At 36.0% G+C, this 72089-nt stretch overlaps 3 protein-coding genes and 2 long non-coding RNA genes across 9 annotated transcripts; 3 read left to right on the top strand and 2 right to left on the bottom strand.

The window, feature by feature from the left end:
* The first annotated feature begins 34017 nt into the window (after positions 1–34017).
* On the top strand, positions 34018–35649 carry LOC126766635 (uncharacterized). The gene is made up of 3 exons (XM_050484381.1): positions 34018–34510; positions 34572–34939; positions 35012–35649. Exons 1-3 carry the CDS (start codon positions 34185–34187, stop codon positions 35560–35562), a joined length of 1245 nt encoding a protein of 414 aa, XP_050340338.1. The 5' UTR covers positions 34018–34184; the 3' UTR covers positions 35563–35649.
* Positions 35650–35695: 46 nt separating this feature from the next.
* LOC126766640 (transcription factor Adf-1-like) lies at positions 35696–36892 on the bottom strand. Its single transcript, XM_050484391.1, has 3 exons — positions 36445–36892; positions 36216–36372; positions 35696–36160 (listed from the first exon to the last, which is right to left on the bottom strand). Exons 1-3 carry the CDS (start codon positions 36590–36592, stop codon positions 35842–35844), a joined length of 624 nt encoding a protein of 207 aa, XP_050340348.1. The 5' UTR covers positions 36593–36892; the 3' UTR covers positions 35696–35841.
* Positions 36893–37266: 374 nt separating this feature from the next.
* LOC126766644 (uncharacterized) lies at positions 37267–41103 on the bottom strand. The gene is made up of 3 exons (XR_007668930.1): positions 40773–41103; positions 37615–37702; positions 37267–37525 (listed from the first exon to the last, which is right to left on the bottom strand). It is a non-coding gene; the product is annotated as an uncharacterized LOC126766644 (long non-coding RNA).
* Positions 38051–39838, top strand: LOC126766641 (uncharacterized). 5 transcript variants are annotated; one of them, XR_007668927.1, is made up of 3 exons: positions 38051–38280; positions 38486–38664; positions 38724–39403. XR_007668927.1 is itself a non-coding variant. In XM_050484392.1 (3 exons), exons 1-3 carry the CDS (start codon positions 38248–38250, stop codon positions 39156–39158), a joined length of 564 nt encoding a protein of 187 aa, XP_050340349.1. In that variant the 5' UTR covers positions 38054–38247; the 3' UTR covers positions 39159–39403. The 5 variants fall into 5 exon arrangements, 1 of the variants encoding a protein (XP_050340349.1); XR_007668926.1 differs by having other exon boundaries at positions 38363–38664; XM_050484392.1 differs by having other exon boundaries at positions 38054–38280; positions 38496–38664; positions 38797–39403.
* A 1953-nt stretch (positions 41104–43056) lies between the features above and the next one.
* Positions 43057–56068, top strand: LOC126766643 (uncharacterized). Its single transcript, XR_007668929.1, has 4 exons — positions 43057–43701; positions 43767–44255; positions 44327–45148; positions 55748–56068. It is a non-coding gene; the product is annotated as an uncharacterized LOC126766643 (long non-coding RNA).
* Positions 56069–72089: the final 16021 nt, after the last annotated feature.

Here is a 72089-nt window from a genome sequence, read left to right as displayed (position 1 = left end):
AAGCTCGAAGGACCATTTGTTCGCTACACTTAGTTCCGCTGGGTATACTTACCTTTAGCCTTTGATTATGAATCCCTTTTTGTTTGGATTTAAATTAAAGATTTATAATTGGAAAGTAAAAAGTAAAAATTCACAACTTATATTTTTTTGTGGGCGAACTTCAATGGATTCACACTTAGATATCTGCACACTGTGTTATAATTTTTATTAAATATATAATTTTTTATTTATGTTCACTGCTGCCGCCAGTGCATAACCACACACACGACCGAAAGGGTTTTTCCAATCTTGGACCACAAATTCAATTAAAAGCGAATCAACAGTTGCTAAGCTGGCGAGACGTCTCGTATACGGGCGTAAGAATCGAATTGGGGGCCACACCGATCTAACCAACCCTTTTTGGTCGGTTGGGTGGCGGTTATAGTGTGTAGAGCGGTTGGTTAGATGTATGATGTATGGTTGTGTTTTTTGCGTGGTGCGATGCTGTAAGTTGTGTGATGAATATTGTGTTAAGGTGTGAAATGCCATGAAGTCGCATAAACACTTAATAATAATTATTAGTACTATTATTATTAGTATTAATTCATTAGAAATTGTATATTAATAAAGAGGAAGTAAAAAACAGTTAACTAAAAATATTTGCTTAAAATGGTAAAAGTATTTTAAATCACGAATCAGGAAATAGACCCCTGAATCAGCTGTCGATTAGGGTTATTAGAGCAGCTCAGCTATATTTTTTTTGTATGACACTACTGAATGAGGGCAACAGAGATGTATGAACCCACGTATACGTACGTGTAAGGAGAAAAGTGGTACAAGTTCTAATTAACTCCGTACTATGTACCAGGAGTTTGTGCACGGTGACTGGCATATAGTACCACGAATATGAATTAAGATAAAGGGTTCTGGTTTTGGAACAAAGATTTTCGAATTTATTGCAATTAATATCGAATCCAGGCGTGCAAAGTAGACAAACCGAAACTGTAATGCTCTTTTTCAACCACTACGTCTTTTAATTCGCCATTCATCAGTTTGGGAGTAGCACACAGATGTAACATTTTTGTGAAGAAAGTGTACCAGTCAAAGCATTACATACTTTTCTGTCTGCCATTGTAAGTAAAAGATTATGTTTTACCCAAATTTGAGAACCGCGATTATCACAAAGTGTTGGAAGCAGTTGAGCTACTTCTTCCAAAACCTTGTTAGTTTCTGATGTAGTAAAATCAGTTGTTTCCTTTGAAACAATAAGCTTAATTGGGCGACAATAGAGTGTAGACGAAGGCCGCGGATTTTACCATAAAATATTTTGGCTGGCATCGTCACTCAACCTCAATGGAACAATAGCGAAGTAGTTGCAAAAAAGAACAGATACTCATCAGTAGAATCGCAGTTCTCAAATTTCTGTTTATAAGCGCTATGGCCGAGCTTCCGTCACATCCCCATTTGCTGATTAGTGTGAATGACGACTTAGCAGATATATTTTCTTTGAAAACTTCACTTCGCGCTTCAATTAAATGTTTAGCGGTTTTATCCAAAATGGCTTGAAGTGTAATTTCGGCGCGCGTTTCTGTTACCAAGATATGTTACATTTGTAGGTGAAATTGTAAATCTGTTCCTTCTAACCAACTGCGATTTTTGTTTAAAAAACGTTCAATCATCATATTTGCTTCAGTCCATTTTTTGGGAAATTTTGACGAAACACTCGAAATTTTTAACTTTATATCCTTCTGTGTATCAGACGTTACATCTGTAGCACTAAATTGTGTCAAAACATAATCCACTAACCGGGAATTTCGCTCTATTTTAGTACATTTTCGCCATTTTTCAAATAACTACATTTTTTAAATAGAGCAAACTCGATCTGGAAAAAAATAATTAATAAATATAGTTTAAAAAAAACTAAAAAACACGCTTTTAAAGCATATCAAACTAAAAAGTGAAAAATAATTCTTTGTATAAACTAACAATAATAATGAAGGAAAAATTCGTGCATTATTGTGAAAATTTGGCCAGATAATTTCTGTAACAAACCCCATATTACCGTTCACTAAACCTTTTGACACGTCAATATTCGACCTTAACATCACTTTTGCTCCACCTCCTGTTTTATTGATATCATTCGGTATTACAGTATTTAAGTCCTTATTACCTAAATTTCGTGTAGCGTCAATGAGTTGGTCTTGTGCTCTTATCGTATAAATAACAGTCCCTTTATCTTGAAAGCTCTTCAGAACTTTTTCACTATGTATAACAACTTGGTCGTTAGTAGGGTAAATCCTTAAAGCTTTCTCAATCGAGAATTCTTCAGTGGTATCTGTTGACACTTTTTCAAGAAGAACTTCAAGATGCTTCGACGTCAACTTTCCAACTCTTAAAGCATTAAGCACATCTATAAATGTCGTATCTTCTTGTTGACGCATGTTTTGTTGGAGTTCAACCAGGCGGAATTGTCGCCACAAATGTCTAGCGGGTTTCATATGTTCTGGCTGTTGAAATATTTGATGTCCTCGGACAGGTGGTAACTGCTTTAAATCACCAAAGAGTATGACATTTATACCTCCAAAACAAGCGTCCTGTCTCTTTAGTTGGCGTAAACGAGAGTCGATCATGCAAAGCATTTCATAAGGCACCATAGAAATTTCGTCTATGAACAGAAACTCAACTTTTTGCCATAACTGGCGCATCCCTCTTAAATAATTTCCTGCAAGAAGTGGCATGTCAATGATGACGCCATCTTTTTGTACTGGTAGTTTCAATAGGCTGTGTAGTGTAGAACCTCCGACCAACCGTGCTGCAACTCCAGTACAAACGCCTCTTTTGCATTATCGAAACCTTCAAGTAATTCAGTTTCCAAACGATAAGGAATATATTGAAGAAGTAAGCTATAGAAAAAGTTGTCGTTGAATCTGTTGTATTGCCTGCGCAATTCCAGAATCTATACCTGCAGGTTCTGCTTTCGATAGGTACTTTGCTATATAGTACGCTATCGCTTCGTTTGATCCGCATGGCTGAATATCCATGTTGCCTTAGCAACTCTGGGTGGTAATTATTTACCCAAGCATCTTCCTTTCGACGCTTAAGTAAACAAATTCTACCTCCGTTACGAAGAAAATCATCCGAAGAATGTGACACAATTCGTGTCTCGACACATTATTGGCGTGGAAAGTTGAATCGGCTTCTTATAGAAGTATTATTTTTTTAACAAGTTTGTGTATGCCGATGAATTTGACATTCATGAAGCTCTGGGTCTTCTTCTTCTGGAGGGATTCTACAGCAACAATTACGATCCAGAAGAAGTTTCCCTTCTTCTGAGTCAAACTCGGGATGAATTTCGATCCAAATCACCATATGAAGGTGAGGACTGCCCTAATTCTGGAATTCAATGCGCCACCAATGATCCTTCACTTTTCCGCCAAACACATAATTATTATCTATATATATAAAAATAAGTCCGTATATGTACGTCGCCGAACTAATCATAAACGCGTAGTGCGACTTCAACCAAACTTATACACTACGTAGGCAGTGGCCCATATATAGTTTATATGAAGTTTGGTTGAAATCCGATAACGCATGTGTGTGCGGTGCGTATGTGAAGTGAGTGTGTTTTTGTTGCAGGCATTTTTTGTACCGCATACAGCATTCATTAGTATTGAATACATTTTGGTCGTTTGTGTATTGGAGAGCATTGCACGGAGTGATGCAAATAGCAATTTGTTATCATTTCTCTTTTCTCTTTGGACGTCATTGGTGATTGATCTTATCATAATCGATTTTTGAAAATATTAATTTCTTCGCATTTTTTGGTGAGTATTTTGATAAAAACAAATTAATTTTCGTTCTAATCATCGTTTTAATTTGAATATTTTGTTAAAAAAAAATTAAAAAAAAAACAATGATTAATGAGATAAAAATCGATTGTTTTGCTAAACATGTGTTCTGAATGTTACAAATGCATCATATGACTTTGTGACAAAATGTCAAATTTAATATTTTGTGAAAAAAATTAAAAAATTGAGTGAATTTTTGTTTTGTTTAATATACGATTAGTGAGCTAAAAATTACTTGGATTTTTTGGCCAATTTTTAATTGAATTTTGTCACATTTTCAGCAGGTTTTCGTGTCTTTTCGTCACTTGTTGGTGCTTTTCGAGTGCAGACGATCTCGAACGTTTCATTTTCGCTTCCGAACGGTAAGACAAAAATTATTTCGATTTTTTGGCCAATTTTTAATTGAATTTTGACACATTTTCAGCATATTTTTAACATCTTTCGTGTCTTTTCGTGACTTTTTGGTGCTTTTCGAGTCCAGAATTTGCTGGATTTCATCAAATTATTACTGAAGTTCTTTATTATCTTTAGTTTAGTTTCTTCTAAAAATGCCACGAAGAGCAAGAGCTCCATGAACATAATGATTTGATTAATACTTTTCGGACAGCACTTGATCAGATGCCGTCTGATGATCATAAAATCGTTATTCGTGCTGATAGAAGACCAATCGGAGAACACGAACGAAGATTTAATGCACCTATAAATAATGAAGTTGCTGTGGTGATTGTCGGCGATAAGTTTCAATCACGTGACATTGTATTGCTTAGAAGAAATAATCAATTACAACGTGTTTGTGAAACACATCGCTCTTACGATGCCCTACAGTACCCAATTTTGTTTTGTCGGGTTGAAGATGGATACTCTATTAATTTAAAAATGGTAGATCCCGCAAACCCACGTGAGTGTTTGTTGTGTTTAATATACTCTTCCAATTTTGTTTAACAAGAATTAGTATGAAATGATTTAAATTTCCGTTTGTTTTTTTTTTCTCTTCAGAACGTGAAGTCAATAAAAATGTCAGCGCTATGAACTATTATGCACATAGGATTATGATACGACAAAATCAGGAAAATCATATTTTGAAATGTCGGAGACTCTTTCATCAATATGTCGTAGACATGTATGCAAAGATAGAAACAGAGCGTTTGAACTTTATTCGATTCAATCAACGGAAGTTGCGACCAGAAGAGTATAATAAGTTAACTCGAAACGCAAACCACCAAAATACCAAGTCAGCATTGTCTGCCTAACATCCGTTTCAGGCAATGCCGAACATTAACACCACCCCAGTCCATGACCAACGGCCCGAGTTATGATCCAACGACAAGCAACAACAAACGATACTCACAAGCTACCGTAGCCGTGGGATCCGCTGGCGCAGCACAAATATAGCGCAAACAAGCGACGACTTACACTACACGCAAGTCGGCATAATCGTGGGATTCGCTGACACTGCATCTGACAAAACATAGCAACGACAGCGACGACGGCAGCGGCAGTGAGGACGGCTTAGGCTTAGACTTAAGAGTAAGAATGTTTTAGAGTTCAGTTCTGATCGAGCCTGAATAAAGCGCACTAGTGCCTAAAAATAATTGGCGCCCAACCTGGTAAAGAAGATACGAAGGATTCTCCAGAAAGTAAAAATCACCAAGGTATTTTGCGGTGGAGTGTCTTTAATGACTTCAAGGGACCCCAGGACTCACAAAGAATCGCTACAATCTTTAAAAACATATCCTTCAAGGACTCCAAGGATCTGAGGATTCATCAGAAAGCAGTTTATAATAAAAAAGATGTTTCGAGTATTGTAAGTAGTTAAAATACAAAACATTATAATTTCTTTTGAATTAAAACTAAGTTTTCAAAATAGACGGAAAGGAATTTATTTTAGACTATAAGGAGCTAATCATAAAATTTGGTGAAACAAATTTTCCAGAGTTTATTAAAAAAGAAACCTCTTCTTCTTCTTAATTGGCGTAGACACCGCTTACGCGATTATAGCCGAGTTAACAACAGCGCGCCAGTCGTTTCTTCTTTTCGCTACCTGCCGCCAATTGGATATTCCAAGCGAAGTCAGGTCCTTCTCCCCTTGGTCCTTACAACGGAGTGGAGGTTTTCCTCTTCCTCTGCTTCCCCCGGCGAGTACTGCGTCGAATACTTTCAGAGATGGAGGGTTTTCATCCATCCGGACAACATGACCTAGCCAGCGTAGCCACTGTCTTTTAATTCGCTGAACTATGTCAATGTCGTCGTATATCTCGTACAGCTCATCGTTTCATCGAATGCGATATATCCATAAATCTTTCGCAGAATTTTTCTCTCGAAAACTCGTAACGTCGACTCATCGGTTGTTGTCATCGCGCAAGCCTCTGCACCATACAGCAGGACGGGAATTATGAACGACTCATAGAGTTTGGCTTTTGTTCGTCGAGAGAGGACTTTACTTTTCAATTGCCTACTCAGTCCGAAGTAGCACCTGTTGGCAAGAGTTATCCTGCGTTGGATTTCTAGGCTGACATTGTTGGTGGTGCTTACGCTGGTTCCAAGATAGACGAAATTATCTACAACTTCAAAGTTGTACCTGTCAACAGTGACGTGAGAGCCAAGTCGCGAGTGCGACGACTGTTTGTTTGATGACAGGAGATATTTCGTTTTACCCTCGTTCACTGCCAGACCTATTTTCTGTGCTTCCTTGTCCAGCCTGGAGAAAGCAGAACTAACGGCGCGGGTGTTGAGGCCGAAGATATCAATATCATCGGCATACGCCAGCAGCTGTACATTATTATAGAAGATGGTACCTTCTCTATTTAGTTCTGCAGCTCGAACTATTTTCTCCAGAAGCAGGTTGAAGAAGTCGCACGATAGGGAGTCGCCTTGTCTGAAACCTCGTTTGGTATCGAACGGCTCGGAGAGGTCCTTCCCGATCCTGACGGAGCTTTTGGTGTTACTCAACGTCAGTTTACACAGCCGTATTAGTTTTGCGAGGATACCAAATTCAGACATCGCGGCATAAAGGCAGCTCCTTTTCGTGCTGTCGAAAGCAGCTTTGAAATCGACGAAGAGGTGGTGTGTGTCGATTCTCCTTTCACGGGTCTTTTCCAAGATTTGGCGCATGATGAATATCTGGTCGGTTATTGATTTTCCAGGTCTGAAGCCAGACTGATAAGGTCCAATCAGTTTGTTGACGGTGGGCTTTAATCTTTCACACAATACGCTCGATAGAATGTTATATGCGATGTTGAGGAGGCTAATCCCACGGTAGTTGGCGCAGATTGTGGGGTCTCCTTTTTTATGGATTGGGCATAGCACACTTAAATCCCAATCGTTGGGCATGCTTTCGTCCGACCATATTTTACAAAGAAGCTGATGCATGCTCCTTATCAGTTCTTCGCCGCCGTGTTTGAATAGCTCGGCCGGCAATCCGTCGGCCCTGCCGCTTTGTTGTTCTTCAGGCGGGCAATTGCTATTCGAACTTCTTCATGGTCGGGTAATGGAACGTCTGCTCCATCGTCATCGATTGGGGAATCGGGTTCGCCTTCTCCTGGCGTTGTGCGTTCACTGCCATTCAGCAGGCTGGAGAAGTGTTCCCTCCATAATTTAAGTATGCTTTGGGCATCAGTGACTAGATCACCTTTGGGGGTTCTACAAGAGCATGCTCCGGTCTTGAAACCTTCTGTAAGCCGCCGCATTTTTTCGTAGAATTTTCGAGCATTACCCCTGTCGGCCAGCTCATCAAGCTCTTCGTACTCACGCATTTCAGCCTCTTTCTTTTTCTGTCTACAAATGCGTCTCGCTTCCCTTCTCAACTCTCGGTATCTATCCCATCCCGCACGTGTTGTGGTCGATCATAACGTTGCGAGGTAGGCTGCCTGTTTTCTCTCCGCTGCGACACGGCTCTCCTCGTCGTACCAGCTGTTCTTTTGCACTTTCCGAAAACCAATGGCTTCGGTTGCAGCTGTACGTAAGGAATTTGAAATGCCGTCCCACAGTTCCCTTATACCGAGTTGTTGACGAGTGCTCTCAGAGAGCAGGAGTGCAAGCCGAGTAGAAAATCGTTCGGCTGTCTGTTGTGATTGCAGCTTCTCGACGTCGAACCTTCCTTGTGTTTTTTGGCGTGCGTTTTTTGCTGCACAGCGGCGGGTGCGAATCTTGGCTGCAACAAGATAGTGGTCCGAGTCGATGTTAGGACCTCGGAGCGCACGCACATCTTAAACACTGGAGACGTGTCTTCCGTCTATCACAACATGATCGATCTGGTTGGTAGTTTTTCGATCCGGAGACAGCCAGGTAGTTTGATGAATCTTTTTATGCTGGAATCTAATACTACAGATAACCATATTTCGGGCCCCGGCGAAGGCAATCAGCCTCAACCCATTTGGGGAAGTTTCGTCGTGGAGGCTGAATTTACCGACCGTAGTGCCAAAGATACCTTCTTTGCCCACCTTGGCGTTAAAGTTGCCAAGCACGATTTTGATATCGTGGCGGGGGCAGCTCTCATAAGCGCGCTCCAAGCGCTCATAGAAGGCATCTTTGGTCACCTCGTCCTTCTCTTCCGTCGGGGCGTGGGCGCAAATCAGCGATATGTTGAAGAACCTCGCTTTGATGCGGATTGTGGCTAGACGTTCATTCATCGGAGTGAATGATAGTACTCGGCGACGGAGTCTCTCTCCCACCACGAATCCAACACCAGACTTGCGCTCCTGTATATGGCCACTGTAGTAAATGTCACAAGGATCTATTCGTCTCTGTCCTTATCCCGTCCATCGCATTTCTTGGACGGCGGTGATGTCAGCCTTTATTTTCGCGAGGACATCAACCAGCTGGGCAGCGGCACCTTCCCAATTAAGGGTCCGGACATTCCAGGTGCATGCCCTCAAATCGTAGTCCTTATTTCGTTTGTCATGGTCGTCATCAAAAGGGGGGTCTCTCATCCGAGGCTTGTTGCTTCCTTTCATTGGGGTTTTTTTTTACGTGGCGGGTCCCAAACCCAGCGCACAACCATATGAATGGATGTTTCGCCTTCTCACATTAGCTGGCCTTCGAACGGATGTTCTTAGGCTACCCAGAGGATACTTGGTCAAAGACCGGAAGTAGTGAGCTGCTTGAGCCATGTGTAAAAGAATCGTTTCTGGCCACTCCCAAGTGAATGCGATCAGAGAACTTTCCTCACTTGCGTGAACTTCTACACATAACTCCATCCTAAAAAAGAAACAGTGTAGTCTTTTCTCAAAAACATTGTGTTTAGAAACAGAATTTGTGAAGAAAATTGTAATACATAACTGAAACTATCTCGCCATGTCAACAAAACAGTGTGATTGATTGGTTCGACTATAGGAACGGTTATAAGTCTATTCAATTTTAATTTCCAAGTCTATGAGTGACTCAGAATTAGAAAACCTCTTAGAAAGAATTATTAAACTACAGGTGACCAGAAAAATGGATTCAAATCAGGTAACCGCAGTGGTTCAAGCAGCCGTCTCAAGCACTCTTGAACAACAAATACAGACTTTCGAGGTTAAGCTCCAACGATTAACGGAGCAAATGACTACATTGACCACTGGTCAAACGCCAAAAATATACCAACCGGTAAGAATATTACCGAATGTAAAGTGTGACGAACCCCTTGATCTGGTAAAATCATTACCAGAATTTGACGGGCAAATCAGTGGCGTGTCTTGGCGACAAGCTGTCCATACATCTTACGAAGTTTTCAAAAGTTACCAGGGAAGTTCTAGACACTACCAAGCAGTTGGTATAATTAGAAATAAAATAAAGGCTTCTGCTGATGCCATTTTAGCATCCTTCAACACTGTTTTATATTTCGACGCAATAATCGCGAGACTAGACTTTACGTACGCAGACAAACGACCGATATATTTAATCGAACAACAATTATCCACCTTACGACAGGGTAACCTATCTGTGCTTCGATATTTCGACGAGGTTGAGAAAATATTAACTCTCCTCACGAATAAAACCATAATGATCGATGAGGGTCAAATATCAGAATCAATTTGCGAAAAATATAGAGCGGACGCTTTAAGAGTTTTTATATCAGGCCTTAAAAGACCTTTATGTGACATACTATTTGCCTCTCGCCCTAAAGACCTACCTAGCGCTCTGGCATTAGCCCAGGAGGTGGAGTCAAATAGGGAAAGGTACTTATTTGCTTCAAATTTCGCAACGTCTATTGAAGACCAATATAAACTAGGAATAAACAATAATTCGGAGAAAAAGACGCAACAGCAACAAAAAAAAACCGCATTTTGCAAATAAACAGCACAGAACAAATGATACTAGGGCTAACAAGCAAGAACAAGTGACCCCCATGGCCGTTGACCCATCGGTTTCAAGACTAAGACAAAATGTAAATTGGCGTAGGGAACCATCACAGAGAGCCAACCAATACCAGCAACAGAATCAAAGTAATAGTAGACAGGGTTATAGTTCAAATCAACAGCAGGGAAAACGACAGGCAGATTCAGATAGGGTTACTGGACCAAAGATGCAACGCATTAATACCTTAAATCAAGAAAAGATTAGTGAGGCAACTTATAATCAGGAAGCCGAAGATGAACTGAAGATCTCGAGGAGGAGCAATTGAATTTTTTAAGGGGAAGTCCCTACTCCCGTGGATTAAGCGAGGAGTAGGTTATCGAGGAAAAAAAATTAAATTATTAGTGGACACAGGAGCTTCGAAAAATTACATCAAACCAATACCTGAGCTAAAAAATATAATTCCAGCGTCCACACCATATATAGTAAAGTCTTTGCACGGCAATAGTCCTGTAACACAAAAGTGTGGAATTAAGATGTTTGGCGTAACTGCAGATTTCTTTATACTACCAAATATAACAACATTCGACGGCATAATTGGGCTCGATTTGCTCAATCAGTTAAACGCCCAAAGAGACCTCAGTACGGGTACAATAAAGCGCGATTCTGAAACTGAAAAGCTCTTGTTCCATGAATGTAAAAATGTGAACTTTATCGACACAAAAAGTGAAGAAGTTCCATCTTCAGTTCGTGAGCAATTTTGTGAAATTATCAAAAGTAGAAATAAGGCATTTGCTGATCCTAACGAGTCACTACCCTTCAACACTAATATAATTGGTACAATCAGAACAAAAACCGATGAACCGGTTTACTCGTGACTTTACCCATAGCCTATGGGTGTAGCCGACTTTGTGAACAAAGAAGTGGCTGAACTTCTCGTCAATGGTATCATTCGACCCTCAAGGTCCCCTTACAATAACCCAATTTGGGTCGTTGATAAGAAGGGAGTAGATCAAACGGAAATAAGAAGAAACGTCTTGTGATTGATTTCAGGAAACTGAATGAGGTCACAGTCGAAGATAAATACCCTATGCCAGACGCAATGGTAATCTTGTCAAATTTAAGAGGTGCACAATATTTTACCACCCTCGACCTTAAATCTGGGTTTCACCAGATCGAGCTAGCAGAAAGAGACTGGGAGAAAACCGCTTTCTCCATTAACAATGGTAAATATGAATTCCGTCGTTTCCCTTTTGGGCTAAGAAACGCCCCAAGCATCTTCCAGAGAGCAATCGACGATGTCCTCAGGGAGCAAATTGGCAAAACCTGCCACGTTTACGTTGATCAAAAACGGCAGAAGACCATTTGAAAGATATCGAATGGGTGTTGCGGAGTCTCTATGAGGCAAATATGAAAATATCCGCCGAAAAATCGAAATTCTTCAAGACCGAGGTAGAATACCTAGGATTTGTTGTCTCAAGGGGAGGTGTGAAAACAAGCCCCGATAAAGTCAATGGAATCAAATGTTATGAGCAGGACTATGTTCCTTTCTTGAATTGGCTAGCTACTATCGATGTTTCATTAAAGATTTTGCCAGCCTTGCAAAACCTCTGACTGATATGCTAAAGGGAGAAAATGGCAAACTAAGTGCCACACAGTACAAAAAAATTAAAATTCAACTAGCACCAGAAGGTATAGATGCATTCAATAAACTTAGAGAAATTCGGGCTTCAGAAGATGTCACGTTAGCATATCCCGACTTCACTAAACCATTTGACTTAATAACCGATGCATCCTCAAGGGGTTTGGGGGTCGTCCGTTCACAAGAGAAAAAACCCATTACCATGATCTCAAGAACACTTAGAAATAGAGAAGAGCATTTGGCAACAAATGAAAGAGAACTCTTTTCGATGGTATGGGCTTTTAACACTTTGAGGTACTACCTGTACGGTGTTAACCAGTTGAATATCTACACTGACCACCAGCCTCTGACGTTTGCAGTTTCTGATAAAAACCCGAACGCAAAAATCAAACGATGGAAGTCTCTAATAGAAAGCTTCAACGCAAAAATTTTCTATAAACCAGGAAAGGAAAACCATGTCGCTGACGCGTTGTCCAGACAGCACATGTATATGGTAGGAATTGAAATGGAGGCAAGCTCCGACTGCGCCACCATGCACAGTGAGGAGTCACTGACCTACACTATAGAGACGGTGGATAAGCCCGTAAATTACTATAGAAACCAGATAATTCTTCAAGAAAGCGAAAGCCAGTCAAACCAGACCTTTATAATATTTGGTTCAAAAAGCAGACATGTAATTTCATTTTGCGACGTAGAGTCATTACTAAAAACTCTCATTAATGATGGCGTAGTTAACGCAATACATTGCAGCCTACCAGTGTTGGCAAAAATTCAACATCGACTGGTAGAACTTCACCCCAACGTAAGATTCCGTCATACCGAAAAGATGGTTACGGACATCTTCAGCGAAAGTGATCAACAAGAAATTATATTTGCTGAACACAACAGGGCTCATAGGGCAGCGCAAGAAAATGTAAAGCAGATCTTGGCTGACTATTTTTTCCCGAAGATGAATAAAAAGGCAAAGGAAGTAGTGGTAAATTGCCGAATATGTTCAAAGTCTAAATATATTAGACATCCAAAGAAGCATGTTATTGCGGCAACACCGGTTCCATGTAATCCTGGTGAAATATTACACGTCGATATTTTCTCCACAGACCAGAAATATTTTCTAACTTGCGTCGATAAGTTTTCTAAATTTGCATCATAGACGTAAAACCACCTATACTACAGCTAATAAACAATTTTCCAAACGTTAAAACTATATACTGTGACAACGAAAAGTCACTTAACTCAAATGCTATAAAATCAACTTTGCTAAATTACAACAATGTGAAAATCGCCAACGCCCCTCCACAGCATATCACCTCAAACGGGCAAGTGGAGCGTTTTCACAGTACCTTAACTGAGATAGCTGGTGTCTAAAGCTAGAAAGAAATCTCGATGACACTGTTGACTTGATTTTGCTTGCCAACATAGAATATAATAAGACAATTCATTCAATAACCCACGAAAAACCAATAGACATCCTTCATCCCAGCTCAGCTAAAATTACGGAACTAGTTCGAAATCGTATCGAAAGAGCACAGGCCAGTGATCGCGAATACCATAATAAGGGTCGTCAGAATGTGATGACAAGGTCCTAGTGAAAGTTAATCGAAGGCTAGGCACTAAACTCTCAACACTATTTACAGAAGAAGTAGTCGAACAGGACCTAGGCACCACCGTTCTTATAAAGGGGGGGAGGGTCCACAAAGACAACCTTCGTCCACCTTAATTAATCACTTGATTACTTTAAGTCTTGTATTTTAAATCACAGGATAATATCGACATTCCTATTGACGACCACTTTAACACAAAAGCTAACTGACTACACCAACTCCAACTACATCCCAATTTTGGACGGAAACACAATAGTATGGGAACATTACGGTTATTTGACGCACTTTACCAACTTGACACTATATGCAACATTGAACGACGAGACGGCAGGATTTATGGACCTTTTCCCATTGACACACATGAAGAAAATAGTAGAAGCAGACATAAAATACATCGAGACTTTACTTCGAACCGTTGACATTCACCATCGACAGGCTCGAAGCTTAAACTTTTTAGGTACTGCACTAAAAGTCGTCGCCGGCACCCCTGACTTTGACGATTTCCAAAGACTACAACTAAGACAGGATATGCTCATTGACTCTAATAACAGACAGTACAAAATTAATACGCATATTCAGTAAAAAATCTTGGAAATCACGCAAACAATAAACACAATTATAAACTCAACAAGAAAGGAAGCAATAGACACAGGTCATCTTTACGAAACAATACTTGCAAGAAATAGAGTAATAATCCTCGAACTGCAATCAATCACAATCTCAATAGCCCTAGCTAAGTTGAGCCTAGTGAACCCAATAATATTAGATAATAGTGATATCAATAATATTATCAATGAGCACTCGACTAACATAACTATAATAGAAATAATAGGAATGTCTAGCATTAAGACTTTACAAAATAAGAATAATTTGTACTTTGTAGTTAAGTATCCAATCCCTCAAGTTGTTTGTAAAAAGTCTAGTTTATTCGCCGTGCCTCACGAAGGACGAGTCCTACACTTTGGGGATACTAATACCGTCGCTGAGTGCGGAAACGAAGCGTATGCTGTTAAATGTGAAAAATCAACTTTTGCAACTTTTTGCAAGAAGCAAACAACCCCTACTTGTTGTCAGCAACTATTCACAGGTGCTGTAGCAAATTGTTCAACTACTACCAATCATGATAAGGGCATCAAAGAAGTCGATGACGGCATTGTCATTATCAACAATGCCACAGCAACGATAGAGGTTGAAAAAGGAGATAGCAGAACCGTCAGCGGTACTTACCTTTTGACTTTCGATCAGTTAGTAAAGGTAAATGGGACCGAGTATCACAATCGAAATCATACTCCTACTCGTACTCCTGGCACTCCAACGGCTCAAAGAGTCAATCTTTTAGGACATATAGAGACATTGAGTTTGAATTATCTTCATGAAATGAATGCGGAAAATATCAACCATATTGGCGCTCTTCGAGGAGAACTCAACTCAACTCAATAACATTGCTTTTTATAGTAACGATAGCATCAATCCTTATCCTAGTAATCTTGCGACTTGCTCTAAGCAAATATAAAAAACACACCGCGAAAAAGGCAATGAATGTCTTAGTAAGAGAGGTCACCGAGAGAATCGTGGGCGATTCCCACTTAGGAAGGGAGGAGTTAACTCGAAACGCAAACCACCAAAATACCAAGTCAGCATTGTCTGCCTAACATCCGTTTCAGGCAATGCTGAACATCCCCCCAGTCCATGACCAACGGCCCGAGTTATGAGCCAACGACAAGCAACAACAAACGATACTCACAAGCTACCGTAGCCGTGGGATCCGCTGGCGCAGCACAAATATAGCGCAAACAAGCGACGACTTACACTACACGCAAGTCGGCATAATCGTGGGATTCGCTGACACTGCATCTGACAAAACATAGCAACGACAGCGACGACGGCTTAGGCTTAGACTTAAGAGTAAGAATGTTTTAGAGTTCAGTTCTGATCGAGCCTGAATAAAGCGCACTAGTGCCATTTGCTATGCTCGTTTGTATGGTCGACCAGATTTGTTTATTACATTTACATGTAATCCACAATGGGACGAAATCAAGCAATATTTATATGAAGGGCAATCTTCTACAGACCGTCACGACATAACTGCACGAGTTTTTAGACAGAAGCTGAAGTCATTGATGGACTTTATTATTAAACATCAGGTTTTCGGCGAAGTTCGATGTTGGATGTATTCGGTGGAATGGCAAAAGAGAGGATTACCACATGCCCATATTTTGGTGTGGTTAGTCAACAAAATAACAAGCGATCAAATAGATGACATCATCTCAGCAGAAATTCCTGATGAGGAAATCGATCCAGGTTTATTTGATGTTGTTACAAAACGTATGATTCATGGACCATGTGGTGTTCTAAATATTAATTCGCCATGTATGAAAGATGGGAAATGCACGAAGCGGTATCCCAGAGATTTGATTTCCGAGACAATTAATGGAAATGATGGTTACCCATTGTATCGCCGACGCTCAACAGATGATGATGGCAAATCAATCAATCTACGAGTCAATAATCAAGATATTACAGTTGATAATAGGTGGGTTGTCCCCTATTCGCCAATACTATCAAAAGCATTCAAGGCTCATATCAATGTAGAATATTGCAATTCTGTTAAATCGATTAAATATATCTGCAAGTTGGTAAATAAAGGCAGCGACATGGCTGTGTTTGGTGTTGCAGAGAACCGAAATGATGAAATAACACAATACAAGACTTGCGTAGTAATGATCAACAGATATTTGGTGGCGCTTTGATTCTGTTGGCTGGTGATTTTCATCAGACATTGCCTGTGATTCCCCGTTCAACACCAGCAGATGAATTAAAAGCATGTTTAAAGTCATCTTATTTATGGAGACATGTACAAATACTGAATTTAACTACAAATGTGCGAGTACAAATTCAAAACGATCCATCGGCCGACACATTTTCAAGGCAACTGTTGGCAATAGGCAATGGTCAACTTGGTGTTGGTCGTGAAACTGGCTTAATCACTTTACCAGATAACTTTTGTAATATTGCACCGATAAAAGAAGAATTGGTGTCAATTGTTTTTCCAAATATTGCGGAAATTTATCGCAATCATAATTGGTTAGCTGAAAGAGCTATACTGGCCGCTAAAAATAAAGACGTTGGTCAAATGAATGCAGACATTTTAACCCATGTTCCTGTCGAGGTTGTAACATATCAATCAGTTGACACGGTTACGAATCAAGACGACGCTGTTAATTATCCGACAGAATTTTTGAATTCATTGGATTTACCCGGATTTCCACCTCATTGTTTACAATTGAAAGTGGGTGCTCCCATTATTATGCTTCGAAATATAAATCAACCACGATTATGCAATGGGACAAGATTAGTGGTTAAAAAGGTCATGAACAATTTGATCGAAGCAACAATTTTAAAGGGAAAGTTTAAAGGTGAAGATGTATTGATTCCACGAATTCCAATGATTACATCAGATTTACCTTTTGAGTTCAAAAGACTACAGTTTCCAATACGTCTTGCATTTGCTATGACAATAAATAAAGCGCAAGGGCAATCGTTGGAATTGTGTGGAATTAATTTAGAATATCCTTGCTTTTCACACGGCCAGTTTTATGTTTCGTGCTCACGTGTTGGCAAGCCTTCAGTTTTCTTTATCTACACAACAACTCATGGCAAAACCAAAAATGTTGTCTATGAAAGAGCTCTAAGATAGTTTATGTGATACATAGTCTAAGATTGTAAGAAACTAGAATTAAAAGTTGAATAATAGGGAACAAAACCAACTTTATTAAAAACAAGTGTGTTTCTTTCCTTATTTTGTTGTGCCGTGCGAAGCAGGCACCGGGTCCGCTAGTTTTTTATAAATTTCATTAGAGCATTTACTCTTAACATGAAATGTCGACTCAAAATTACTGAATACTTCTCGATAAGTCTTTGGGTCTCATAAGTATCGAGAGTACTGGGATCAACATCAGCCCTACCATCGGCTTTTAACAAAGCCTTTCGTTGGTCTAGCCAGTTGAGATCATTTGAGCTAAATGTTACAAAGTATGTTGGAGGTCCTAAACATCTGATTTGAGCTAATTGTTCATTTAGAACTGATCTCCAATAAGCTGCCAAACCTCTTAAATTTTTTACATAAATATGGTCATCTTTTATTGCTCCTTCTTGATTAACAATTTTTTTGCCGCTTGCAGATATAGTGCTTTTGATTCTATAATATTCAAAGAAGGATGAGGCATAAAATAGATAGTCGTTACATTGAAATCTTGTGTCACTTCCCAAAATTCTAAACTGAAAGTAGTCTAACGCTGTAATATTTACAGGCCTTTGTTCTCTGAACCCGTTTTTTCCGTAAGGAAACAAGAAGTACCAGGCAAATTCTTCTGCTTTCAGTTCATGTCCGATTTTAACGATGTTGTCTTTCGTTTTGCGGGTAATTTCGTTAAGGTTTCGTGAAACCTGTAGTTCATCTTCCACATTGGGTTGCATTACATCAATCGGCGCCATCAAAGATGTCTGCAGTGGAATTAAATGATTAGGTAGTTCATGTTGATAAGTAATCATTTCAGACGCTGCCGTTACTATCTCAATACTCTGCTGTATTTCTATTTCGTCAGGCTCATCTGTTTCATATACAACATCAACGTAATCAAGAGTATACTGTACATTTTTGCTATCTGTTGTACGTTTACAAATCCTCACAAACTCGTCTAAATTGTCGCATTCGATAATGCAGGCTTTTCCATTGTTATCCTTTGCTCTAGATCCCTTTTGACCACAAGAATGTGAGTTAGTGAAGTAATATTTGTTGTCATAGTACATCACTCCGAATACTTGTCCATCTGTTATTATTATGCCGGAGTTATGTTCCATGAAAAGATCTTCCAACCCTTGACGAAGGGTGCGTCCGAAGTTTGTTTCATTATTATTGTCGCTCAAGCTTCCATATATGCTTGGTTCATCGGCAAAAGTGATCTGAAACCGTTTGCCGAATGCGACAAAAATATCTTTTATTGCGTGGAAATTTCGCACCAGTAGGTATTCATCGTCTTCAATACGATAGGCCATTAAACTTCGCTCCGTTTGAAATCTTATATTGCTGTAGATTTGGTCACCCGTTATCATATTCAGGTTGAGAGTGTTTGTAAACCACTGTTGTGGTGCAAGAATACTGGCTCTTAGGATGTTAGACAATGCCATCGCACAGCATTGTACACCTGCAAATCCTGATGTGAATATGAGCTCGTTTCCTTGGTGCCATGAAACACGCACAATTCTCGAAAAATCACATATTCTTGTGTAAGCACTAGTGTTATTGTTAAGTTCATCATTGATTTCATTAGTGGAGCTTTTTCTACTCTAATAATATCCTCTTCATTCATATTGACGTTTTGATCGATAGTGACGTCTTTATAAAGGGGATTGTTAGCGACCAACCAATGTAGTGGATCATATACCGTTTGCCTAGATACTGAAAACTGTCGCGTTACATTAATATTTTCTGGAATAAAGCCTGGATCCAGATTGTTCCAATAAGATTTAGATGGTGGATATTTTTCATTGAACTCAAATGGGTTTTGCAACGATTGCAAACATTTTTTTTGCTTTAATTCATTACTCAAATATGTGTTTGCTCTAGCATCTACAATCCACTTAAAAATTTGATGATTATAGCATCGTTTAGTACATACTTCACATATCGCATCGCAAAATGAATTAATTGCCTGCCTAAAGCTCGTAATACTGGCTTTACGTAACCTTCGGACCTCTTCGTTTTGTTTCTGCATTTGCATCAAACGAGCCTCTCTGGCTTGTTCTGATTCTGAGACTCGGCTTTCCGCTGCATGCTAACGCAATTGCTGCAAACGAGCCTCTCTGGCTTTCTCTGATTCTGAGGCTCGGCTTTTCGCTGCATGCTGACGCATTTGTTGCAAACGAGCCTCACTGACTTGTTCTGATTCTGAGGCTCGGCTTTCCGCTGCATGCTGACGCATTTGCTGCAAACGATCCTTTCTGACTTGCTTTGGTTCTGAGGCTCGGCTTTCCGCTGCATGCAGACGCATTTGCTGCAACGAGCCTCCCTGGCTTGATCTGGTTCTGAGGCTCGGCTTTCCGCTGTACGCTTATGCATTTGCTGCAAACGAGCCTCTCTGCCTTGCTCTGGTTCTGAGGCTCGGCTTTCCGCTGCATTCTGACACATTTGCTGCAAACGAGCCTCTCTGGCTTTTTCTGTTTCTGAAGCTCGGCTTTCCGCTGCAGGCCGACGCATTTGCTGCAAAAGAGCCTCTCTGGCTTTTTCTGATTCTGAAGCTCGGCTTTCCGCTGCATGCTGACGCATTTGCTGCAAACGAACGTCTCTAGCTTGCTTTGGTTCTAAGGCTCGGCTTTCCGCTGCATGCTGACGCATTTGCTGCAAACGAGCCTCTCTGGCTTGCTTTGGTTCTAAGGTTCGGCTTTCCGCTGCATGCTGACGCATTTGCTGCAAACGAGCCTCTCTGGCTTTTTCTGGTTCTGAAGCTCGGCTTTCCGCTGCATGCTGACGCCTTTGCTGCAAATAATCCTTTCTGACTTGCTTTGGTTCTGAGGCTCGGCTTTCCGCTGCATGCTAACGCATTTGCTGCAAACGAGCCTCTCTGGCTTGCTTTGGTTCAAAGGCTCGGCTTTCCGCTGCATGCTAACGCATTTGCTGCAAACGATCCTTTCAGACTTCCTTTGGTTCTGAGGCTCGGCTTTCTGCTGCATGCTGACGCACTTGCTTCAAGCGAGTCTCTCTGCCTTCCTTCGACTGCTTGGCTCTATAACTTCTCATATAGAGCCTTCTTTTCTCCTTTATTTTCTCTAATTCGCTTAAGTGTTCTGACGATCTTTCCATTTTCCATTCAGATTTTAATCAAATATACTATACGACACACAGACTTTTAGAAAATCTATGTAAATATATTTCGCTTATAATTTTAAATTGTCACAACCGTACACTTCGACTGTTTTTTTTTCGTTTGATTGTATACCTAATATATTCCTGATATTTATGATATTTATGATATTTATGATGTCCCGCGGGAACCAAAAAAGTAACGGTACAAACTTAGGTTAATCCATTTCTATTGTTCTTGACTAGCACTTATAATTCAAGTGGTCGACCCGGAAAGTAGGTAGGCTAGGTAGGTGCGTTGTCTCATTTTCCATTTTTTCAGGTAGAGGGGTTCAAATAAGGGGTGTGGGTAGAATATTTCTTTGTGTATTTAAAATTTTTATGAAATCTTATTTTATATTGAAAGAATCTATTTTTTCTTCTATGAGATTTACCACTATTGTGAAATATAAACGAATATAACATAAAACGTATTCTCCGCCATTAGATTTAAAAAGCTCACATAGACGTGACAGCCAAAGTTAAAAAAAGAAGTTTTCAACTGCAGTTGCTTTTCGGAGGCATTTTGAAAACTAGTATCTGATTTTTTTTTTACTACAAAAATTTTATTATAAGTATTAATTTTTTTATTACCTAAAAGTCACATGTTTTGCATTATTTGATATTGTTTCTTCTGGTGCGCGGTTATACTTATGTATGCATTTTTCAGTATATACATATGCTACTCAAATGTCGCCAAAACTAGTTTTATATAGATGTTGCATATTTTTGGTGAACCGCTTAAACTTACTGTCGCCTTCCTACAGTGTCGCTCAAATATTCTACGTTTCAGTACCACTTAAAAAGTTACAAACATACATACATACCTACAAGTGAAGCTAATAAAAGCGTATTAATTATTGGGGAAAGATGTGGTACTCGATCAAAAGACATTGTATAGCTTAAGGTTGCCATTATACAATATTCAAACATTAGCTTGGATACATGTGGGTAGAAAAAGTTGCATACGTTAAAAACTTGAAAATAAAAAGAACACAAACATTTTTATATGAGTTTTAAAAAAATATATGTACATTGCTATTACAGACGTATGTATGTTGGCCTTTTGCATATAATTCTATACGTTTACATGCCATCATATTTAGGGTATTCCATCAAACTCATAAATGCCTCATAAAGTTCTCAAACTCGTAAAATTCTGTGCCTTATAAATGAGCTGTCAAAATTTGTATGAAAAAGAGTTAAATCGCATGATCTTGGTGGCCAACTTACGGGTCCATTTCTTGAGATGAATTGTTCTCCGAAGTTTTCCCTCAAAATGGCCATAGAATCGCGAGCTGTGTGGCATGTAGCGCCATCTTATTGAAACCACATGTCAACCAAGTTCAGTTCTTCCATTTTTGGCAACAAAAAGTTTGTTAGCATCGAACGATAGCGATCGCCATTCACCGTAACGTTGCGAAAAAATACGGTCCAATGATTCCACCAGCGTACAAACCACACCAAACAGTGCATTTTTCGGGATGCATGGGCAGTTGGCCACCAAGATCATGCGATTTAACGCCTTTAGACTATTTTTTGTGGGGCTACGTCAAGTCTAAAGTAAAGCGGTCAACATTTAAATGAAATTATCTTCAAAAAGTAAATGTCATGAACCAATCTAACGTTTCAAATAAAGAACCGATGAGATTTTGCAAATTTTATGCGTTTTTTTTTTAAAAAAGTTATCAAGCTCTTAAAAAATCACCCGATAGAAGCCTTTTAGAGGAAGTGCGCGGAGAAATAAAAGACCGCCCGAAGTCATTTGAGGTTTGTATCTTATTTATTTTTTTCATTGGCTTATAAATGCATAATTTTTTTTTATACAGAAGCCTATTGCACAAAAATTCGAAAATATCTGCTAAGTGCCCTTTGCTCGCAAACATTAATTGGAAAGTGATGAAAAGCAAAATGCGCTATTTAAAAGGAATATATATGGAGGCCGTGAAATGGCGTAGTCAAACTGGAGCTGGATTAATTGAAAATGGAGAAGAAGAAAGCGTCAAGGGTATTTTATTTTCTTTGTCTTTTAAATACGAAATTAAATTAAACCAAATTTCGCAGACTACATTCAAAATATTTGTCCCTTCTTCGAAATACTGGACGAGATTTTTGGGCTCAGAAAGTGCGTGAACCCTACGGTTATAATTGAGAGTATCAATATAGAAGTCCTCTATGAAGATAACGAGGAGGTTTTTTTATTTGATAATGTTTATGATATTTCAAATAGTTGCTCGAGTTCACGTATATCAGCCACTATACTATATATACTCCTATTCCGCCCGATACTCCACAGCCAGACGTTCATTTATCACTGGAATTATCATCGAACAATGCAAGCAGCTTCAACGGCGACTCGGAGATTGAGAATTTAAAAAAAAGAATGACATCGAAACACAGCCTAAAGAAAAAGCAAAATCCAAATGCAAGCTCTGCCGGCGTATTACAAGGAATGCTTGAAGCAAAATTGGACTTGGAGAAGCAAAAATTTGACTGGATGAAAGAAAAAGAAAAACAGGAATTGGAGATGAAAAAGCTAGAAATTGAACGTGATGAACGACTTGCTTTGGCGAAAATGAAATTAGAAAATGAAAGAGAAGAAAAACTCAAAATGTACGAACTAGAGTTAAAATATAAAAAAGCATAAGAACTTTTTAATCCTCACATATATTTTGTGTCTTTAAAGATTACATACTTATATACAAATAAAGAAGACTTTAACAGTTTCTAATGCTTTAAAATATGAAATCAAATTAAAAGTTGTTAATTTAAGGCATTTTGGTTGCTGGCTTTCGCCGACAGCAATAGCTTTCAACCATATTGTTTGGCTTTTCCAAGTCATCGTAGGGTAAGGGCAGGATGTGAGGGTGTTGTTAGATTTTTCAGACCTAAAATTAATATACAGGTTATTTTTCGCAATTATATACAAAGAAGAATACTAAATTACCTGAAAAAATTTACAAATTATTTAATGTTGACATTTCATTTAAAATTTTTATTATGGCTCGTCTCTTGTGTTCTCCTTCTAAGACTGGAAACTGTTGGAATTGGTTCTCATTCACTTCATCATTGTCAAAACTATCTTCTAAGTTTTCGATTTCAAATGTATCACCATTTTCCTGCTCAATTATAATGTTATGTAGAATGGCAAAAACAAGAACCCACCGGCAAGCAAGCCTTACACTTGCGTCATCTTTAATGTGGATTTTTAATTCTTTGAGGGAGTTAAACCTTTCCTTCAAAATTCCAAAGCAATTTTCAATGCGCACACGATACTTGGAATGGGTATTATTGAACTCATTTCTTTGTTGCAAAGTGCAATCGTTGGAATTGGTTCTAAATGGGGTTATAACCGTATTCGTTAGTTTATACGCACTATCGGCTGCTATCCATTCATCGCCGCTTAAATAATCCGATGGTTTCAATGCCAGTTCACAGTTATTATAGATTCTGCTATCGTGAACGCTACCTGGATATCCTAGAACCATGTGACGGACTCTCAGCTTATACTCACATACTGCTTGAACTTTTAGAGAATATACATGCTTTCGCGAAAAATATGACTCGGGATCTTCGCTAGGTTTTTCAGCTAGTTTGATTTCTGTGCCATCAACATATCCAATACAATGCGGCAATTCAAAAAAAGTATTTCTGACAATACTTTGCCGCTCTTTAGCATCAGGCCAATACAAAAACCATTGCTTTATTTTTAATATTGCTTGAAAGACTCGCTCAGTAACTCTTTGAATGGTTCCTCCATCACCTATCCCAAAAAAACTAGCAATTTTTGCAACTGATACACCTTCTCCATTACAACCGAGACGATATAAAACAATGGCGAGTTGCATAGCAACGGGAAATTGTTTGCCGGAACTTGCTCCGTTAAAGAGAACATCATCTTCTATCAGTTTTAGTACAATTTCAAAATTTGCCCGATTCATTCTAACAAATTGTCGAAACCGGTTTTCGTCTAAATTTGGCAAAATATCATAAAAGAATTTTTTGGATTTTGGCATAGAGTGTTTCAAGGTCGGAATCGAATAGCGAAGGCTGAGGACAGTAAGTTTTGAATATGCCCATTCTTCAAGGATTTCATCTTCCACTTCTTCTTGATTTCGTTCTGTAAATATAAAATGCGTGCATTCTCTCAGAAAGTAATTAAGCAAACCATCACTTGATCCAAATACTTGTAACATCGACAAAGTGTTGAGTGCATTGTTATCAATATTTTCACACAGTTTTCTTTTTTCACTTTTTCGTGGCATTTTGTAAGATTTTAATTCTTTTTAAGTTATTTTTTAAATAAACGCACGCACTTATACGGAAATTTCTCTTGAAAAAAAGGAGCGTTCCAAAAAACTAAAGCGTAAATTTTTTACCTTATAAGTCTACATTTACGAGTTTGGTGGAATACCCTAATTAATTGATGATTATCATTTTGCGTATTTTTATGAATACATGCAAAACTGATAATATTATAATTAAATTATGCTATTTCCAAAATAATAATTGTAGTTAATATACGAAAAAGAGCTATTTTTTACATATATCTTTTGTTTGATACTATAATACATATATGTAATTTCATATGTGAATATGTTTGTATATATGCTATATACATATGTATATGAGATACTATCATAATATCCTAAAAACTTAATATATTACAATAATATCTGTGTCGTTTTAGCATAACATCTTAAGTCTTAAAATTGAGTTTTGAGATATTGGCGATTTCCTCTAAAATCTATTGTGTTGAAATTTAATGAGTTATTTTTAATCAAGGAAAAAGTAAAACTATTTCTTAAGACATTATATGCCGATTTTGAAACAAAATTTAATAAGAAGTATGCTTTATTCGTTGTTTTGTATATAAGATATTTTAAAAAACGAAAAGTTAAGATATTTTGTCAAAATGAATACTTCAGTTGGATAATACTTAAGTTGACATAAGAGCTTTTGCTAAAACTGAAACAAATAACTCATTAGATATAAGATTTTTGTATTTGTTTATTTTTAAAACAAAAAATTTATTCATAACAAAAATATGCAGCTTCATGTATTGTTTCTTAAATCATATTAATAAGTTCAACTCATAGTACAAAAAATCAGGTTTCAAAGCAAATTAAAGCATTAATTATTCATTAGTTTCATCAGCTTCTGTAAGATCTGGATGGCAATCTAACTGCTCTTCTTCTTAATTGGCGCAGACACCGCTTACGCGATTATAGCCGAGTTAACAACAGCGCGCCAGTCGTTTCTCCTTTTCGCTACGTGGCGCCAATTGGATATTCCAAGCGTAGCCAGGTCCTTCTCCACCTGGTCCTTCCAACGGAGTGGAGGTGTTCCTCTTCCTCTGCTTCCCGCGGTGGGTACAGCGTCGAATACTTTCAGAACTGGAGTGTTTTCGTCCATTCGGACAACATGACCTAGCCAGCGTAGCCGCTGTCTTTTAATTCGCTGAACTATGTCAATGTCATCGTACATCTCGTACAGCTCATCGAAAACTCGCAACGTCGACTCATCAGTTGTTGACATCGTCCAAGCCTCTGCACCATAAAGCAGGACGGGAATTATAAGTGACTTATAGAGTTTGGTTTTTGTTTGTCGAGAGAGGACTTTGCTTCTCAATTGCCTACTCAGTCCGAAGTAGCACCTGTTGGCAAGAGTTATCCTGCGTTGGATTTCTAGGCTGACATTGTTGGTGGTGTTTACGCTGGTTCCAAGATAGACGAAATTATATACAACTTCAAAGTTATGACTGTCAACAGTGAACAAGTCGCGAGTGCGACGACTGTTTGTTTGATGACAGGAGATATTTCGTCTTGCCCTCGTTCACTGCCAGACCCATTTGTTTTGCTTCCTTGTCCAGTCTGGAGAAAGCAGAACTAACGGCGCGGATGTTGATGCCGATGATATCAATGGAGGATGGAGTCATGTGTAGAAGTTCACGCAAGTGAGGAAAGTTCTCTGATCGCCATTCACTTGGGAGTGGCCAGAAACGATTCTTTTACATATGACTCAAGCAGCTCACTACTTCCGGTCTTTGACCAAGTATCCTCTGGGTAGTCTAAGAACATCCGTTTGAAGGAAAGCTAAAGTGAGAAGGCGAAATATCCCCTACATAGGGTTGTGCGCTGGGTTTGGGACCCGCCACGTAAAAAAAAAACACCCCCAATGAATAGTAACAACCAGCCTCGGATGAGAGACCCCCCTTTTGATGACGACCACGGCAAACGAAATAAGGACTACGATTTGAGGGCATGCACCTGGAATGTCCGGACCCTTAATTGGGAAGGTGCCGCTGCCCAGCTGGTTGATGTCCTCGCTCTTCTGTTTCTAAGTTTATATAAAATGGCTTATACACTGCATCCATAAGAGGTAACATATCTAAAAGATCTTGTTTCTTTTTTGTGCCAATACTTATGCTTATGCCTACTTTTCTCCATGTAAATAAATTCTTTGATGCATGTGCAAAGTCATATATGTTCGACTGTGCCATTTCATTAACAACAAATTTTTTTGTTACGCCAATTGTTCTGATAAACTGGTACCAATCACGGGGATGGTGAATTTTGTTTGAAGTTAGTGTTTTCCTTTTTTCTATCAAAGCATGGTCGCTATCACACTCCATATGAGTATGACCAGGGACCAATAATTTATGATCTATAATGTCTACATTATTTTTATAATGCATAAAAATTGGAAACATAGTTGCAATGAATGAATTTTTATTTTGTCCTGGACATGAATCACTATATAAAACAACGTGCTATTTCATTACCCCCTCTTTTTGCTATTGCTTCATGCCACATGTAGCATGAGGCCTGATTACTTGCACAATCATGCATAGTAAGATTAAAAGTCCACAAAGGCCTTTTGTAAAAAGAAAGTGAGGTTCTTAATAATGGTGTAGGAAGACACTGCTGTAGGTCAAAACACAACACTTTAAGTGTAGCATCAGCTAAAGCTCTCTGCTTATCATTTTTTTTTAGCATCATAAGCTTTTTCTGCTAAATTTACATGTTTAGATTGCTCTAGTTGTAAAGAGTCCAATTCTTCGGGCTTAGTAACTTGTATTTTGCATTAGAGCAAATCACACTTATGACAAGTGTCAATTTTAGGTTTTTTAAATTTCAAGTTGAGTGTGCTAAACAATTGCGAAAATTTTGAAATTGAAACGGAATAAGCGTATTTTTCACAATAGAGACGATGGATTTCATTCACAGATAAATCACTTGGCAAATAACGTTTTGATGTGTCCCTTCGAGTATAATGCGACTCATACGATGGGAAGCTTTTAATAAAATCTAAAATTTCATGCTCTTTTGCGATAGAAAGTTTTCTAGCGCATTTATGTTTTCCACGTCCATCGCCGATTACACGCCCATCAAGTTTTGCACTCACAACCGTTTTTATAGATTGTTCTGTTTCGGATAATGTGATTGTAAAGCATTTTTTGCATACTGCGATTTTATTACTACCAACTTCCAGGAAATAATTGTTTGTATAAGGTCTTATCCTTGGTTTTAAGTCATGTTTAGCCTTTTTTACTGTTTTTGTTTCTTCAACTTCAATTAAGCCACCAAGAAATGCTTTGCGTAAATTGTATGAGCCTAGTTCCCAGTACTGTGTGTGTATATATTGCTGTTCTTCAAAAGTGATTCTATCTGCGAATTTCTTTCTGCACGGTTCCAACCTGCGCCCTGCACGTGCTTGAACAACCTTACCAGCGCTTGAGGTGTAACTTTGCCCTTTATTCCTGGAATCTTTTGCATCTTTCTTTGAATATTTTTCTGTTTCCACTTTATTTGCAACACTTATAGAGTTTTCCTAATGTTAAGTTTTTATTAAAATCACTTTATAAATGCAATCACTATAAAACTTACATCATTATTTTCGGAACTGGAACTTGCTGCAGTACATCCACTTATATTAAAAATTGGATCAATAATGGAATCATCACTATCGAAATCTACATTGCTTATTTTTTATTTTTTTATTCAATAAATCACTTTCCATTTTTTTGAAGTTATTAGCACAACGACTTGTTTTCAACTGATCGCTTATGTTCGCAATAATGCGTTGTGAGCACGCATCCAAACAAACTTATGTTGAGTTAAAATGCCGTTATGTTCGAAGCGAATTATTGCATAACATGTATGTAAATTACATTTCTTCATTTAAATTTTCATATGCATCTAGACATTAGCACATAGTTTCATACATACATACATACATATGTAAGTAGAACTCAAATTCAAATTGTGATATTATCATTTGTCAGTAAAAAGTGTGCGCGCAGTGTACATACATATGCATATGTGTACGACATTGCCGAACAAATAATGTATACACAAACCAACGTACAAATATGCGTACACATGTAAATATGTGCGTATGACATTCCCACACAAATAATGCATACACAACATGCATACTTATATGCGTTCACATGTAGATATGTCACCCACAAAACTTACAAATATTGTTCTACAAAAACAACAATGGTTTCAAATAGCGTGAGCAGCGTCACAAGTCAAATATGTAAAAAATATTGTTACACGGCTTGCTCACACACAAACATACATATCTTCCCTGGTATGTGGGCGAAGCTCGGATTTTCTACCAATAACACAATGTTATGTAATTCTTTCTTCACATTGACTCTTTGACATGAAAGCAAAAAATATGAGCTTCGCCATTGGTTGTCCGCGTCAACGGAAATTTCGCATAAAGCATTGAATGTATATATTTACATATTTACTTTTAATGGCCTGCAAAGAAATATGTAAGTATATAAATATGTATGTATATATCTTACCAAACCTACATTAATTAAATAATTAGGTAATAATACAAATATGATTTTATTATATAGTTCCAAAGATTTAAGAAATTCATCATGAAATACAGTCGAGGCCCGCTAATCCGGACACGGCCTAATCCGGGTTCCACTGTAATCCGGACAGGGTTAAAAAATTCAAAATTTCTATTATGTCCCTTGTAATCCGGACCGACATTCTCTATCCGTATTCTCTAATCCGGATCACATGTTTATTATTCACTACATTCGCTTTTATGCTTTGTTTGACATTCGCTCACACACTTTATTTCGCCACTTATGCGTGCGCTTTGTTTCATACTTGTAGAACGGGGAATACCCGAATAAGTATGAAATGCGACAGAAGAAAGACTTTCGCTCAGTTTTGCATCAAAATGACATCAAAAAGGTCACACTCTCTTGAGGAAAAAGAACATATTTTATTGCAGCTGAGCAATGGTGTAAGTGGAAAACTGCTAGCTGGAAAATATGGTGTCCGGACATCCACAATTTCGGACATAAAAAAAAATAAAGAAAAACTAAAGAAGTAAGTTCTCATTTTTTATACCCTCACCAGTTATATTACAGCGCTGATTTTTGTTTAGCTTCTTTGCAAATTGCGCCGCTGTTTCAAAGAATAGGAAAGTGTTGCGGGAACCAGACTATCCAGAAATGGAGGATCAATTATATAAATGGTTCCAATGTCAACGAGAAAGACATATAACTGTCACAACAAATATTTTAAAAGAAAAGGCTGCTCAAATTCACGCCCAATGTTATGAAAACAAAACATTTTCTGCCAGCAAAGGGTGGCTTTATAGGTTTAAAAATAGACGTGGACTTCGTCAATTAAAAGTGGTCGGGGAGAAGCTGTCTAATGACTCATCTGCCGTGCAACCCTTTCTACAGAAGTTTTCTGAAAAAATTAATGAGCTGAAAATTTTGCCGCCTCAAATATATAATGCGGAATTCTGGAAATTACTTCCTGATGAAACATGGGTGTCTGCTGTAGAAAGAAGTGCTCCAGGGAAAAAAACCTCTAAAGAGAGAGTAACATTTCTTGCTTAAGCAAACGGTGATGGCACACATAAACTTAAAATGGTGGTCATTGGAAAAGCGAAAAATCCCAGAGCTTTTAAGAACTGTAGCGATCTTCTAGTTGAATATTACTCGGCAAAAAATGCCTGGATGACTTCAACTATTTTGATAAAATGGTTACACTAGTCGTTTGTCAAACAAGTAAAGGATTTTCAAGCGGAAAACAACTTAGATGGAAAAGCTATTTTACTAGTTGATAATACTTCTTGTCACGCATCGGTTGCGCAGCTTACGAGTGATGATGGTAAAATTATAACCATATTTCTTCCACCTAACTGCACAGCTCTTATCCAACTAATGGACCAAAACGCAATACGTTTAACCAAATTGTATTACCGCAAAAGCCTCTTGGTGTATATCCCGTCTTTGGAAGAAAATGATGTTTCCAAAGTCATTAAAAATCTCACAATAAAGGATGCTGTTTTTTTGCTTGCGAATTCTTGGGACAAGGTGTCGTCTGATCCAGTAGCAAAATGTTGGCAAAAAATTCTTCCCTATTCAGGGAATAACGATATAGTTAATACTGAAAACAATTCCGATGCTGACGAGGATCCAGATGATAGCGTTTTTCTGTGTGTTCTGAAAGAAAAATGGACGTCACAGCGTGAAGATGCACAAGAGCTAACAGAAATCGGAGCTTTGTTGTAGAAAATGGATAATAACAATCATCAACTGCCATAATCTGAAATTAGTGAATGGCTTATTGGAGATAACGACCATTTAAACCTCCATAGTGACGACGATTCCTCCGTTGAAGAAGTCGAAAACAATGAACCAAAAGCTAAACATGACGCTATTAAAAGCTACAGCACCGGTATACAATGGTCAGAGGAAAATAACGTTGAATCAGACAGTTTGTGTATTCTTAGAACTCTACGGCAACGAGCAATGGAGGCTAAGCAAAAAAGCATTCGCCAAACAAAATTAACCGATTTTTTCAATTAAATTTAGAATTAATATCACACCGCTTAATACATACAAATTTTTATCGTTTATTTTCAATGGATTGTTTTAAGTTTTTTTGTTTTTTTTTTTGAACGTGTGTATTATTTGTTATAATAAACAAACAGAAATTTATAAATATTTTTTCTTAATACATAGTTCTGATATGTCTTTGGTAATCCGGATTCCCTTATATTCCGGATAGGTATACATATAGATACATATAGAACATATACATATGTACGTATGTATATAAATTATATGCAGAATCGTTTGCGCATCGTAAATATGCGAATCTGTAAGCGTTCATTCCTTAACATCGGCAATAGCTAATTTTTCTTATTTAACACTGAAACTGCTCAATTCTGCTATTTTCGTGTCCCCTGATGTTTTTTTTTTTTTTTTTTTCTCAAATTCTTTATTTACAATCTGTCTGTATTCAAGACAATAAGCAAATGTTCTAAAATATACATAACTTTATACTGTTGGACCCCAGTGGGCGCAAAAGTAATATTTTATTCTATACTTAGCTTAAGCTAATGATTATTTATTTCCTGTACGGGAGGTCTAGAATATGAAATCGTTTCAGTCGAAACGTTTCATCTGTTTCATCCAATAACGCAATAGCTAAAGGGTTGGAATGATTGCTCAGCCTTTCAAGATATCTAGAACTAAATTTCCTAATTTCCCTGATGTTAAGTGGTGAAACGCACTCATCCAAAACAGTAAATATCCCAAAATTGAAATATCCCTAAATTCTCGACATCGTGAACCTTCTCTATAAATATAAGTTCTCTGGTATTAGCTAAACGCAAACCAAGTATTAAATTGCATAAAATGTACATACATACCATTTAAATTAAAGTCCATTTCATCAACACTCGTCTAGTGCATAGAGAAAAAATGTGTAGTTGTATTGGAATACAGTAGAATCCGGATATAACGACCTTCAAGGGACTGGCGATATTATGTCGTACTAACCGGATGACGTATAAAAAGGATATTTACATATGTATGTAATTATGTATTATAACTGCGAAAGTTTGATTTTCCTATTTAGGTAAATAAAACATGTTGTAGGAATCAGTTACATATGTTTTTTTTAATTATTCTTATATGTACACAAATAAGTAGTACATACCAAATTACAAACATAGGTACGTAATGTACTGTAATACCGTCACTAACGTAGGAAATCTGTTATTTGGGATTATTTTTGACAGACTTTTGTTCGGTAGTAAGAACTTCGGACTGCATTGTGAATTCGTGACATCATTGTTTTCATATGGTCATCATCAAAGTTAGTCTGAACAAATACACTAAGCGTTTCCACAGCCTTCAGAGCTTCAGATACACTCAAGGTTGGATAAAACTCTGGTTCGTCATCATCACCGTCGCTATCTTTGCTATTCGCGTCGTCGGCGATGATATTGTCCACAATGCTTTCATCAGACGGCTCTTTACAAGTGGCGACAGCATCATCGACACGCGCGTATTGTTCAAAGTCCTCGTTTGTTATGGGTAACTGATGCTTATCAATAGCCTTCGCCCAAGTGCTCAGCGGTACGTCGTCTTCTTCGTTAAAATCATCCGAAGTTATGGTACATTCTACATTGCTTCGGACAAAACCAGCATGTTTGTAACAGTTAAAAATTGTTCCTTGCTTGAGTTGAGTCCAGGCATCTTGAATCATTAGTATAGCGTCAAGAACAGTGATCTTCGGGCACTCAACACTACTGCATCCGCCATCTAGAAACTGGATCATTTTTAAAACAAGGTTTTTACGAAAATGTGTTTTCAAAGCTCGAATGATCCCTTGATCCATGGGTTGCAATACTGATGTCGTGTTTGGAGGCAGAAATACTAGGGTTATGCTTTTCAAGTCTGCAATATGGGGTGTGCAGGACAGTTGTCAATTAACAGCAGGGTTTTCTTATTCTTTTTCGTAAGTTCGCGATCCCATGCGCGTGCCCATTTGGTAAAAATGTCACCAGTCATCCAGGCTTTTCGATTGCTCTCATAATCCAAACTTTTTCTAACCAATCGTGTACATCACTCTGTTGTACTGACAAAGACTCATACTTTCTTACTTTAAAACGGTTTATCCAACTCATGGAACATATGAAATTTTGCATGTGTAGCTGTCTAGCAAAAAAATTTGCTTTCTCTTGTAGCAGAGGTCCATTAAGAGGTATTCCCCGGTCACGCTGAAGCTTAAACCACTGTAACAATGTCTTATCCAAGTTCTTACACGTTTGCATTTCAAAACATTGGCATTAAATAGCGGCTCGATCTTGTATTTATTCTTCTTTATTGTTGATATTGTAGAATGAGATACGCAAAATTCCTTTGCGACGGTCGCGTTTGATTCACCAGCCTCTAATCTGTGTAATATTGCACTCTTTTCTTAATTGTGAAACACTTTCTCTTCACAGAACTCATTTTATGGCGCTTTACGAACTTGTCATTACAGGTGACAAACACTAATTGTGATTTACGCGCGCCAATAAGGAGAATTGAGCGGTGAAGCGCGCGGGAAAGTGAGGGGGCCGAGGTATTGGTCATTCGTTACCTAAATTGAAACAAAACACGGCGCGTCGTTTTACATGGACGAATTGTCGTAAAAAATGGTCGCTATAAACGGTTTGTCGCTCAAACCGGAGTCGCACTAAACGGTTACATTTTCTCAGTATCTAACTATTAAACCGAACTTGAGTAAATAATATCGACGCTAAAAACGGTTAGTCGTTGTTAGCGACGTCGTTATAAATGAATTCTACTGTATTTGACACAAGCGGGTAGCCGTGGTTGGCAGGGAAGATATAATGCAATAACCAACAAGACATCGAAAATCTTAGTTACCAGAACGTACGAGTAGCGATGGTTAAATAAAAGGCCTAACTATAATGTGCATAAGCTGCCGTATGTTACTGTCAAAAAATGAACGAAAAGCCTGTCAAATGCATAACGAACGCAGAGTAGACATTTGAATGACTATAATGTGCTTACATGCATAAGAAGAAAGTGTCAATAAGCAATTTGTGTTTTTGTTTTGTTTCGTTTGAATTTTGCAAAAATGAACAGAAAGTTAAAATATTTAAAAACAATAAAAATCCTTACGTCTGTTTTAGACGGAATACGCATATTGACAGAAATTAGTGAAATAACAAAAAAAAGAGTTCGGTCGTGTTCAGTGAGGGAAATAAACAGAAAGAGGAGGAAGGATGGTTTCTTTGTACGATTCCTGGAAATGAAGAGGATTGACCACGCTGATTTTTTTATATACACGCGAATGACGCCACAAGTATATGGGCTTTTGCTTACTCTTGTTGAGCCCTTTTTAAAAAAGAATTCGTTGAGGGAGCCTGTGCAACCGGAATGTCGATTAGCTTTGACATTACAGTAAGTTTGTTCATTTTAATATATTTTTATTATGTGTTATTCTTTTTTCTGTTTCTTAAAGATATTTGTCACAAGGAACTTCGTTTCAATCGTTGGCATGGTCATTTCAACTGGGGAAGGAAACGGTTAGGCGCATTATTCTGGAGACAGCTGAAGTCCTTTGGACAAAGTTAGGCGCTGTTTATGTATCTGAGCCTAATGAAGAAGATTTCAAGCAAATTTCTCAAGACTTCTGGGAACTGTGGAATATGCCCAACTGTGTTGGATCTATTGATGGGAAGCATATCGCTATTCGATGCCCACCTAAAAGCGGTAGTCAATTTTTCTGCTACAAAAAATTTTTTTCTATTGTATTGTTAGCAGTGTGTGATGCCCGATATCGGTTTACCTATATAGATATTGGTGCATATGGAAGTCAGAGTGATGGTGGTGAGGACTTTTATAATTGTGCATTTGTTTTTTTTTTTTTATTAATATTATTGTTTCTCTTTACATGTAAAGGTATTTTTCAAGTGAGTCGATTGGGAAAGAGGTTATTAGATCATAAACTCCCCATCCCTCCAGCGAAAAACTTACCAAATACGCAACTAAAAACTCCACACTTCTTCGTTGGTGATGCTGCCTTTCCTTTAGGGACAAATTTAATGCGACCATATCCTGGGGGAATGCTACCAAATGAAAAAGAGGTGTTTAATAAAAGGTTATCAAGAGCTCGTCGCACAATTGAAAACTCTTTTGGAATACTAGTAGCGCGTTGGCGAGTTTTACTAACAACATTACATTTATTTCCTGAAAATGCAGAAAAAATTGTTTTAGCGTGCGTTGCCTTACATAATTTTATTATGTTTAACAACGTTAATGCATCTTCGTATATTGCAAGCAACTATGCTGATTGGGAGGACTCTAATGGTGATTTTCATGACGGTTTATGGCGTAGAGAAGTTGAAAGTAATATCCCATCGATTATGCAATCTTCCAATTTGCATCATTACGGTGGAAGAAGTTCTTTGGAAATTAGAAATAACTTATGCAGTTTTTTTAACACTTTTTAAAACATATTCTAAAATCACATATCTAACATCATTTCGAACTTGTTTATTTCTTTTTTAATAAAACTAAATGGAGTTTAATTAAATTCATTCAATTGTTTTTATTATAAATTAAAAGAAAAATACTTCAGGAACAATTACTCAAAAGAGTTCAGGTACATGCATTTTATGCATCTTTTTATAATAAATATTTTTGTTATTATAAATATAAAATATACTAAAAAAAATCAGTGCTCCAAGCGTTTTAAAATATAAGGAAATCATGTTGAATTCTTTTCAATCTCATTTTTGCCTATTTTCGCGGCGTAAGCGATATAATTCTGATATCATTTTTTCTTGGAAACTGTCTTTGACCGACACTGGCAGGTCTTGCATCAGACACAAAACCGTCGTCATAAAGGCCTCATCAGTTTCACTTCTTTCAGCCGGCGCCGCTATCTGCTTTTCTATGTTCTCCATTGTTGCGCCAAGTTTCTGGTAGAGACTTTCAAGGGAGAGACTTTTTTGTTTCTTCGGAGGTGGCGATGAAATTTCATTTACACTATCACACGTAGATGAATCCAAGATAGAGTCTGCATTTGCTTCTGCATTATCACGAGTGCTGTACAATGAAAAAGTTATATTTAAAAACATTAAAATTTATACAAAGTACCTACCGACGCGGTGTGACGGAGTCTTTTAGAAACATCATGGGTTTTAAAAAACGCCATTCCTCTAAGTAGCTCATTCCGCTACCTGATGGAGCTTCTAACCTTTTTATTTCTTTACAGAAGCGCTCCCGGAGTAGCTTCCATCTATGTTTGCATTCTAGATCTTTTAATTGAAACAAACATAAAAAATATTTAATACAAAAATATATATTTCTATAACAGTGTTAATACATACCACTTTTACCGCATAGTTCTGCGATTGCTTTCCACGCTTTGTCTTTATTTACGCGATTGAAATAAAAGGCATTTTTTTTCTCGTACAAACATTTATATTTTTCCACACTCTCTATTAAATTTTGTATAAAACACTCGTCGTCCTCCATATTCAAATATACAATGATTTTATCTGTTGACAAAACACTCTTCTTCCTTTTCGTTTTCAAATTCAAAATGATGTATCAGTTGACAAAAAGCGAAAACAGCTGATTCCGTACGGAAAGTGCGATCAGTTTCGCACTTTGCTTAAGCAAATGACATTTGGAAAAACTTAACGAAACTTGATGTAAAGTACATTATAGTTGCAACATACAATTTGTGTGTATTCGGACAGTTGCTTACGCTGGCTTAAGCTAGCTTATGCACATTATAGTTAGGCCTATACGCTTTATGTTATTTGATTAAGAAATATACGCTAGCATCTAATACCATTAGAAGGAAAATTAGAAGGGATTAGATTACATTTAAGCCCTTCACTAATCAGCCCGTTCTCAATGCTGTTGGAAAGATGGAAAAACAGCTGTTTTTGCCATTCAAGAATTCACATCGCTTAATATTTATTAAAAGAAAATATTTTCATATAGTATTTTGTAATAAAAACCGTCTTCTTTTAAATATTTTTCATTTAATGGAAATAATGAATAATGAATGATACGGTAATACTTTTCTTAATTTTCTTGTTTCCTATACACATCCAAAAGCCATCGCGATCCTTTGCCATCTCAGCTAAAATAACGACCGAATCTTTTATTTGCAGCGAATCTTCAAGATGAATTTGAAATTTGTGAATATTAGAATTTTTTTTATTTTTTTTCTGTAACATTTTTTTCATTTTCAATAACATCCACACGCTCACGATATGCTTGTACAAAAAAATATTATATTAGTTGAAAGCTATTTATTAGTGACAAGCACAGCTGTTTCCAACGCTACTCACTGTTCCATCTCGATGTCATAGATGATATTGCAAAGTTTCTCTTTCATTGTGCAGTTTCAAAGGCAGCGGTTTGATTAAACGTAAAACCACCAAGCCGCTGCAACTGTAAAAAAATAAGATCATTATTTTATTAAGCTTCTTTTGTCTAACTTTTTTATGTACATATGTATGTATGCACTAAGTGCTACTAACCTTAAACAGATATCGTGTGATATCACTACTAGCAATGTCCAGTCATTTTTGTAAACTTACTTCAAATATTCCTTCTCATCTTTTTAATCTGCAAAAAAGAAAGTTTTAGTTAAAAAAATTTGCCTTGATTTCTATTTTCGCATTTCAAGTGCTGTGCATATTTCTCAACACTTTAACTTGTAGCGGTGCTTTTTGTGGTACAGAAATTTTGTTGTTTAGGAATAAGTTAATGACATGTTATTTATCAAACATATTAAAAATTAAAAACAATACACATTCAGCTATAGACACAATTATTTGAAAGTTAGTGAGCTTTACAAAATAAGCTCGATATGTAAAAAACTGACAAGTGCTGAAAAAATAATATTTTTTTAAATTTAATTTCATTTACACATAGGCAGTTCACAAGGTGTCGTATATTGTCATATATGTCGTAAGTCATAGATTTGTACAACTGTTGTAGAGCCGTTGTTGCTGTTTTAAATGCAAAAATATAAATTTGACGATACAACTCTGCGTACTGTGTTTATTCAGTGCAACTTTGAATCAGCTGTGTTTGTTTATCTTTCTTCTTCTTATTGTTTGCATTTTGTTGAAATAAATTGGCCGCAAATTCGTTAAACGAATAAGTAAATGGATAAAATGAGCACGAACGGTGAAGTTGAGGTAAATATAATAGAAAATGCTGAATTATTTTTTAATTTAAACGATTGTGAATACTTTCTTTTCGTTTTTACCAAAACGCAAGCGCTACAACCCCCAAAAGCGTTGGGAAGTTGCCGAGGAAAAAACGTTGATTGAATTCCTTCTAGAGAATCGCGATTTTGAGAATGCCATTTTTTAGGGTAAATGGAAACTATTAATTACTTAGTTATTTACAGAAACCATCGGCCCGGCTATTTTATAATCGCTTCGCGAATGAAAAACAAATCCTGGTCGAGTGGAAATCAGCGCGCTCAAAAGTAAGAAATATGCGATCTGCTTATAATAAAGCGAAGGAATGGGAAGGAAATACCGGTGCTGGTTGCATGGACGGCGATACTATAAAAAGTGAGTTTGTGTCTTCAATTGAATATCATTGTTAATACATAAGAATCAACTTTATACAGGCGTTTTTCTCAAAAAGTTTCGCTATTTCTAAATTTCTATTTCTATTTCGTCGACTAAACGCTTGTGCTGTAGTTGAAGAAATAATGGAAAGTGCTGATACTACCATTGAAGTATTAAGTTCTGTACAAATTGAAATTCCTATTGTAAATGAAACAGTTACCACTCCAAGGCAAAGGGGAATATACTCCAGAACAGCGGCTTCCGATATTATGCAAATCCATGGCGAAATAATGACATTGCGAAAGCAAAAGTTAGAGGCAGAATTGACTGCAAGAGAAAGAGAGTTCGAGCGAAAAGAAAAAGAGTTGCAGTTAAAAGCTAAAGAAGTGGAGCTCAAAGAAATTGAAATATTAGCGCTAAAAGACATCAAACAACTAGAGCTACAGATGAAAGAGCGAATCGCCATGGAAGAGCTAAGGCTGAAGTACAAATAAATTCTTAAAACTTATTTAGTATACGAAAAGACCAATTTTTCTATTTTTTACTTTTGTTTTCAATGAGATGGACTCACACATCGTTTTATACGATGGTTTAATTTAAATTTTTGTTAATGGTATAATTTTATATGTACATTTCTGCGTATGTATGTACGTACAATAAACGCCAAATATACACGTATACTTGAAAATGTAAAAGTGAATAAATGTAGCTATGTTAGTGCAATATGTTTAAACGCAAATCATTTATTTGTTTTGAGACAGTATGTATGTATTTTTTTAATGATTCTATTAAAAATTACTCTAATATATATTTGAGGAAATATACTTATGTGTATATATATGTTCAATGTACATACTATATGTATTATCTATAATTTGGAATGTTTCCTTTGGAGTTCAAGTAAATTTTCTTGGAATATTTTTAATTAAACTGTTGTACCTTAAGCATAAGTTTTTCTTCTAAAGTATATTTAAAAGAAAAATGTATGTTTTTCATTTATAAATAATCCATATAATGACCAAAATCTTAAAGAAATAATTTTTCCACCAAGATTGTCGAAATCTCACACTGTGCTAAGTCGAGTACTCTACTATTACATAAACAAAAGAGCTCCGAGTGCCTAAACATATAAAAGTGGAATGTTGAAACAATACATATTTGCTAGATATACAAACTAAGCTGTTTCATTTTGTGTAAAATTTAAAAGAAAATCTCTGGTGTTACATTATAATGGTAAGTCGAACTGAGGACCTGGAACTTCATTTCCGTCTTCATTTTCAATGTGAAAATTAATAAGAATGTTGTGAAGAATGCAGCTCACAGTAATCCAGTCGTTGCATTGATTCTTATTTGATCTCGAATGCATTCTGAATTTAAGTTCCTTAAGCTACCGAATTTTTCTTTCAAAAGACCAAAGTAGTTCTCGACTCGTACACGGTATTTTGAAATATATTTGTTGAAACTGTGCCTTTCTTCTTCTGTGTACTCGCTATTTTGTCTGAATGGCGTAATTAAAAAGGGCTTCAGTGGATAGGCACTACCCCCAGCTATCCACTGCGAGATTGACAAGAAACGCTCCGGATGTTTAAAGAGTAAACAGTTCGAAAATATTTTTGCATCATGTACACTACCGGATAACCTACTATTAACTGCCTTATTCTCAATTTATAATCACATATAGCTTGAAACTTGACCGCATATTGCCGTTTGCGAGAATAGTACATCGTATGCTCATTAACAGGAGCTTCAGATAGTTTAACCTCAGAACCGTCTACATATCCAACACATCCTGGCATTTCTGTACTGGTTGAGGACACAATTTTCTGCCTTTCTCTTTCATGGGGCCAAAATAGGAATTTAGACTTCAATTTTAAAATGGCTTTAAATATCCTCCTGGTTAGATTGTAAATAGTGCCCCCATCACCAACACCAAAAAGGGAAGCTACTTTACGCACAGATTGTCCTTCACCGGATGATCCTAAACGGTAAAGGACAATTTTAAGCTGCAATTCTATTGGGAGCTGCACTTCACTTGAACTTGTGTTAAAAACTTCGTCATGCTTTATTAAGTTTAAAATATAACAAAACTACTCGGAACGGATCCTAACCATTTGATTGAACCTGTTATCATCGAATTTTCTGAGCACCGTTTGCTCCCATTCGCATGATTTTGGAATGCCAAGGTGAACACCTCTGCGATTATTTAGCACACAATGCATGTATGAATTGAAATTTTCAATCGCTTCATCTTCCTCGTCGCCTGGAAAATAGTAAAGGTGTGTAATAAATATGTAAATAAATGCCGTAAAAAATGTAACCCATATCCAGTAAATTAATCATATGATTTAGGCACAAAACTGCTACAATTTCTGTCTTTTTCACTTGCGCGTGGCATTTTGTTATTTAAATTTTAGCAAACAGCTGATTAGATACGACTATATGTTCTTTACAACTCACAGGGATGCTCACAAGTCTAATACTTTTTTAAGATTTTCATATACGATTTACGATTGTATGACACCTTGTGAACTACCTAACTAAGTATAATTGAAATTAATCTCTTATTTTATTTTTTTGAACACGAATTTTAGTCGAGGTAATACTTTGAAAACAATAAAATCGGCCGCATTTGTAAAAAAAGAGAAAAGCAATTTTGTGTTTTACTCATTAAATGTAACAAATTCAAAACTATAATTATGATGGGATAATATAATTTAGTTTACTTCTGCTTACTAAAAACTTAACAAAAAACAAAATTGAAGAAAATCCCGAACGTACCAAAAAGACCTATTACAAATTTAAAAAAGTATAGTGGTAAGCTTTGCGTGGTCACGAGTGTAAAAATATTTAAAAGCATTATTAGTTAGTTATTAATACTTCTTTTTGAAAAATTGTGTATCGCCATTTGTTTTTTAACATATTGATATTTCAATCAGCTAGAAAGTTTTTCTCTTTCTTACTTATGCTTTCTTCCATTCAATCGAAAATTGCACAAAATGTAAAAGTGTAAACAATGGCTACGACAGACTGCAAACTACATCTGTCAAATATTAAAATACACACGTTCTTATGGGCAGTGTTATTTTGACAGCTGCACGACTACACGACTGCAGGCCGACAGTTGTCGTTCTCGCTAACTTCAATATCCTCCTATTTTTGCCAACGACAGTACGACGACAGTAGAGTTGACAGTAGAATGGAAGATAGAAAGAGGAGGTAGAGTGGTGATGCCACTAATATGTAAAATGTAAAATTATTCACAGCTCTAACAAACTTGATGTTATTTTACAAATAAAAGCATAAAATAGCTCTATTATAGCTCTATTATATCATTTGTAATAGCAATTGATAATTTAAAGCAAAAATATCTACCTATTTACTTATTTTTTGCATAAAAAATTTCACTTTGAACAATATATTAAAATTTCATTGAAGTGAAAGGTGTTAGTATGGCCACAACGAAATTGTTTACATGCAAAATGGACAACTGCGTTGTTTTGTGTACATGCCGGCCATTGTGTTGTTGCTTCTCAAAATGTACATGTAGTAAGATGAACAACGACGTTTTCAGTTTACTGTCGTGCCGCTGCAGTCTGTCGTAGCCATTGTGTTTATACTTTAACAGTGTACAGCTGGAAATGTTTCTATGTGTTTGTGCAATCTGTTACCTCCGTCTTGTATGGCTACGATTACATGGGGCAACTTTAGTTGCTAATTCTCGGGCGATTCTCTTTTGCTGTCGCCCATTACCTTCACACGAGCAACTTGTGTTGCGCAACTCTGCTCGAGTTTTTGTCTCATTCTCTGTCGCTTTACTGTAACCCATTGTCGCTTCTTTTTCTTTATAGGTATTTGGGCCACTCTATCACATATATTAATCAGCTCTGTCAATTAAGAAATACATTTTATTTATTAAAACAAAGATATATCACCCTTTTCACTATCGTCTGAATCAATTTGTATGGCTTCCTCCATACATTTCACAATATCTTTAATTAATTCGATTTTTTCGTCATACTCCATTTTCTAAAATATTTATATTATATTATGTATATTTGTATACATATTTGCAAATTACTTACCAAAAGATGAAATTAAATTTTTTAAATATATTCAAAATATTAATTTCAAAAAAATATACGCAAATGCAACTATGTACTACGAAAGAAAGAGCACGAATGCCGAAAAACGTCGCAGCGAACTGCTACGAATAAGAACACAAAGCGAGTTGCTGAACACTGGAAACTCGGCGCGATTCTCCTCTCCTCGTCGCCCCCTCGCCTATAAACTAAGAGTTGCCGCAACAAAAGTTGCTGTGTGTAATAAGGCTCTAGGATTATGATAATGTGTACTGATCGTTTTCGAATTATCGATACTCTCGATATTCGAGTCTGAACGATAATCGACAAAAATCAGAAATACATTAAAAAAAAAAATTATAATTCATTAGTACTTTTCCCTAAAACTTTGGATTACATTTATTTGCCTGTAACATTTGAAGGTTTCGATTTTTAAATTAGGATATTTCGATAAAAGCATACATATATTGGTTGTCAAAAAGTCTTGCGATATTTTCGCTAGTTGGCGCTGAAAGCGCGTAGTTCCAGTTTTATTCGTCGCATCGGGTCATGCTATACCTTTTTGGAAAGCCCATTTCACGCGCTAATACGTGTGTGATTGACTGTCGTTTCTTTTAAGGCGTTCGTGAGTTATAGCGTCGCAAACATGGAGCAAAATAAAGAGAAAATACGGCATATTTTACAGTACTACTACGATAAAGGCAAAAATGCATCTCAAGCCGCCAATAAAATTTGTGCAGTTTATGGACCCGATATAGTTTCCATTTCCACCGCACAACGATGGTTTCAACGTTTTCGTTCTGGTGTAGAGTTGGTCGAAGATGCGCCACGCTCCGGAAGGCCTGTCGTCGAAAATTGCGATAAAATCGCTGAATTGGTCGAAAGAGACCGGTATAGTAGCAGCCGTAGCATCGGTCAAGAGCGGGCATGAGTCATCAAAAATTCATTTCAATTTCAAGTAAAAAAAATAAAATCAATAAAAATACCGCAAGACATTTTTGACAACCCATTATCTTATTTAAGGTCGCCGTGGTACTCCATTCTTCCGCTAGTGTAGGAAAAAGTTGGATACCAAAGACCATGAACACCCCGGTATCATATCGACCTGGGTTATATTTTTCAACATTCCCATTAAGTACGAATATCGAGAGTATCAAGTAACGAATGAAATTTTATTCTGTAACATATTTCTCAATTTTATCAATTCTGGTTTTGTATCAAATATTGAAAGTTTGGATATTTCAAAACCCATCACTGCTTGCATCAATAGTGCCCAATTGAATTTCAAACAGTGGTGTTATGTATAGCGTGTATATCGTGCATAATCGCAAAATTTTTTTTTTGTTTTTTACTTCAAACAATGTAGAGCGCATAATGAACTAGATTTAAAAACAAAAATTTCGATCAAGATATTTCGCAACAACATAATTGTCTTAAGGCAAAAGGAAAATCGCAAAAAGGGTAATAAGAAAAAAATATTAAAAAAGCAAGTCTTCGCGCTCATTAGAAAAAGTAAGTCGGATGAATTTTATATGATATTTTAACAATATTTTGCAAATAATTATTTCAACTGTTTTTTCTAGCATTGAAAATCATAGTATAGCATTGGAAATATCAGCAGTTTCAACATAAGTTTTATCATAGATATTATTAGATAATAAGTGTTTGCTTCATGTTTTTAATCGGCCTGTGCAGTGAAATATAATATGTGAAAACAAATGTGTGTTTTATGTGTTTAAAGAGGTCTGCGCAGTGGAAAAATTATGTGAATACAAATGTTTGTTTTATTTTCCCATTATATAGAACAAACAAAACTCTATTATTGTATTCACAGTTTATGAGAATATTCATATATGGCAACTTTGCCTGATATTTGACATTTAAACTGTGAGCGCACAAAGTTAGTTTTGTTGCAAATTAATGTTTAATTTTTGTATAAAAATGTCTCATTTAAATGGAAAGTAAAATATCCAAATTATCATTATGTCAATATAACCGCTAATGATTCGAGTATGTATATATATAAGTTAGCACCCCATACATTCAAAATGTATCATATGATGCATTAATATCATATGATACAAAGTAATATCTATAATATGACACCACTAAATCGCAGAGAGTGCGACACGTGTAGTGGCAACCTGTGGGAGGTGCAGCGTCACCAAACTCCGTACCCGTTGCAGCGGCAAACATAGGTCTAGAGTTAAGTATAATTAATTGTAAATTGTAGTTCTTGCACAGAATTCAATAAAGGAGCATAGCTCCCAATTAAAGGAGCATTGCTCCCAAAAAAAGGGGCATAGCTCCCGAAAAACATTTTTTTTTATTAAAACTAACTAAACGTTTTTTAACTGGCGCCCAAGCAGAGACCAGCGCGCTATGGAAAGCTGGAAACACCTAGTGTAAGATTTATAAAATATTTCAACATTATTATAAAGAATACGAAATTTGAATTGAAAACAATTAATTATCTGATACAATAAAGAAAAAAAGCCTTAAATTAACGTAAGCTTTACGAAAAGATTCCAATATTGTCAAAGAAAGTACTATTACGAAGGATTTTTTTTTAAATTAATTAAATTTAAAGAAAAGATTATTATAATGCCAGAAACTGAAGAACTAATTGAACAACTTAACGAAATGAGGTTAGATTATGGGCAAACCATCCACCCATCCTTCAAACCATCCTTTAAACCCTTCCTCCCCTAACCTTACTTTAATAACGACAATAGTTTGAGAAGTACTCGAACGAATGAGTACTCAGAATATAACCGACTTTACCGAACCCGACCACAGCGTGACACTGAAGGCGAACAACATAAACGATTCAGATAAGATTCCGGACATGGTTAAATGCCTTAAAGAATTTTCAGGACGACCAGGAGAATTTAACTCCAGGAGGAAGAGCGTAGACAGAATTTTTAAAGCTTATGAGGGAGTCAAGAATACCCCTAAGTACTTCGCGATACTCTATACGATCAGGCATAAAATAATTGGCCATGCCGACACCGCATTGGAATCGTACAATACTCCACTTGATTGGAGTCAAATTCGAAAATGCCTTATGATGCATTATTCGGATAAAAGGGACATAGGTACCCTCGAATACCAGATGACTACTCTGGTCCAACGCCTCGACGATATTCCGACCTTCTACCAATAAGCTTGCCAACACCTTTCCCTTATATTAGACAAAATTTCATGTCTCGAGTTAAGCGACGAGTCCATACGGACTATGACCAATTTATATAGAGACAAAGCGCTTGACACATTTATTAGAGGACTAAATGGTGATTTACCTCGTCTTCTCAGCATACATTTATGCGCCAAGCACTACATTTATGTCAAAAACTTTACAACATGACGTATAAAATTAATCATGCGAATAGTACGCACAAAGTCAATATTCAACCACCACCACGATCTCCCCGGAATAACAATTTTAATAACTTTAATAACAATAGAGCTTTTTACCCCGAATTAACTTATTCCCACTCCCCTAGACGAAATTTCGACCAACAAACATTCGGTCGCCAACCAAACCGATATCCCCAACATTCTCCCAACTATATGCAAAATAACTAAGGATTTATGCCGAGGTTCAACAATTACCCGAACAACCCCCATATTACTAGAGAAAATACTTCTTTTAATAACTGACCGAACCTACCACCTAAACCACCGACCCCAATGGAAGTAGACTAGTCCATAGGGTCAAGACAAATTAATTATCAAAATAGGCCCAATATACTCCAGGACAATCGACCACCGAAACGTCCTATTTCCGCACAACTGACTCACCATCCAAGCAAAATACAAAGAAATTTTTTTACTAACGCAGTCGAATTAGACCCGAACGGGATATACGATGACAATTCCCATAGCAATTATGATAACAGTACAGTATTGTCAGCGGGCCGAATAACAAGTGCGCGCATAAAAACAGAGGAGAAGGTGAAAAAAAAACTGACTTAGTGCATAAGCAGTGCAATTAGCTTAACCATGTCGAAAATTGACACTGAATGGCAGACAGTGAACAGTAAACGAAGAGCAGCCCCTAACTCCCCTCTTTCATCTTCACGAAAACTAGCCAGAGTGGATATCGATACTGATAACAACAACGAAAACCGGTTTGAGATACATACTTAGTAATAAAGAAAACGACAACAACAATGACAACATTGTAACCACTAGTAACGAAGAAGTGAGCGTTGAATCAGCAAACAGACCACCGCCAATTATAATACCAAATGTGTCAAATATTAGTGGAATGGTACTTGCTTTCTCCAAAGTCATAAACAAAGCTAATTTCTACTACAAAACACAAGCAGATGGACAAACAAGAATAACTACAAAAACAATTGAAGCTTACCGCTCTCTTGTTAAATATTTGAATGAAAAGAATATGGAATTTCACACATACCAGATCAAGCAAAAGCGATCTTTTCGGGTGGTGATGAAAAATCTTCACCCTACATCTGAAATTGAAGACATTAAGAAAGAATTGAAAATTTTGGTCATCGTGTAAGAAGAGTCAGCAACATTACAAGCCGTGCAGACAAACGCCCACTCCCCTTATTTTTCGTCGATATTGAACCAGCTAAGAACAACAAAAACATTTATGACATCAGATACTTAGTTAATGCAGTCGTTCAGGTGGTACCACCAAAGCAAACTAATTCCATTGTCCAATGTCACAGATGTCAAGAGCTTGGGCACACGAAAAGTTATTGTAACAAATCTTATGCTTGCGTTAAATGCGGCTCTTCTCACAACACTATCGAATGTACCAAAGACAGAAATGCTCTTGCCAAATGTGCAAACTGCCAGCACGAACCTCCAGCTAACTATCGCGGGTGTCAAGTACACCAGTCACTGAAAGCCAAATATAATGCTAGCAAAGCACGCACGATGGAGAGTCCGCTTGTTTATAATGCCACAGAATCCACAAATTTGCAAAAACAAAATTCATTTTTCAACAGTAAAACAAACAACATGGCCTCGTATGCTGATGCTGTAAAAACAACTAACCTCGATCAATTTTTAGAAAAAATTGAGAAAATAATTAACGCACAGACTGCTCAGATAAATAATTTATTAGCAATAATCAATAGTTTATTGAACAAAGTATGCAACTAAACTTAAGAATAGCAATTTGGAATGACAACGGTATTGTCAACCATATTAACGAAATCGAAACATTTCTTAACAAAAATTGTATAGATGTATTTTTAGTTTCCGAAACTCATTTTTCACAAAGATCATTTTTTAAAATTAGAGGATACGACATAGTTTATTGTAACCACCCCGGGGGTAGAGCCCGAGGCGGGTCGGCGGTGATTATTAACTCAAAAATTAAATATGAACCATTGGAAAAAATTTGTTCACCTTCGATGCAAATTTCACGCATAAAAATCAAAACAAACACACGATCAATAGCTATTGGCGCTGAATACTTTCCACCCAGGCACACAATCAGTTGCATAGAATATGAAAATATGTTTAGCGAATTCGGCTCGACATTCTTACTCGGAGGAGACTTAAACGCCAAGCACCCTTGGTGGGGCTCTCGCTTAAATAATCCGAAAGGTAACGAACTATTTAAATGCATTATGAATAGGAATTTACCGGTATGCCTACCTACTGGCCATTGGATCCCACTAAAGTTCCGGATCTATTAGATTTTGTTGTGTACTCAGGCCTCTCTAGTAATTTGCTAAAAATTGAAGAAAACTTTGAACTAAGCTCTGATCACTCACCCTTAATTGCGGTACTCCAATCATCACCTATAATTCTTCAAAGTAAACCAAAAATTGTGACTCCACGTACTAATATTCCATAATTTTCTTACTGGTTAGACAATAATATTGATATTAGTGTTAACTTAAGAACCACTGACCAATTAGACAGCTTTGTTGAAAAATTTAACAACGCCATTCTAAAAGCAGGTTTTATCTCAACTCCACAAGATACTATTGTAGTAAACAGTACCATTATCCCTGCGGAAATCAAAACCCTTTTAAAGGAAAAACGATCGTTGAGGAAAATATGGCAAAGGACCCAGAATCCAAGTGACAAATTAATTTCAAACAGAGCTACTAAATATTTCAAAACAGGGCTAAAACAGTTAAAAAACAACTCCCTTGAAACCTTTTTAACCAACCTTAGTCCTAACGCAACTCGCTCTGAATGTCTGTGGAATGCCACAAAATTTCACACACCCAAAAGTCAGAAAGGTTCCAATGACTCCAGCAATTCATGGTATCGGTCAGATGAGGATAAAGCAGAGGCCTTTGCTAAGTCCTTAAATGAAGTATTCACACCATTTAATTTTATTAATGCTTCTGATGAAATGGAAGTGATGCACTTTTTGGATACTCCATGCCAAATGGATTTTCCAATAAGGAGTATTATTTTATCAGAAGTGAAAGAGGAGCTGGCAAAATGTAGCAACAAAAAAAGCCCAGGCTACGATCAGATAGACCACGCAGTACTAAAGCACCTAACTGAGAAGTCCATGCGAGCTCTTACAATTATATTCAATGCCATACTAATAGCATTGACAGACGGCAGCGTTAAACCAGATTAATTGCATTTTTCGGGATTAATTGAGGAGCTAACCACAAGCTAACTCCGTTGCTGAATCCAAAAATAACTCTCAAAATTTTAGGGAGCTTGTGAGATTTTCGTTGGCAACATTGTTAAAAATGGCCAATTTTCATCTATTGTGAAAGAAATACAAGCAAACCTGACAGCTGTTTATCAAATTCTCAATATAGTATCAATAAAACTTCTATGTTATGATGCAGTTTTAAAAATAATGTGTTGATATGTTTTTGTAATAAAAAATGGTTTGTTAAAAATTGGTCGGCTAACAACCATAATGTTTATCTTCTATCAATTTTCATTGAAAATATTATAAAAAGGACAATGAGCTGTTTATGAGAGTTTCAAACTCGCATAGCTGCTGTCTGTCACCTACAAATTTGGATCTGATTAAGTGCACAGTTAATCCGGATTAACGCTGCCGTCTGTCAAGGCTATAAGGCTTCAGCACTTTCCTTCAGCCTGGAAATGTGCAGAAATAATTATGATTGCGAAACCAAAAGAACCTGAAAACTTAGTTAGTTCGTATCGCCCCATAAGTCTACTGGTCGCTTTCTCAAAGGTATTCGGGAAGTGTTTTAGGGCCAATTCTTTATTCAATATTCACAGCGGATATCCCAAAAAACAACGATGTTACGATAGCAATATTCGCTGATGACACTGCAGTTTTAACTTCAAATAAAGTGCCTTTAAAATCTTCTGATATACTACAAAATTACTTATTCCAACTAGAAGACTGGCTCAAGATGTGGAACATTAAAGTCAATTCAGATAAATCTGTCCATGTTACTTTTGCCCTAAGAAAAGGTGATTGTCCTTCAATCAAAATTTTTAATACAGCCATACCTGTTAGTGATCATGTGAAATACCTGGGGTTACACATAGATAGAAGGCTTACCTGGAAATATTATGTAAAAGCGAAAAAAGAACAAATTAATATAAAATTGAGAAGTCTTTATTGGCTTCTGGGTAAAAAATCTGTTCTTTCTTTTGAAAATAAACTGCTAATTTATAAAACCATCATCAAACCTATTTGGATTTATGCGAATGTGAAATAATACAGCGCGTTCAATCAAAAACTCTCAGGTCAATTACAAAAGCTCCATGGTATGTTTCAAATCATACTATTCACAGAGATTTAAAAATATGCAAAGTGAAAGATGAAATAAAAAAGTTTAGTGAAAGATACAAAATCGGGTTAGAGATCCATCCCAATCCTTTAGCAGTGGCATTACTACAGGCACCCACTACAACAAGGTTAAAAAGAAAAGGCATATTAAACTTGTAAACCAGCACGCATGCACGTAATGTAAATATGTTCATAACTTAAGCACAAACTAGTGTATGATTATGTTATTTTAACATAAAGAAAATAGCAAATAATTATGTAAATTAGTATGTATGTAGTTTGGATTTTTATTTTTATTATACTGTCACTAAACAGAGGGTCACTTAATGTAGTAACACTCACAATTTGTTTGTACCTTAACAGCACATTTACTTATTGTCTATTAACATTAAGACAGATTGTAAATTTAACTTGAAATAAAAAAATAAAAAAAAATATGATAATGCAGGTAAAAATGAGCCCGATACTATAAATTTTTTAGATTAGCGCCGTCTTGGCTGCCTTATTACGAATTTAGAACAAGGCGGGGAGACACAATAGATTTTCTTATTGATACCGGATCCAATAGGGATTACATTCAATCCACTAGAATTAGGAATCCAATTCTGAACGAAAAGCCCTTTACAGTAAAATCAGTTGCCGGGACAATCGAAATTACCCACCACACCTTTGTCGACATTTTTGGACCAACAGTAGGGAAAATAAAATTTTTCGTACCACGACATAGTAGGCAACGACACACTTAAAGAATTAAAAGGAATTATTCATACCGATACAAATTTAATGACGATTTATCAAAGTATTAATATAATGTTAAAGCAAAGAATATCACACGAAGTGAATAATATGGCAATCAATATTCCACACCTCTCTTTACAACAACAAAACAAAGTTAATAATATTATTGATAAATGCCCAAACCTTTTCTCTGATCCTGATGAAAAACTCACCTACACCACTCTCGTAAAAGGTGAAATCCGGACAACAACCGAAACCCCTGTCTACTCATACCCGGATCTGATGGCATTAAAATACGAAATCGAACGCCAAATTGAAGAACTCCTAGATAACGGAATAATAAGGAGATCGAAATCTCCATATAACTCCCCAATATGGATAGTTAACAAAAAGTCAGATGCCTCTGGCAAAAAAAAATGGTCGTTGATTATCGTTAACTTAATTCAGTTACGATTCCCGATAAATATCCAATACCAGAAATTAACGAAGTCCTTGCAAATCTGGGAAACAATAAACTATTTACTGTTATTGACTTAAAAGTGGGTTCCATCAGATTCCACTTCGCGAGTCAGACATTGAAAATACCGCATTTTCCGTAAACAACAGAAATACGAATTCCTCCGCTTACCCTTCGGTCTAAAAAATGCTCCAGACACATTCCAAAGAGCACTATATCCTACGACAACATATAAGAGTAAGATGCTATGTTTACATTGACGACGTAATATTTGGCAAAAATGAAGAAGAGCATTTTAAAAATATAGAGTTAGTATTCCAAACCTTAGAAAATGCAAATATGAAAATCCAGTTAGACAAATGTACATTTGCTAAAGAGGAAGTAGAATTTTTAGGATATGTAATCTGTTCAAATGGGATAAAAACCAACCCCGAAAAAGTAGAAGTGGTAGCTAAATTTCCAGTTCCACAAACTCTCAAAGAATTAAAATCCTTCCTAGGTATGTCAGGTTATTACCGACGATTTATCCAGGATTACGCAAAAGTAGCTAAACCATTAACAGCACTATTATGAGGAGAAGCCATGTCTCCAAACGGAACTCGAAAAAATAGACATAGAATTAGACAACGAGGCCTTAGAGGCATTTAATAAAATAAAAAATACTTTAGTATCCAAGGATATAGTTTTAGCGCACCCAAATTTCGATAAAGATTTTGAACTAACGACCGACGCCTCAGATTTCGCATTAGGTGCCGTGCTATTGCAAGACGATAGACCAATTACTTTCATATCGAGAACTGAGAATGAGAAAGAAATGCTTGGTATAATATGGTCACTTAATTCACTTAGAAATTACCTTTACGGTTCAAAAAAAGTTAAAATTATCACCGATCAACAACCTCTTACCTATGCCTTAAGCCATAAGAATACTAATAGTAAAATGAAGCGATGGAAAGCCATTTTAGAAAAATATAACTACGAACTAACTTATAAACCTGGTAAAAATGAGCCCGATACTATAAATTTTTTAGATTAGCGCCGTCTTGGCTGCCTTATTACGAATTTAGAACAAGGCGGGGAGACACAATAGATTTTCTTATTGATACCGGATCCAATAGGGATTACATTCAACCCACTAGAATTAGGAATCCAATTCTGAACGAAAAGCCCTTTACAGTAAAATCAGTTGCCGGGACAATCGAAATTACCCACCACACCTTTGTCGACATTTTTGGACCAACAGTAGGGAAAATAAAATTTTTCGTACCACGACATAGTAGGCAACGACACACTTAAAGAATTAAAAGGAATTATTCATACCGATACAAATTTAATGACGATTTATCAAAGTATTAATATAATGTTAAAGCAAAGAATATCACACGAAGTGAATAATATGGCAATCAATATTCCACACCTCTCTTTACAACAACAAAACAAAGTTAATAATATTATTGATAAATGCCCAAACCTTTTCTCTGATCCTGATGAAAAACTCACCTACACCACTCTCGTAAAAGGTGAAATCCGGACAACAACCGAAAACCCCTGTCACTCCAGGCCATACTCGTATCCCATGGCATTAAAATGCGAAATCGAACGCCAAATTGAAGAACTCCTAGATAACGGAATAATAAGGAGATCGAAATCTCCATATAACTCCCCAATATGGATAGTTAACAAAAAGTCAGATGCCTCTGGCAAAAAAATGGTCGTTGATTATCGTTAACTTAATTCAGTTACGATTCCCGATAAATATCCAATACCAGAAATTAACGAAGTCCTTGCAAATCTGGGAAACAATAAACTATTTACTGTTATTGACTTAAAAAGTGGGTTCCATCAGATTCCACTTCGCGAGTCAGACATTGAAAATACCGCATTTTCCGTAAACAACAGAAATACGAATTCCTCCGCTTACCCTTCGGTCTAAAAAATGCTCCAGACACATTCCAAAGAGCACTATATCCTACGACAACATATAAGAGTAAGATGCTATGTTTACATTGACGACGTAATATTTGGCAAAAATGAAGAAGAGCATTTTAAAAATATAGAGTTAGTATTCCAAACCTTAGAAAATGCAAATATGAAAATCCAGTTAGACAAATGTACATTTGCTAAAGAGGAAGTAGAATTTTTAGGATATGTAATCTGTTCAAATGGGATAAAAACCAACCCCGAAAAAGTAGAAGTGGTAGCTAAATTTCCAGTTCCACAAACTCTCAAAGAATTAAAATTCTTCCTAGGTATGTCAGGTTATTACCGACGATTTATCCAGGATTACGCAAAAGTAGCTAAACCATTAACAGCACTATTATGAGGAGAAGCCATGTCTCCAAACGGAACTCGAAAAAATAGACATAGAATTAGACAACGAGGCCTTAGAGGCATTTAATAAAATAAAAAATACTTTAGTATCCAAGGATATAGTTTTAGCGCACCCAAATTTCGATAAAGATTTTGAACTAACGACCGACGCCTCAGATTTCGCATTAGGTGCCGTGCTATTGCAAGACGATAGACCAATTACTTTCATATCGAGAACTGAGAATGAGAAAGAAATGCTTGGTATAATATGGTCACTTAATTCACTTAGAAATTACCTTTACGGTTCAAAAAAAGTTAAAATTATCACCGATCAACAACCTCTTACCTATGCCTTAAGCCATAAGAATACTAATAGTAAAATGAAGCGATGGAAAGCCATTTTAGAAAAATATAACTACGAACTAACTTATAAACCTGGTAAAACAAATGTAGTTGCAGACGCCCTTTAAAGGATACCAATACAAATAAATTCACTCACACCTACGATTCATAGCGATGAAAGCTCAAGTCATAATTTAATCCCTTGTACAGAAGTTCCAATTAATGTTTTCAAAAACCAAATTTTTTTCAAGATTGACGAATTATCTTCATATCAATTTAAAATAATTTTCCCAACAGCAACAACAAAACGAACAGTTATTGATTTCTTACATGAAACGATACCTTAACCCATCTGTTATAAATGGAATTCATACAGAAGAAAGGATAATAGGAATGATGCGAAATATCTATCCTTTTCATTTTAGTAACATTAAACGCCGATATACCCAAAAATTAGTTGAAGATATTAGTAACGAACAAGAACAGGAGGGCGTCATATTAAAAGAACATTTAAGAGCACATAGGAATGCCACTGAAAATAAAACACAAATTCTCGAAACAAAATATTTCCAGGTATGTTATATAAAATAAAACGACTAATAGCCAACTGCACCGTTTGTAAAGAAAATAACTACGAGAGACATCCCAATCAACCGAAAATTGCGGAAACTCCATTACCAACATATCCAGGACACATAGTCCATATCGATATATTTTTAGAGGGAAAAATAGTCATGACAGCTTTAGATAAATTTACAAAATACGCAATAACAAAAAGCCTAAATAGCAAAGCAATAGAAGACGTCAGAAAACCCTTAAGTGATATTATATTTTTCTTCGGAGTACCAAAATTAATAGTTATCGACAATGAGCTATCTTTAAACTCAGCTTCTTTAAAATTTATGATGAAAGACGAATTAGGAATAGAAGTTTACACTACTCCTCCATACAAAAGCCGAGCTAACGGACAAGTAGAAAGGTTCCACTCTACATTAATCGAAATAATGCGTTTCATAAAAGAAAACGGTGGACACAGAAATTTTGAAGTACTTTTAGAAAGAGCAGTATCTGAGTATAATCATTCAGTTCATTCCACAACACTTAAAAGTCCAGTAGACCTATTTTTTCATAGAAATGTTACATTTACCCCTGAGGACATAGAAAGAACTAGACAAAGCAACTTAGAAAAATTAGCCGAGAAACAAAGAAAGGATATCGAATACCATAATAAAATAAGAAGGAAATAAAATCATATCTACCAGGACAAATAATATTTGTTAAGAAAAATAGGAGATTAGGAACTAAGTTAAAGTAAACCCTGCAGTAAGGAAATAGTTAAGGAAGATGTGTTAACTGAACAAGGACAAATAATTCACAAAGCTAGAATACGTAACTAAATATGTACGACATTTTTTTCAGAATATTACTACCGCTATGCCTGGCGGAAGTACAGATCCTCGACTACTCAAACTCACAATTAATAACAATAGAAAAGGGAACGGCTAGACTACAAACAGAAACATTTAGGATAATACATGAAATTGACATAGAAAAATATACGGACACACTTGACTAGTACATAGAAGCGACTATCAAAACTGAAACTATCCGCAAAAACCCCAATTACCCCTTCATATCCCACTTGATAACACAGATAAGAGCCCAACTTAACAATCTCAAAGTAGAACAAAAAATAAAAAGATCAATAAATTTCCTGGGTAGCGCATGGAAATGGATTGCAGGAAGTCCAGACCATGAAGACTACGAAATAATTTCAAATAAAATAAATAATGTCTTACAAAATAACAATAATCAGGTATTAACTAACAAACTTACAGTTGGCAAAATTAGCGAGATAACAAATATTACAAATAATATATTTAAAACCATGCAAAATGAAAAAGGTTTAGAAATTGAAGCATTTTTACAGCTAAAATATAAATTAGAAAAAATTAAGGAAGAAATTTTAAATATTGCATACGCAATACATTGGGCAAAAGCCAACATAATAAATTCTTTTATTTTATCAAATGAAGAAATAAATATTGTGAAAGAAGTAATAGACAATAACAATATTCCATATGTAAATATAGACGAAGCACTGGAATTTGCCGAAATTAAAATTGCAACTAATGGCAAAATTATAATTTATATTGTTAGCCTCCCAACCGTAGATAACCAAAATTGTAAAACATTAGATATTAGAGCAGTAAAAAATAACGGGAGGATCAACAAGAACAATTTTAACAAAATTTTAAACTGCGAAAAGGGAATTTATGGAATAGAAAATTATTGTAAGAAATACAATTCCCTACAAATATGCTTAAGCAATAATGTAGTAGATTTAAGTAATGATACTTGTATAAATAATCTTTTAAAAAGTCGTTTGCCAAACTGCATGGAGGACAACAATCAGCATATCCCAACTATAGAGGAAATGGGACCTGGAATTTTACTTTTAAATAAATACAACGGAGAAATTTTAATAAACAACGAATCTACATTTCTAAACAGGACCTTCATCATTTTGTATACCAACGTAACTATTGTTATCAACGGGAAAAAGTTTTATAACCAAAAAACAACAGCAAGTAAACCACTACCAGCCATCCTACAACCATCATCCGCACCACTCAATATAGAAGAAAATGCTGAAACAGCTTAACTTCAACAATACAAAGAAAGTAAGTCTGTTAGAAGCAGCAAACAGAGTCAAATACGGAACCAGCATCGCTCTAATCGTCATTTTACCTACCGAAGATATTTTTTACAATTTTGTTAAAGTCAGTGACGAAGAGGATGACGATATCTTAATAAATTTTGCATTAATGCAGCGCTTATTTTAGCTAATCGGAGAAGTACCCATTGGGGGATACCAAAATCTTCGCAATGGGTCAATAATGTTCTTCCCAGATTTGATAGTGGCAGCATGCGACAAATGTTGCGCATAGAAATCTTTGAGTACAACTATATATTATCCTTAATCAAGCAGGACCCTGTTTTCCAAAACAAAAAATGTGTTCCACAATTACCAATCGATCTTTAACTAAAGATAACACTTTTTCGTCTGGGATCAAGTGGAGAGAGTGCCTCTATTAGAAAGATTGCAACATTGTTCGGAATAGGCGATGGCGGAACAGTTACCAAAGTGACAGAGCGGGTTATCACCGCATTGATTAATTTAAAATCTACATTTTTTTGTTGGTCATTTAGAGAAGAAATAAAAATGCAAGTAGTATGTGACTTTTCACTAAGAATTAGACAAGCGACAATAGGATACCAAGGAAGCGTCCATGATGCTACAATTTTGTTTTGGGAAATTAAGAGAAAAATTTTGCAGTTTAAAAGAACTACGGTTCCGATTAACAAATGAAACTAATTATAAAAATTGTTGTAGATGGATTTTGGCACGTTGTATCCTTCACAGCATGTTGCTACGATTTAAATTAAACGAAAATTCTAGTTTAGAAAGTCAAGAAGAAACAGACTTCCCACAAGAAATTTATGAACACAGCGACCTAAGAAAAGCTCTATCACATTTTGTAAACAATAAAGATATAATTATTTAATTTTATGTAGTATGTATGTATAGTTTTATTTTTTAATTTTTAATTCCTCCATTGCTATTCATTCCTTAATTTCAAGCTCACTTAAAGCCAATTTTTCTTTCATTTCAATTTCTAGTATTCTTAATAATTATCACTAGTAATAACCCCCGATAATCGGGGGACTCCGTTATTTAAAATGAAAAAAGTAAAAAAAAAAATTTTTTTAAAAACTCAATTTATTCAAGTACTTCATGGAAAACTACATTCGTAGTGGTTTTATTTTGGTCGTAAGTCTTAACTTTGATATCTTGAGAAGATCGTACTCGACTCAATGCGACATACAGCTGGCCATGCGTAAAACAATCATCCTTGAGGAAAACACCAACTCTTGCTAGAGTCTGCCCTTGAGATTTGTTTATTGTTATTGCGAATGCCACAATTATTGGAAATTCGCGGCGTTTTAAAATAAAAGGAAGTTTTGATCCGCTGGGCTGTAAATTTATACGGGGCAATAAAATTTGTTTCCCTTGTGATTCATCGGTTAAAATTTCGACCTCCAAACAATTACAATGTAGTACTTTTACTATCAAGCGAGTCCCATTGACCAACCCTTCATATGTATTAAGATTGCGGATTAACATCACAACTGTTCCAACCTTAAGCCTTAACTCATGAGGCGCTACTCCACTGAAATTAAGGGAGTTTAGAAATTCTGTAGGGAATCCGACTTGCTCTTGAGGATCTTCAGAAACGACAGTATCCACGCTATAATATACCCTTTCTTCACCGGGCAACATATTTACTATTTCGCTATTTATTATCGTACAGTGATCATTTTTTGGACACAAAATTGCCCGATCCTTCAAATGGTTTTGACTAATAACACCAGACTGAGGCTGAAATACCCAATCCACTAAATTTTCATTTAGCAAAATTATCTCTTCTGGTATATTGATTTTCGACTCTGGAGAGAGCTCTCGACCTTCTCCAACACGCAAAAGAAAACTGTTGTATAAGGATTCTTTAGAACGCATGTTCGTTGAGAGTTTGAGACACCTAAAAAATTTCCAAAGTGAGCACCGTTTCAAACAATTACCAACTATAGCGGCGCGTGAGCCATTGGGCACCACAGGAAGAACTTGCCTGAAATCACCACCTAATAAAATAACCTTTCCACCAAAAGGTATTTCATTTTGGTGAATATCACGTAATAATCGATCTAAGCAAAAGTAGCATGCTAATTCGGCGAGCATTGCGATTTTCTTCTCTGTCTCTCTGTTCCTCTTCGCGTTCAACCTGCGCCATATGCTTATACTCATTTGCCAAGGGGTTAATATTTGAAAGCATTTCGTGGATTTCTCTCAACAAATACCTATCGCAGTTTGAATTATGTTGTGCCCTTATATCAGTTGCTTGATCCGTGTCTAGAATAAACAGCTGGGCGTAGGAGGATTCTAAAGGATGATCTGCATGCAATGGACATACCCTATGATATATTGATCCATGTATTCGGAAGCAATATGGTCCGCGCCCTGTAGGCTCCGCAATTTTCGCTTCGAATGATGCAGCAGCAATAGAACTCTTTAGCTGCCGAATATTCTCCAAATAGTGTCCCCGCCAAGAGCTCAAATCATTTTCTAACACAGCTTTCAAAAACTCAGGTACACGTAATTCTTGAAGTTTAACTTTTCCGCCATGACAACATGTCGTAAAGCCATTTCTTACCTAGTAACAATTTCAACCAAATATTAAGACAATAAGTATATATATACACATATTACGAATATAAAACAATGAAAAGTACAGTTACCTTTTCACTTCCGAAATGTTTTGCTTTACAGTGTAAACATATATTAGTCAAACCCCCAAGCGAACTATACTCCGGAAGAACTACGGAGTTTGGGGCAGCTTTGAAATAACTTGCCATAGATCCTGCATGACTACGGCTCTAATAAAACAGGTCAATTCACATACATACATACATTAACAATTAAAAATTCCTTTTTATCTATAACATTCACCTCTACTCTTCGACCTGTTAAACTCCTTTTTCGTCTAATTCGCCTTTGGTTTGGCATTTTATTTTTAACTAGCTGACCCGGCGGCTGACTTCGCACCGCCTAATCATTGGAGGCATATTTAGTAAGTCACAAACACACGACACAATACTTTTTTAATTTTATTGAAATTTGCTGCTTTTAGATTTTTAGGAATATTAAAGAATTATAGTATAGATGCACAGCAAAGAGACGTTAACATTTCAAGTGACATTTTACCATAGACAATTTTTTTTTGAGTGAATACTGACAAATATTTACACTATAACTATCAAACTACATCTGTCGTTTTTTTTTTTTTGACGATGGCCATGGTTAGGAAAAGAAGAAGAACTACATCTGTCATCGAGAAAATAAAGAATTCAAACAACTATAATATAGTTATAGTGAAGCTATATATCCCTCAACTCCTTAAAATGCATTGTCCGTTTTGCAAAAAGTGGATGGAACGGCAGAAAAAACCAGTAGAATCAAGACCCCCAAGAGAATCAAGAAAGTAAATCCCCCCAGACCCACTGTTTACAGCTTGTGTTAAACGATCGTACGCAATCCTTTGTTCTTCGTTCAATTGCGGAACAGTTGTGCGAACTGCTTCGGTCATAGCTTGAGTATCGTACTGGAGTTCTCTTTGCAACTCATGGTTTAATGCATCTTGCATAGCACGATTGGGTGCTGTCAGGCCCAAACACGACAATACTTTTTTTGCCATCAACAAACACATATCTTCTGTCATTGTAAATCTCTGCCGTAATTTCCAATGTAGGATTCAAAGTTTCACAACGCACGCGATGCAACACATCCTCAGACATGTCATCCCTATATTTCATCCACAAATCATTCGGATTTGAGGGGAAACATGTCGATATTATAATCGCAAACAGTGTGCGAATTTGATGCGGCGATGAAGATATCACGGAATCCTTGAGCGTATCATCCCAATGCGAATCGTTTTCAAGCAACCGTAATAATTGACACGCCTCACGGTAAGTCGCACACAGATGTCCATCAACTGTTCGCAATTATTGAAAAGATGTCGGACCAGGAACATTCACCAATAACAATCTAAGATAATAACATTCATCGTTATTAGGATGTACTGTATATATACGGCCTATAGCATCTGTGGCAAATACATTTTCATATCCTTCAAGCGGTGTTCCTTGTTTACGACGCTGAAAAGACTTTGATGATGCGTTCCATGTGTAGTAGCGCGGCATATCGGCATACATCAAAGTGCGAGCGAATTGATCAGTTGCACAAATTGAGAAGAAACCTGTCAAGTCACAGGTGGACGTGTCGCTCTATCCACAGCGTTGTTTGGATTGTCCATTTTCTAAATGAACTGCCAAATGCAATACAGTGTGATGTCTTTCATGAATTGCAAACGAAAATATGCGCCAAATAGCCTCATTGCTGCTTAAATAGCGACCCTTCTGAGAGTGAGACACTTCATCATTTGTGTTTGTTACTGCGAACATGGCCATGTCGCTACCTTTGTTAACATATTTACATATGTACTTTATGGATTTCACAGAGTTACAAAATTCCGCGTTGATGTGAGCTTCAAAAGTTTTGGACAATATGAGCGAGAACGGCACAATCCAACGATTGCCTACATGAAAATCTTGTCCTTTTATCTTCACATCTACAGATCGTCCACCGTCCTCAACTGATCGCCGACGATACAATGGGTAACCATCGATTCCCGAGATGGTTTCAGCAAGCAAGTTTCTCGGGTACCGTTTGGAGCACTTGCCGTTGATCATACAGGGTGAGCTGTTGTTGAAAACTCCGCAAGGTCCATGTATCATGTGTTTAGTTACTATCGTATGCAATTTTGGGTCAACCGTTTCATCAGGAATTTCGGCTGAAATAATGGAATCAATTTCTTCTGGCCTTATTTTGTCAACCAACCAGACTAATATATGAGCATGTGGCAAACCACGCTTTTGCCACTCAACAGAGTACATCCAACAACGTACTTGGCCATACACACGATTCTTTGTAATGAAATTCATTAAAGATTTTAATTTTTGCTTGTAAACTCTGGCTGTGATGTCATGCCTATCAAGTGGTGTTTGGTTGTGTAGCAGATCTTTTTTTATTTCAATCCATTGTGGGTTACAGGTGAATGTAATAAATAGGTCTGGACAGCCATACTTTCGAACATAAGACATCGCATCTTGAGCGTACTCGTGCATGTGGCGCGGGCTTCCGATGTAAGTGGCCGGTAAAATTGTCATTCTTCCTACATTATTTACATTGCCGTCAGCATTGATTGTTTGCGTCGCGAAGATGAATGTACTCTTCAGATCGAAGCTGCTGCTGGTTAAGACGGATTTATGTCAATCTTTCAGTCTCAATTTTGACGTACATGTCCACTGCATACTGATGAAAGAGCCGTTGACACATCAAAATGTGATTTACTTCACCTCCACGGATCATGAGTCTGTATGCATAATAATTCATGGCAATATCTCTTGATTGCAAATTCTCTCCAACAACGACAATAGCCACTTCATCTATTGTCGATGAATTAAACCTCCTTGCATGCTCTCCAGCAGGTGTTTTGTCGGCTCTTATTACAATATTATGGCTGTTTGATGGCATCCGATCCAGTGCCATTTTGAACATCTTCACTAATTCATTATTTTCGTGAAGAAATGTCTGCAGTTGTTGGACAATGATTCGCTTGACGGTTGGATTATGACCACAACGTGTATCAACTTCCACATCTTGATTGCCCATAAAATAAATTTGCAAAAATTTATGATCTGCATCTGGCACTGGCAGCATTGCCCCCAGTAGGTGATGAATTTGTCCTTGTATCTGTAATTGTTTAAGAACTGGTTAAATTAATTGTGATACAAATACAAATTAGAATTTCACTAAAACAATTATGGTATACTACCTTGAAAGTAGGCATGAACCCGTCTTGTACTATATGTGTTGCACCAAACGATGTCATTTGGAAGCAATTATTATATTTTTGGATGTTAGCCAAGAAGTGTTTAGACTCACTTTCCATCCCATTAACTAATGAGTGTAACGGTTCAGGTGGTGGAACCAATTGAGGCAATTGTACATTGCCACCTGCACAACATAATCCTGCAGGTTCACTACTGTGCTTTAATGCTTTACTATGTTGACAAATGATTGACATTACTTCAATCGTCACAGATTTGTCGGCACTATAATAAAATTCCGGATCGTAGGAAATTGCTCCTCGTTCGAGGTTTACAGGAGCATTGCGTCTGCGGAATCGATTAAATTCGTTATCCCGTGCTCGCTGCTGTTGTGATCGATGTGCACGAACTCGTTCCATTCTCCCCCTATCCACTTGATAGTTATTTACTCTTGAACGTAATTCTCCCATACTTGTACGACTGTTATCATTATCAGCATCTCGCTGGTCATTAGTGCGGTTGGAGCGTAAAGTAGCTCGTTGCACATTTACACGACTTCGACGACCTATGTCAGGTCGTTTTCTTTTCCTCGGCATTGTAAGCAGCGAGAAGAAAATCACTTTTAGCAGTATTTCAATATTTCTCCAATTAAATGTTTCTTTTTTTAACATGAGATGACAAAACCAAGGTTGTTAAAGTAGGAGCGCAGCAAAAAGTCTCTAAATTTATGGACAAAACAATGTAACGTTCGGATACACTTATTACTTACTTATTACTTTCTTATTTCTCCAATTAAATGTTTCTTTTTTTTTAACAAGAGATGACAAAACCAAGGATGTTAAAGTAGGAGCGCAGCAAAAAGTCTCTAAATGTATGTAAAAAACAATGTAACGTTCGGATACACGTACTTTTTACATGAGATGACAAAACAATGGAACGTTCGGATACACTTATTACTTTCTTATTTCTCCAATTAAATGTTTCTTTTTTTTCAACATGAGATGACAAAACCAAGGATGTTAAAGTAGGAGCGCAGCAAAAAGTCTCTAAATGTATGTAAAAAACAATGTAACGTTCGGATACACGTACTTTTTACATGAGATGACAAAACAATGGAACGTTCGGATACACTTATTACTTTCTTATTTCTCCAATTAAATGTTTCTTTTTTTTCAACATGAGATGACAAAACCAAGGATGTTAAAGTAGGAGCGCAGCAAAAAGTCTCAAAATTTATGGACAAAACAATGGAACGTTCGGATACACTTATTACAGGGCATCTCGACAGGATAGAATTTATAGAATACTAACTATTATTGCCATTGCCAAATCTGTATGTGGGCATTTCTATCATGATATAATCATTTGTGCAAAAGCGTAGGGTAGGTAGGTTCGAGATGATGTAGCGTATGCTTTGAGCTCTTGAAAAATTTATTTTATCATTTGCGAAATGCCGTCGGGTAGGTAGCTGATGTAGGGCACGTTTTGAGCTCTTGAACTCCTTAAATCTTTTGTGTGGAACATAAAAAAAGGATAAATATCCATTTGTTTACAAATGTATTTTTGGAAAAAATAAGATAATAACAAAGGATAAAGATCCTTTTTTTACAAATGTATTTCTGGGAAAAATAAGAATTTATATTTTTGGACTACTATATAATAATTGTGGCATAACTTTTATATACCAATTAAAATAATAAATTTAAAATGAGGAATGATATTTTGATTTATGCTTGTATAAGTTTATTAAATTTAAGACTTCCCAACGCAATTTGCATAATATTTCAATAAATTAACAATATTATACTAAATATTAAATGTTAATTTGAAAATGTACTTTATTTTTATAATATAACACAACCGTCTTAACTCGCTCTTCTAATTTTCATATTACCGAAATTAAAATGCCGTCGGCATATGTGGAAATGGAATATGTTGCCTCTTCGAAATTTTCATATCAATGAAAACTGCGCTGTTAAACTGCTGAAGAGACAGCTTCTAGCTTACGATATATGGCAAACTATGTAGTATTCTATATCTAGTAAGCAATGAGCAATGTGGAGTCTGCACAGGCAGAGATGCCCCGTTATTATAATAAAAGTATTTTTGAGAGTTGGTAACACTGTAAGGTTCGCATCATCAAATATGTCAACACATTAATCATATTTTTATATTTTGAAATTTGAAATTGAAATTTAAATACACGATGTTATGAGCAAAGTTGATGATGTTGTCGTTTCAAAAGTCTTGTTTTAATGCGTTCTTCAATTCGAGTGGAACTGAGAGTACAAATACCGTCAAATGTTTGACAGCAAGTAAGTGGTCAACTTTTATATGGGAAAATGGAATTGTCGTTTTACTCTATCTTACTCGTAATTTTTCCTTATTTGCTCACCGTTTAGACCTACCCTGGACTACGCAAACATTTTAAAACCAAAGTGTGCTCAATCGGCCCAGCCGTTCTCGAGTTTTAATTAGACTAACGAACAACAATTCATTTTTATTTATATAGATAATTAATCTGAATCTGAACTGATATTCGATGTAGTATGTATGTATTCGCTGGTAATAGCCGCCTTGACTTTTGGAAGAAAACTGAACTGACTCAAAGCTTACCTAACGCAATAACACTTCTAATCAAAATAACGCCGACAACAATATTTCTGTTAGATTTTGCACTTGCGTCTTCGCCCACACATATGTATATACATACATATGTTTGTAAGTATGTATGTGTGAATATAAAACAAAGTAGAGTGCGCATGTCAAAGCGCAGTGTTCCTTAGCTCGTACATACATATTCGTGCAACATAGAAGAGAGCGCATGTCAAATCGTAGATAGCGCCTTAGCGCATGCATATGTATGTATGTACCAGTGCACATGCCAAAGCAAACATTTGTAATTTGTAATATTCGTCATTCTCTTATTGTCATAGATAACTTGATTAGAATCCCTTTTCTTGCTCTCTCGCTTGCAGCTGATCTGTTTTCTGAGCTGGCAACAAAACACAATCAGGGTGCCGTCAACCAGCAGTTCAAGAATGATAGAAACAAGATTGCGCAATGACGAGTTCAAATTTTGTTCGTTCTGCGCATCTACGTCACGGTTCACCAACTTACATTCAGCTGATTTTCAGTTGGTTGTTTTTCTTTGCAAAAAGAAGCAATTTTGTATTGCAGGCATACAAAATCATGAATATCATCAAATTTAACATCAATATAAGTGAATATTAATAAAAGATATCAATGTAAGTGAGTATTTTATAGTGAACATTAACCTACATATTCATTTAATTGAATTTTCATTGTATTATTTAAAAAGAGTGTTTGTTTCAACCATATACATTTATGTAAATAAAAAGATTGAATATTTTGTAACCAAGTATCAATTTATTGTTTTATTTAATTTTCTTTTTTTACTAAACATATCTTCAATTATGTTTTTATTTAAGGAACGAATCCTAAAATACATTCTAGCTCTGAAAAATAATTCTTTTATTTTCGAGCTAAAATTTACAAAATCTCTTAAATCTATGTGTTTCTGGACGTAATTTGTACATATATGCAAATCATTACCATTGACGTCGTCAAATATTGCTTGCAAGGCTCTCATATGCTCCATCAACATATCTGTTGGTTTTGAGAGTCCTCCTTCAGAAAGGTGATCCACCCAAGTATGGGACGAACAATTTTCGGAATTGGCACAAATTTCGGGGTTGTCTTTACCGAGTTTATGGCAGATGTATCCTGCCAAATTCTCAAGTCCGTCATTGTTGAGAATCTCCAACACGTTGAAAAATATTACCTGCAAAAATATAATAAACATACATACTTATGTACATGCGTATCAATAAATGGAATAAATTGTTAGTTATTATTATTAGTATAATTAGGATAAAAAACAGTGGTTAGTGTGCAAAAACTTAGTTTGTATGTAAGTACATATTTGCATTTGTTAACATCAATACAATTTTATATAATAATGTTTTCTGTAGTCTTAGGTTTATAATACTATGTACGTTTATTATTTTGATAACTACCGGTTAGAGGTAAGTAATTTCCTTCCAAATCTGGTGTGTTGTCGACTTCAACATTGCCTTCTTTTGTGACCGCTCCTTCGTTGTGACCAAGTATATAGGAACGCAGCCTATATTTGAACTCCTGCCTGTTAGGGTGATCGTGAAGACCACCTTTTGACCTGATTACGCCAAAAATTTTTTCCAAAACGTCCTGGTTCAATCGATAGGTCAAAACGTAATCAATTTTGTGCTGCTGTTTTAAGTCATCCAGCAGCAATTTCAAAGCATTATTGCTTTGGAGTATACCTGTAAATCATAAGTAAAATCAAAAACTGTAGAAAATCAACTTATCTAAATATATATGTAGCTTGAGTATTACCTTTTTGGAATGGAAGCAAACCATTTTTACCAATGACTCTCATTGATGAAACCAGCTCCGTCATCTGTTCCAGTACGTTATTTGAATCCATTGTTTTAATGCGGCTTTATCCTTAAGGAAATGAAAAAATCTCCACTTCGTAGACCTATTTTTACCATTGTTATTATTACAACCGAACACTGCACAACGCATTTTAAAAATATAGAATTTAACAATTAATATAACACTTGAAAACACAATTCGAATTCACTTTCAATAGCGCGGGCGAATAATAAGTCAACCGTGACGTCAGGAAGAACAGCTGACTGAAAGCAAACATGCGCATTGCGTAATCTCTTTCTCTATCATTCTTGCCAGCAGTTAGTGAAAAAGGCGGGATGCCAGAAAAGCAGCGCTATAATTACTTGACGAAATTAGTGTGAAATCAAACTGTGCGAACATATTTTGGCAAAATAAATGTTTATGTAAATTAATTAATGATTTTGCATTTTAGCATTTATATATATATGTATGTATGCATTTTCAAAGTGTTTAATTTAGTGTTTTGTATAATTTATTAAATACCCAAGTTAATATTTTTCAGCAGTGGCATCATTGCGAGTTTTGACAGCTCTCTCTCGAACCAAAGAGTCTCGTAGCAATTTATCTATGCTTATTGTCATTTTGCTACCGAGCGGACAACATTGTTGTTGTTAGGTTTCGCACTTGCGCCTTCGCGTATGTGGGTATGTGTGTAACGAAAGCAAATGACAGAAACATTTTTAATTATTAATTCTCTTACATATATGCTCTTTTCTGTAGAAGCCCTGCTTATATTAGCTTAATGTAAAAATTGAAGAACTTTAATCGCAAATATAGCAAAAGTGGTTCAATGAATTTAAAATCTGTAAAATTTGTGCAAAGTTTCAGATCGCACACTTTAATTTGATGTATTATTTGTCTCTGTACGTTTTGTAGATCTCTGGAAATAAGCGCCTTGTCTTAGAATAATATATAGATTCTCTCTTCCGAATTGCATTTTTTTTTCAAACAAAAATTTTTCGTATTTCGAATCGAATTCTTTTTCTTTTAAATATAGCTCTCTATCTTTCATTTTGGTTTCTATATCTAACTTTTGTTGCTTCACCTTAACTAAACCTGAATGCATAGTAAGCACATCGGCAAGACCTGTCCGCGAATAAATACCCTTGCGACGATTTATTGTGTTGCATGTAGATTCTGGTGACATACCGACTTCTTGAAAAATATCTACATCTTTAGGTGTGGTAGCTACATTTGCAGTGTTCGTTGAACTGCTTCCGGCGTCGAAATCGTCTGTGGTGGACGTCGAGTTGTTTTCTAAGTCTTCTGTATCCAAAACAAATGCATTGGATTGAAACTCTTTATAGCCAAATATGTCTTCCAAATCGTAGAAAAAAGGACAAGTTCTCAAAATTATACCTATATATATATATATATATATACCAAACAATTTATTTTTAAATTACCTTCTGTTGATTCGCCGTCTTGCATGGCACCTTATCCCGTCGAATTCTGCCAAGCTCGCGCCTTTGTATAGCATTGGCGCATTGGCTTTAGCCTCACTAAAGACCAATCCAACCCCAGATTTTGTGTCTCTAAAATTTTTTTATAATACACCTGCGCTGTCGGCTTTTCAATCGACCGATTGTCTCGCATGTATGTAATTAATTTCTGTTGCTCCTCTAAAACAAATATTTGGCATTATTTTATTTACATTTACACTTTTAATACATATTTTAATTTTGCTTCCATCAGATTCCATTTTCAAATTTAAATAAAGTCAGCTGATCAGAGATGCCAGTTTGCCACAATTAATAAACAAGCTCAACATTGTGGGAATAGTGGTGAAATTATTTTTCATGTAAAACAAAAACAAAATAAATACCACATCGGTAAATATGGGAATATTACCCCCTGGGAAATTTAACATACTAGATAACATTTAGTCAGTTTGACAGTTGATCGAGTTCAGGAGGTTTTGACGTTTAGCAATTGGAAACGAGCGATGACCAGATTGAAATCTTACCAAAAAAATATGTAAACAGATTTGTTGCATCGTTCAAGACCACTTATAAAAAATGTAAAACAATGAAAATTAAATAAATTTGTGAAATTTAAAGTATTTGATGAAAAGTTTTGTAATTTGAAGAATCATAGTATTATTTTCAATTGGCTCAAATGATTAAAAACATGTAATGATTGAGAGCTAACAAGCTTAAATCCTTTTATTGGGTATAACAAAGTCAAAAGACAGTTGTTTTATTATACTTTAGAAAGATTTAAATGTCCAAAAATTATTATTTTGCACAATGTGGCCATAATGGAAAATGTTATAAAAAAACGCTAATTTTGAAGCGCTCTCACACTGGAATAAGTTGAACATCCTTTTATTCCTGCGTGTGAACTGTCAAGAGCTATCAAAATCCTATTAGTGGATTTCACCACTTTTGGCTCAGAAGGAGAAATTTTAACAGAAAGCATTGAGCATTGAATGAAAATTATGTTCAGAAATGTACATTGCTATTTCAGACGTATGTTGCTCTTTTGCTTATATTTTTATACGTTTATATGCAATCATATCAATTATATTCATTTTGCGATTTTTTATGAATTCATGCAAAATTGATAACATTATTATTAAATTATGCTATTTTCATGGTAAAATTTGTAGTTAATGTCCAAATAAAAGCTACTTTTTAAATATTTCTTATCTTTGATATGTATTATATAATTTCATATGCATGTATGTATATATGCTATATATATAAAATATTATCGTAATATCCTAAAAACATAATATATTACAATAATAATATATGAAATAACACCTCTTATCATTTAAAACTTTCATACGCATTTATCCCGGAGATATGTATGCAAATACAAATCAATTTCAAATCAAGATATTGTCATTTATCCGTAACATAAAAAGCGCTCGCTTCTCTATATTTACATACGTACACACATATGTGTGTATGTGCGTATGACGTTCTCACACAAATAATATATGCGTACGCATGTAAATCAAAAAATACAAACATTCTTCTGGAAAAACAACAATAGTCTCAAAAATCATCATACATACTTACAATATAAGTATGCATGTAAATATGTGCATATGACATTCTCACACAAAAAATGCATACACAACATACATACTTATATACGTTCACATATAGATATGTATGTCACCCGCAAAAATTACAAATATTGTTCTTCAAAAACAACAATCGTTTGAAAAAGCTTCAGAAACCAATATGGCAGCCAAATTGCCGAAGTCAAAATTTATAGTAAATTACACAACAACAAAATTTTCATTCATGAACGCAAACGTACTTTCAAAAAGCATATTCGATTCATTTATAAAAGCAGACGCCATTACATCTCCCCGAGCATGCCTTGCCTACAAGCGTCTTTTCGCGACGATTTGAAAAACTAAAAATCATAAATTGAATATACAGTAGATATCGGTTATATGCAATTGTTATAATGTAAAAGAAATTTTGCATACAGGCGGTAATTGCAAACAAGCGGTATTCGCTTATATGCAAAATATATGCAAATTAATTTTTTATTTTGTTTATTGGTTCTTTTTAAAAGTAACTTATAACTATCGCTTATAACTTATAACTCTCGCTTATAACTTATAACTCATAACTGCTCTATTTATCTCTTAATTTTAGTTCTTATAGTATTATAATGCTGATCATGCAAAAAGGATGGCTGTGGCATTTCTTGTTGCGTGATCAAGTTCTTCTTGTAATTGTATTCCAATAGATTTTATGATGACTTTGCAAATTGGCTATTGTTGATTTTAATATTCTTTGTTTAAGTTAATTCTATTTGTTATGATAGGCGGTTGGCTTGATCCTATGGATGAATGTGGTGTCGACTTACATCACATATGTGTCTACTAGAGATGAATGGGATAGGGGTTTATTTTAGTGGGTTTGGGTTGCATTAACTACCCCCCTTGTTAAAAAAAGAAACGTCCTCGTTTCGGCTTAGGATGTTAACTCATCAATTTTGTGATAGATTCAAGCATATTGGCATTATCTTCACAATTTTCCTTTTTTTATATTTTTTAATTTTTTGCCGGATTTTGATAATAACATAAATCAAAGCAATAATTATTGCCAAAAATAAGAGTGCCCAAAGAGTTGGGTGAGATTTAATTTCTTCTTGGCCCATATTTAAAAGGTTTGTATTTTTAAATTTTAAATCTATGTTTTCTGATTCAAGATATTCGAGGACTTCAAACCGACTAGGCTGATTTGATTTAATATAGTTCCAAATTATGCTACTTGGATTTTCATAAATTTTGTTGTCAATTACTATGGTGTTATTGAAGGTTACTAAATATGTACCATCGAGGTCGATGTTATCAACTGTGTGTTTTCCTGATATTAAGATTATGCCATCTTTAATAATTTCTAATTGTTTGTTTTTTTTCTTTAATTTTCAGACATTCTCCTTTTTGATTATTTAAAATTTTAGAAAAGCAAGTTTCTTTAAAATCCATTTCACAATAACTAGCACTTAATTTTATTTTACATGTTTTAATGTTAGAGTATGTGTTTTTACATTTAATTATTTCATTTTCTGTTACTAATTTTCCATCGCTTTGACTTATAGATTTAGCTTCATAAAGTATACATATATCTTTAATTACAGGGTATTTAATATATATTACAATTATTTCATTATTCTGTACTATTTTAAATTTAGATGCGTCAATTACATCTGTGATTGTAAAATTATTGTGTTCATGACTTACAATATCTTTAATTTCTTTTATATTCAATATTGTTGGGTTAAGAATTCCGACTTT

This window comes from Bactrocera neohumeralis, unplaced genomic scaffold (genome assembly GCF_024586455.1).
Source record: "Bactrocera neohumeralis isolate Rockhampton unplaced genomic scaffold, APGP_CSIRO_Bneo_wtdbg2-racon-allhic-juicebox.fasta_v2 ctg195_1, whole genome shotgun sequence".
Classification (NCBI taxonomy): domain Eukaryota; kingdom Metazoa; phylum Arthropoda; class Insecta; order Diptera; family Tephritidae; genus Bactrocera; species Bactrocera neohumeralis.
The sequence above is the reverse complement of the archived record's forward strand: the minus strand, read 5'-3'. Positions and strand labels throughout refer to the sequence as shown.

Excerpts from the sequence above, each read along its gene's own strand:
- LOC126766635 (XM_050484381.1), top strand. The coding sequence starts at position 34,185 with ATGAACAGAAAGTTAAAATATTTAAAAACAATAAAAATCCTTACGTCT. Across the intron at positions 34,511-34,571 it reads CGATTAGCTTTGACATTACA|ATATTTGTCACAAGGAACTT; the intron begins GTAAGTTTGTTC and ends TGTTTCTTAAAG. Across the intron at positions 34,940-35,011 it reads TGGAAGTCAGAGTGATGGTG|GTATTTTTCAAGTGAGTCGA; the intron begins GTGAGGACTTTT and ends TTACATGTAAAG.
- LOC126766640 (XM_050484391.1), bottom strand. The coding sequence starts at position 36,592 with ATGGAGGACGACGAGTGTTTTATACAAAATTTAATAGAGAGTGTGGAA. Across the intron at positions 36,373-36,444 it reads AGAACTATGCGGTAAAAGTG|ATCTAGAATGCAAACATAGA; the intron begins GTATGTATTAAC and ends TTCAATTAAAAG. Across the intron at positions 36,161-36,215 it reads GACTCCGTCACACCGCGTCG|CACTCGTGATAATGCAGAAG; the intron begins GTAGGTACTTTG and ends TTCATTGTACAG.
- LOC126766641 (XM_050484392.1), top strand. The coding sequence starts at position 38,248 with ATGGATAAAATGAGCACGAACGGTGAAGTTGAG. Across the intron at positions 38,281-38,495 it reads GCACGAACGGTGAAGTTGAG|AAACCATCGGCCCGGCTATT; the intron begins GTAAATATAATA and ends AGTTATTTACAG. Across the intron at positions 38,665-38,796 it reads GGACGGCGATACTATAAAAA|TTGAAGAAATAATGGAAAGT; the intron begins GTGAGTTTGTGT and ends CTTGTGCTGTAG.